This window comes from Cannabis sativa, chromosome 6, assembly GCF_029168945.1.
Source record: "Cannabis sativa cultivar Pink pepper isolate KNU-18-1 chromosome 6, ASM2916894v1, whole genome shotgun sequence".
NCBI classification, from domain to species: Eukaryota; Viridiplantae; Streptophyta; class Magnoliopsida; order Rosales; family Cannabaceae; genus Cannabis; species Cannabis sativa.
The window spans coordinates 36,957,047-37,029,135 of record NC_083606.1 but is presented as its reverse complement, the minus strand read 5'-3'; positions in this window follow the sequence as shown (position 1 = coordinate 37,029,135).

Genomic DNA, 72,089 nt, shown 5'->3' with positions numbered 1-72,089 from the left:
CGGAACTGTTTTTCCCAGTCTCTTGCACACCAGGCGCAATTCCATCTATAGGAACTATTTCACCATTCCCCACGCTTGCCGGCTGTCCAGGATTAACAGCAGGCAGAACCCTTGTGCTCCCTGGGTTCTGCGATGTAGGATCCAACATCAGTGAATTTGCGGGCTTAGTCAGGCCTCTACGGGTTGGCACCATCGTATTTGCAGTTGGAAGTTGAATAAAGAGCGATTCTTGAGTTCAGCTCTCAAGAAAGCACCAAAATATTGACTTCGGTTTTAGCCAACGACAATAAGTCTATTTTACAAGCGATAAATGATTTATAATAACAAATATACGATAAAGCAATAAAAGGCACAGGAATTTTATAGAGGTTCAGCACCGAGCAGTTCGGTAATAGCCTAATCCTCGTTATTTGTATTGACTTAAGATCAAGGAGAAAGATTCCTTTTCTTATAGCTCTTACAACAGTATCTCTGAATGTATAATTCTTAGATAATATATTTAAGGTATAGTCTTAGCTCAACTGTTTTTTGACCCATCCCCTGCCTAGTGAACATACATCAATATTTATAGGGCTAGGAGGCTTGGGGAGGATGAGTTTCCCCTCTCTTTACAATGCGTATAAATAGAAAGATTGTGGGATCAATGCTGAATGCAAGGATCGTGGGATTGAGGTTGAATACACTGATAGCAGGATCGTGTGTATGCCATATCCACATAAATTGATCCCTGAGTTATAGGGATTATGTTGATGACTCACGATGCGAAAGCTTAATTCGCTAACTATTGGTCGCTCTGCGCGAATTGTTGAATATCTTGCTCTGAGCATGCCATCGAGGTATCCTGCTAGGACTATACTTCCTGAGCAGATGTTCCAAGTGGACTCCACATGTCACCATTCACGTGATGCCACGTCAGAGTGCCAAAATTGGCATAATAGGGATTATAGCAATGGATAATTATAGCGCGTCTATATCTCGGAACATATAGAGCGTTCTATATAACTGAGAGTGCAATTCAAAGTTCTATGCGTGGATGCAACAACGAATTAATAAGTCAGTGAATTTACCTGGTAAGTTCTTGGTCTGCTTATTGGAAGCTTGGATATGTAGGCCCATGGTCCCCATACTAGTTGAGACAATACTAAAAGTAATACCTCAATCATAGTGAGGAAGGCTGTGTAGAATTTAGATTCAACAAAGAAGGGCATTCGGGCTCAGATCTGAGTGGGAGGAGACATATATTCCGCTGCACCCAATGTAAGATTTCTCTTACTTTTATGTGTTTAATTTTCGATCGTTTTAGAACTTCATATTTAGGTTGTTAAATCAACATACTTGTGAGTAGATCTAAGATCCTGGTAAAATAATTCGAAAAATGGCACCAGAGCCATGGTAAATTGATTTGCTTGCAATAAATTTGGACTTAAAACGATTTGTTTGTGTTTTGGATGGTATCATGTTGCTTTGTGTGTCATATTCATGTTTGATTGTTGTTTGTGAATTTTGGGAAAAATAGTTAATTTTCTATTTCTGTAATTATTTTATTGGATAGTTTGGAAAATTCTAAGCAATTTACTTTTTTACAGAACTCGATTTCGATTTAATTTGAATTAGTTATGAATTTTGGAAAATTGGAAAAATGGGGATGATGAGCACCTTCCCACACGCGCGGAATGGCTGCATGCAGCCTCCCTGCACCGTGAGAGCTCGACCAGCAACCCAGATGCGCGCGCGGATGGGTATGCTACGCATACTATCCGTACTGTTCATCATTTTTTCATTTTTTTTGATTTTTCATGCTATTTCATGGAATTAACTTCCAATTTTTTGTGTAGTTTTGTATATTGATTTTTGTGTTTCAAATTTCAAATCTAATAATCAGAAATAAATTAATTTTAGATATTAGTGTAATTTGAATTTGAAAATAGGTTAAAATCAAGTTTTGCTTACCTCTTTTTTTATTTCCTTTAAAATTTGATTATATTATTTTTTTTTTAACGTGAGATAATTTTCTTTTTTTTTTGGTAACTTAACCTTATTTAGAATAAGATCACAATAATCATGATATTTTAAAAGTGAAATAAGATATTTTTGTTAACTTTTAAATTTTCTTATTCTTACTTACATTAAATTGTAAAATCAGAAAATGGTATGTATTTACCATTTTCTATTTTATTGAATATTTAATTTATTAAATAACATGAAATTTAAAAGGAAAGTTAGTAATTTTTTTTTGAAATGATATTTAGGTTACTTAAAACCTAATTTTTCAAAATTGTAGGTTTAATTTTTTAAATATTTTTTTTAAAACCGATTTTTTTTTTAATTTTTGAAATATATTTAAAAACTAAATAAAACCTACATCCAACTATCCAAATATAACTTGTTGCAGGAGTATGTGTTTTAGATTGTTTGTAAGTGTTCTAAAACCTATTATTGCTTGATCTAAATTTTCATGGTTAACTTATTCACAGATCCAATGATCTGATTTTAACCCATGGTTCAATTGTCAATAGATCAAGTAAATAATTTGTAACAGGTAATTTTTACATTCTTCTTTCATCTGTGTATAACCTAGTAACATGATAGGATCCATCCAAATCTGTGTGCCTGTGTGAGCCTATATGTTTAATTTCTGCTATAGATACATATAGGTTGTTGTTGCTAAATAAAATGTCATAACCTGATAGATTTTATTTAGGCTCATTTAGTAGTGGGCCTATTCAATTAATAACAGTTGTTCATTTTAAGATTAAATTCCTCTCTTTTGGGCCTTGTGTGAGAGTTGGGAGCCATAGAAGTGGGTACGACATACTGAACCCAACTCCCCCTCACATGAACAACCCCAATTGTGAAGGCCCATTTGTCTGATTTGGATAACTGTGCTAGGTTAATTATATTAGTTTGACCTAATAAAATTATTAGCAACATAATTAATTTCATTCTTCCTTGAAATTAATTTAAGAAAAACATAGTTTGATGAATAATATTCTAGAAAAACTATATGTATTTTTCTTGTGTTTAATTAAATATAGAATTATAACCATGTAAATTCTTTCTGAAGCTTAATTTTATAATTTCATTAAATATTCCTATTTAAGTTAAGATTTTGTTATATCTAACAAATCAACTTAGATTTGAATATGTTTTGAATTTCCTATTATAAATTAAGTTGAGGAATTTTAGGAATTGGTTATTAAGATTCTTTGGATATTTTTTAAGTTGATATTTTATAAATATGAAAAACTTAAAATGGAATATCTTCTAAATTAAGTGGTTACCACTTAATTGTTAATATTTAATTAAGTCATTGATTGAAGAATATTTAAGTTGGATATTTTAGATTTCTCTAAACAACTTAAATAAGATATTTTTCAAATTTATTCCATTTTTGAAATTTAATTAAAGTTTTTTTTTTAAAAACTTTAATTTGTAATGTTTCATTAATTAAGATATGGAATATAAATGATTAAATAAAATACATATTTTAAATAATGAGCTTTAATCAAGAGATATTCGATCTCCATTGTTGGTTTTACATAGCTATTGTTTTAGTGAGTAATCCTCCCTAATGGAGGAACGTTCATTAGCAAGTTAGCACCGTTTAATCTCGAAAGATAAGTATTCTTATAAGTTTTTTATATTGTTTTTGACCACCCTAATGGTGGCGACTGTATAAGACTTACAAGAGTATGAAACAATGGTGGAAGCTCATAAGATAGAATTGCCTTGACTCTCGCCTAAACGGGATAACGCTGAATTCCAATCTTGATCGAATAAAAGGTTGCTAGAATGATTGTCATTTTAGATGAATTGACAACTCTATTCAATGGATGATGCTTTGACTCTCGCCTAAACGGGACACTGTATCAGTTTGTTGGAAACCTTGGAAAATAAACTATGTTAGATTTAGTATTTTTATAACATATGTGATTATTTGTTATTTTCTGAACTTGTGTATGAATTTATAGAACCAAAACCTTACTTCTGTTTATTGATATGTTGTAGTGCCAATATGAATAACCCTCACCCCGATAAACTCCTAGTTAGTATCTTCGCAAAAGAACTCAATAATGTGAAAATGCATCCTGGTAGTTGCATTAACTCGCACCTATTGTTGATGAATCTGAAGTTCCAAAAGGCAAATCTACTTGGAATTAATTTATCAAAGGAACAATGGGTACGACTCATCCTTAACAGTCTTCCTCCGGAGTACGATAGTTTTGTTTTATATTACTTGTTGAACAATCCTCACTCCTCCGACATGGACAAACTCGAGACTGAGTTAAGGGCCCATGAGCGGAATTTGATTCCAATGGGACCTCCTGGTATTGAAAACTTTAATCAGAGGAAGAGGAATAAGCATGAGGGCTCTAACAAAGCTGCTTCTTCAAATACAATTATCAGACATCATGTTCTATGTGCGAATTGTAATGGAAAGGGACATAAAGAAGAACAATGTCCTAGGCTTCTAGACAATTAAAACGAAGGTGATGCTTTTGTCTTTGAATCATGTGTCTTAGAGAATGACAAATCCACTTGGATTCTTGATTCTGGATCTACTAACCATGTATGTTCTTCATTGAAGCTGCTTGAAACTTGGGAGAATCTTCACCCAGATGAGTTAAAGCTAAAAGTTGGAAATGGCGAGTTGGTATCAGTTAAAGCTAGAGGAACAGCCCGTATCAAGTTTCATACAAAGAAATTTTCCCTTTTACAGAATGTTTTATATATTCTAAACTTTAGTAGAAACTTGATTAGCATTTCATGTTTACAAACACAATTTTATATATTGAATTTTTCGAGTTCAAATTGTTCAATTTCTCGTAATGGATTTCATATATGTGTTGCTAACATGGAACAAGGACTTTATGTTCTAAGACCTGATACTCAAATCTCACTAAATACTGAACTTTTCAATGTAGCTAAACCTAGAAGCCTTAAGAGAAAAGAGATTGATAATGATGATCAAACTTATCTATGGCATTTACGTTTAGGTCATATAGGTTTTGATAGACTCAGTAGGATAACCAAGGACGGTCCATTGAAAAATGTCGTCTTAGGTGAACTGCCAGTATACGAGTCATGCCTAGAAGGAAAAATGACCAAACATTCTTTCTGTGCAAAGGGAGAGTGTTCCAAACAACCCCTAGGGTTAGTGCATTCAGATGTTTGCGGACCTCTAAATGTAAAAGCCCGAGGTGGCTATGAGTATTTCGTCACTTTCATTGACGACTTCTCTAGATACTGTTTTCTTTACCTAATGCAAAAGAAATCTGAAACGTTTGAAAACTTTCAGGAATTCCATGCTTTGGCTCAAAACCAATTAGGTAAAACATTAAAGATCTTGCGAACTGATAGGGGTGGAGAATATATTGATATGCAGTTCAAAGATCATTTAACTGAACTTGGAATTGAATCCCAATATACTGCCCCAAGCACTCCACAGAAAAATGGAGTTGCAGAAAGAAGAAATCGTACTCTCTTGGAAATGGTTAGGTCCATGCTGAGTTATTAAACTCTGTCTACGTCCTTCTGGGGATATGCTATTCAAATGGCAAACGACATTTTAAATATTGTTCCATCTAAAGCAGTCCCTAAGACACCAGTCGAACTATGGAATGGTCGTACACCTAGTTTACGCCATTATAGGATTTGGGGGTGCCATGCTCACATCTTGAGAAAGAAAGAAGGAAAACTGGAATCGCGAACTGAAGTTTGCATGTTTGTTGGAAACTCTAAAGAGACTAGGGGTGGACTATTTTATAGTAACAAGGATAACAAAGTATTTGTTTCTACAAATGCTACTTTTCTTGAAGATAACTATATGAAAGACAACAAACCGAAAAGTGAAGTTGTATTAGAAGAAATGCTAACAGATATAGTTCTTGCAAATGTTCCATCCTCTTCTAATCAAGAAGAGGAAAATCCCACTCCCTCAGTTGTAGCAACTGAGAAAACTACTACCAAAGCTCCTGTTCAGAAGGTCACCGCTCCTCGTCGTAGTGGGAGGGTTTCTACAAAACCATCTCGTTATGGTTTGGATGGTGAAATCAATATGGTTGTTGGTGACGGTATTGATGATGACCCATTAACCTATAAACAGGAAATGGCAAGTCCGCAACGGAAGCGATGGTCAGCCAGCATGGATTCAGAAATGGATTCCATGAAAAAGAACAAAGTCTGGGAATATGTAGATCCACCCGATGATTATCGTCCAATCGGATGCGAATGGGTCTACAAGAAGAAAAGAGGCGCTGGAGGCGAAGTTAAAACTTTCAAAGTTACACTGGTCGCAAAGGGTTATACCCAAAGAGAAGGTGTGGACTATGAGGAAACTTTTAGTCCTGTCGCCATGCTCAAATCCATCCAAATTCTTCTCTCCATCGCGACCGCTTTCGATTATGAAATCTGGCAAATGGATGTCAAGATAGCCTTTCTTAATGGGCTTCTTGAAGAAACCATCTATATGGAGCAACCAGAAGGTTATGTTCTTCCAGGGCAAGAAAATAAAGTTTGCAAATTAAATAGGTCCATTTATGGACTTAAGCAAGCTTCTCGCTGATGGAACAAACGGTTTGATGAAATCATTAAAACCTACGGCTTTCATCAGAATGAAGATGAACCTTGTGTTTACCAACTCAAGGAAGACCAAGTAGTAGTATTCCTGGTCCTTTATGTTGATGACATTTTGATCATTGACAATAATATCAAGAAAATGACTCACATCAAGGAATGGCTAGACACTCAATTCGATATGAAATACTTGGGTGAGGCAACCTATGTTCTCGGTATTCAGATTCTCAGAAACTGGAAGAACAGATCCCTTGCTCTCTCTCAAACAACTTACATTGACAAAGTTCTAGAGAGATTCTCCATGACTAATACCAATGGGGCAAATATGCCTTCTAGATATGGTATCCGTCTATCTAAGGAACATTGTCCTACTGATCCTCAAGAGATAGAGGACATGGCAAAAGTTCCTTATGCTTCTGCAGTTGGAAGTCTAATGTATGCAATGTTGTGCACTAGACCTGACATCTGCTATGTAGTTGGAATCGTGAGCAGGTATCAGTCAAATCTAGGACAGGAACAAGCTAGTCCTGACATAGCTGCGGCTGAACAAGCTAAAGATGTTGTCTAGATTAGAAAGTTCTTCACCAGTCGTGGTGTAGTACCTGGAATGGAAAAGCCTCTAGTCCTGCTTTGTGATAACAATGGAGCTATAGCCAACAGTAAGGAACCTCGAAGCCACAAGAGAAGTAAACATATAGAAAGAAAATATCATATTACACTACAAGAAAAGGGACCTTTTGTCCCACTTTTTTAGTTAACAAAAATAAAAAATGGGATAAAAGATATATTGAGACTTTTTATCCCACTTTTAGATTAAAAATTTTTTTAGACAAGGGCCCTGTTTGGTAGAAAGTTTAAAAAAAAATATCAAAGGTAAAAAAATAAGTTCAATATTCGATTTTTATGGGTTAGCCAAACGGAGATTAAAATTTTTAGGGAAACCTTTTATCCCGGTTTTTAACTAAATAACCGGGATAAAAAGTGTTTCCCTAATAAAAACACTTTTATCTCGCGAACACATATATCTCTGCTATTATAACCTCGACTGAAACCCTCCCAAACCTAGAAACCCTCACCTAAACCCAGAAACCCTCGCCCAACAAACCCAAAAATAGTCTCGATCTCGCCCATACCAGAATCGCCCAAACCCAGTAGCTGATCAAACGGTTAAAGGTATACTTTTTTTCTTTGTTATTTTTCCCTATTTTGTATTTTTATCCACCATTTTTTTCTGGGTTCAAGAAAATATAAAATCTGATTTTTTTTTGTTAATAATCTCTTCTAGTTTAGGGATTATTTATTATGTATCATTTTTTACCTTTCTAGCTCTTAAAGATTTCATTTTTATAATATTTGAATGAGTTATTGATAGAATTTTTTATGAAATGGTAAAAAAATTTGCTATGACAAAAATAAACATTTCTACTAGGGGCACATAGTTCTTTTATATATCTTATAAATGTGTATCTAAACAGAATTTGTTGTGTCAAAATAATTATTTACATGACAGTGGCATTGTATATGCTTTAAAAAAGTAATTACATGGCACTAAAGAGACTTAAGAGCAATTATCGTAACAATTAGTTAATAATATACTAATATTGTTTATTAGGTTTGTAAAGATTGATGAGGTGTTAAAATTAATAAAGAAGATGATTGAAAATATTTATTGATATGCATTTTGAGAGAGAGAAAAAATAAATCTATTTTTAATTTTGTCTATTTATTAACTAATTTATTCTAATATTATTTTTAATGTTGAGGTTTTTAATTTACCATGCACACAAATTTGGTAAATTTTAAGTAATATAAGAGCCTATATTTCCTAAGACAAATTAGTATGTAATTTCATGTACATTTTTCTTTTTTATTTTATTTTTCCTTTCTAAGACAATGTGTATCCTTTTAATTAACTTTATCATTCAATTCATTTTTTTTTTATTATTATTATGATTGCTAATTAACAAATTTTATATTCCAACAATCTAATAACACTTCAAACAAAATAATAAATTATATATTTATTAGTTAATTGTTACTATTCTCACTTAATTTTAATTTGAACTTTTTTTAATTGTATTTAATATTGTAGGTTGTGGATTGTTATTAGAAAATGAATCAAAATATCGGTGATCATTGATTGCTAGTTAAAGGTACATTATTGACCAACAAATTTTTACTAATTATAAAGCTATTAGAGGAGTTTGAATATATTAGATATTCATCCGTAGTGAAGTAGGTTCTGCGATATAAATGTACTGTGGTCGGATGAGTGACAATTATTATATTGTTAAATACTTTTTTAATTATTTTTTCTTGTTATCCCATTTACTTGTGTGCATTGTTAGAGAGTTATTAAATTAGGAAATATTGTAAAAATAGGGGAAACTCTGGCCAATTTTTTTTTTGGATTCTTAAATAACATGTTTTTTAATATTTAATTACTAAGCATGCTTAGAATTTTTCTTGCAACTTTTAAGTTTTTTTTTTTCAATCTTGTTTATTATGAATTTTATTTTTATTTTTAAAATGGATAAGTCCTAGATGGAAGAGAAGAGAAAAATCCCACAATTCCTAGAAGGATTTAAAATTTTTTTACAGTTTGCCCTAAAGAATTGTAGTGTAACACCCTAACTATCTTAGGCGTATTACGTGATTTTTTTTTTTTAAACATACTGTGCAGCTCGTTGCTAATCAACGAGGTTTATGGAAAAACGTGATTAATTAAAATTTTGCTTTTTCATTAACTTACAAACCATTTTACAAAAAGTCACGGGATCCCGATTTATAAAATATTTACAAACGTTTTCACTGTTCAACTTTTACATCAAAATAAAGTCGTCTAACGACCATTTACAAAAATCTCAGCCGTGCTGTCCCGAGGATCGTACGCTCCAGGCCTAACCGCCCCGACATGTACAATCCCATAAGCTCGCTCACGGTCCATCAGCAACTGCCTTGCCTTTACCTACACATGCAACGTAAACTGTGAGTCGACAGACTCAGTAAGAAAAGCATAATAATATCATACATAAAACTGACTGCCGTGTCCAACACGATACTGAGTCCCGCTACTGCCATGTCCAACATGGTACTGAGCACTACTGCCATGTCCAACATGGTACTGAGTTTTGAACGTTCAGGGGACGGTACTATTGACACGTAACAACCTGATCGGTCGAACCGGTCATACTCCGGCTGCTGGTCATACTCCAGCCTGTACCGACGTGTTACTATATCCTCCTGATCGGGCGAACCGGTCATACTCCGGCTGCTGGTCATACTCCAGCCTGTCCCGACGGGATACGTCAATAGCACGGAACCACCAACCAAGTGTCAGCCTGATCGGTCGAACCGGTCATACTCCGCCGCTCGGTCATACTCCGGCTCGTACCGACGTGACAGGGTTGGGTGGTTCGAAGCCTAAATACATATCTAATGTAATCTAACAGGCTTCCTACATGCACGCTAAACATGTAATCTACATATGCATACTGTTATACTAATCTTACCTGGATTCCGATTTCAGGTGTGCCGGTCAACCTGACTGGAACTGAAGCTGAACGGCGGATTACTGGCTCCTAAACCATAAAAACCACAACGCTATAAGTGACACGCTAAATCACTTCCCGGGGACTAAAACTCGAAACTAAAAGTTTCCCTATCGATAAAAAGCATGGCAATACCCCTAAAAACCCAAAAACGAGGAAAACTAGGGTTCTGAAAAATCCCCCATCCGGAAGTCCGGTTGCCCAACCGGAATTCCGGTTCTGGGAAAATTCTGAACCCCATCCGGAATTCCGGATGCTCAACCGGAATTCCGGTTCCTCGCAGGCAGCAACCAAAAATTCCCAAATCTCGACCAATTTAACCCCAATTGATCCCAAACTTTCCAGACCTCCTACATAGGTCCTAACAAACATTTCCAAGGCCTCAAACCTACCCAGAAACCTCACAAGCAAATTTCACCATTGAAGACCAAGCTTTGAGTTCAAGAACTCAAACTTGGTTAAACCCACTAGCATGCACCCTAGCCTAGTTAATTCTACTTAACTAAGCAAGAAAAACCCTCTGCAAACTAACAAGAACACCCAGCAATTATACAGAAACAGAACATGCATTTTCACTCAAAATTTCATAATTTTCACATATAATTTAAAAGCTTGAACAATCTAGCTACTCATGCTTCACACAACTTATTTAACATCAAAAATCATGCTTTGAACAACATAAATCAACAACAAAATACAGCAGAAACAACTCTCAAAATTCACATGCATTACCATCCAATTTCATCATTTTTCTTCAAAAATTTAAGGAGAAAGGGACAAGGAAACACATACCACACAAGAGATCAATAAAGATTGCAAACCCAAGCTTGAATCACCACAAAATCCAGCTCTTGAACCCCAAAGTTCTCAGCCGAAAAAGAGAGAGAGAGTTGTGTGTGTGTGAGTTTTTGAAATTTCCTTAAAATTGACTAAGTGTGAAAATGTGAGAAAAAAGGGATTTATTCACATATTAATCATTTACTTTCAGCCAAGAAAAGAATAAATAAAATCAACATATAATTCCATTTACAAGTCACAAAAGACAAAAAAGTCATTGGGGCAAAAAGACCATTTTGCCCCTCCTTTCTAAAATCACATAAAAATCACTAAAGGGGTATTTTTGGGACATTCTAAATTCCCGGCCATTCCCGACATTCCCAATGTCTAAAACCCGTCCCCAACATACTAACATACTAAGTTGCGATCTCTACTGAGCCAAACGCCGCGTTCCAAAATACCGGACACCGGAAATGCGAAATATAAAAACTGCTGATAACATAATTATGCATATCTGAATTCCATAATAAATTATTTAAATAGCTATAAATAATTTCCTGATTAACATAAATAACTGCTAATTTCCAAATTAACTAAGCGGGCTTTACAACTATCCCCCCCCTTAAAAGGATTTCGTCCCCGAAATCTAACCTGAATAACTCTGGATATTGAGCTCGCATATCTGATTCTAGCTCCCGTGTGGCTTCTTCCACCTTCTTGTTTCTCAGAGAACCTTGACCAATGCTATGGTCTTATTCCGAAGGACTTTATCCTTTCTATCCTGGATCTGCACTGGCTGTTCCTCATAGGACATATCCGGCGAAGCCGAAGGCTCTCATAGCGAGTATATGAGAGGGGTACGAAACGTATTTTCTCAACATTGAGACATGAAATACGTTGTGCACTGCTGATAAAGCTGGAGGCAATGCTAACCGATATGCCACTTGACCTATCTTCTCGAGAATCTCGAAAGGTCCTGTAAATCTAGGGCATAACTTGCCTCTTTTCCCGAAACGTTTAATCCCCTTCATCGGAGATACTCGCAAAAATACATGGTCCCCTACTCGGAACTCAACATCTCGACGTTTCGGATCTGCGTAACTCTTCTGTCTGCTCTGGGAGGCAAGCATTCTAGCTTTAATCTTCTCTATTGCCTCATTGGTTCGCTGAACTGACTCTGGACCTAGGTATTTCCTCTCCCCTGTCTCATCCCAGTGGATAGGGGATCTACATTTCCTACCGTACAACAGTTCGTAGGGTGCCATCCCTATTGTACTGCACAGTAGCGTTGTTGTATGAAAACTCTATTAACGGTAGGTATTTATTCCATGAACCCTCAAAGTCCATAACACAGGCTCTCAGCATGTCCTCCAATATCTGAATTGTCCTTTCGGACTGACCATCTGTCTGAGGATGGAATGCTGTACTGAATTTTAACTTCGTACCCATTGCCCGTTGCAAACTCTGCCAAAACTTGGAGGTGAATTTCGGATCCCTGTCCGAAACTATAGACTTCGGTACCCCGTGAAGTCTCACTATCTCCCTGACATATAACTCTGCCAACTGATCCACTGTAAACGTTGTCCTAACCGGCAGAAAATGAGCAGATTTCGTAAATCGGTCCACCACTACCCAGATGGAATCATACATACCCGTGGTCCTAGGTAACCCGACCACAAAATCCATAGTAATATCCTCCCATTTCCATTCTGGTAGGGTTAGAGGTTGTAGCAACCCCGTCGGTCTACGATGTTCGGCCTTGATCCGCCGACACGTGAGGCATCTCGATACGAATTCTACCAAATTCTTCTTCATACCGTTCCACCAGAAGTACGGTTTCAAGTCTTGGTACATCTTGGTGGTGCCGGGATGCAGAGAATACGGGGTAGAATGAGCCTCCTCAAAGATCTCGTTTCTCAAGTCCACACTGTTCGGGACGCAAACCCTGGCTTTATACAAAAGCATCCCACTATCTGACACTGAAAAGTCCTTGGCTTGACCAGCCAATACCTCATCTCGGATCTTTACTAACTCCGGATCTGTCGTCTGAGCAACTTTTATTCTTTCTAACAGATCAGATTGCAGCGTTAAGTTGTGAAGCTGACCTACCACAAACTCAATGCTGGATCTAACCATATCCCCTGCTAGCTGAGGTGAGATCTGAACCATGCTAGCCACTTGCCCGGGACCCTTTCTGCTCAGGGCATCGGCCACTACATTGGCTTTCCCGGGATGATAGAGGATCTCGCAATCATAATCCTTCACTAATTCCAACCAACGCCTTTGTCTCATGTTCAAATCTTTCTGAGTAAAGAAATACTTGAGACTCTTATGGTCGGTGTAGATCTCGCACTTCTCACCATACAAGTAATGCCGCCAAATCTTCAGTGCAAATACCACTGCGGCCAATTCTAAATCATGAGTCGGGTATCGCTGTTCATAATCCTTTAACTGACGGGAGGCGTAAGCGATAACCCGATCGGCTTGCATCAATACGCACCCCAAACCCTGTTTGGATGCGTCACAATAGACCACGAACTTCTCCTTGTCCGAAGGCAAAGCTAGTACCGGAGCAGTAATCAACCTCTGTTTCAGCTCCTGAAAACTAGCTTCGCATTTATCTGACCAGATAAATCGCTGATTCTTCTTTGTAAGCTCGGTTAGGGGCATTGAAATTTTGGAGAACCCCTCCACGAACCTACGGTAGTACCCAGCTAACCCCAAGAAGCTTCTGATCTCTGTCACTGTCTTCGGTCTCGGCCAATCCCTGACGGATTCGATCTTTCCGGGATCCACCTTGATCCCATCTTTACTCACTATGTGCCCTAGGAAGGACACCTGAGACAACCAGAACTCACATTTCTTGAACTTGGCGTAGAGTCTATGTTCTCGAAGTCGTTGCAGTACCATCTGAAGATGTAACTCATGCTCCTCTTCTGACTGAGAGTACACGAGGATGTCGTCGATAAACACAATCACACAGATATCGAGGAAATCCTTGAATACTCTATTCATCAGGTCCATGAATGCTGCAGGAGCATTGGTTAGTCCGAATGACATAACTAGGAACTCGTAGTGTCCATACCTAGTGCGGAAAGCCGTCTTTGGAATGTCCTCCTCTCGGATCCTCAACTGATGATAACCCGAACGGAGATCAATCTTAGAAAAGACCGTCTTCCCCTGAAGCTGATCGAACAAGTCATCGATCCTAGGTAATGGATATTTATTCTTCACCGTCAGCTTGTTCAACTCTCTGTAGTCGATGCACATCCTCATCGATCTATCCTTCTTCTTCACGAACAAAACCGGGGCTCCCCAAGGTGATACACTGGGCCGAATGAACCCTATGTCAAGCAACCCCTGGAGCTGAATCTTCAATTCCTTAAGTTCAGCTGGAGCCATCCTATACGGGGCTTTAGAAACCGGATCCACCCCTGGTGCCAAGTCAATCACGAAGTCAATCTCCCGATGAGGTGGTAACCCTGGAAGTTCTTCGGGAAAAACGTCCAGAAATTCCCGAACCACTCTGATGTCCTCTGGCCGAATGGTGTCTGGCCGAGTGGTGTCCACCACCACGGCCAGAAACCCTAAGCACCCACCGTGCAATAATTCTCTCGCTGACATAGCCGAGATCACCGGGATCCGAGATCCCTGAACCGAACCCACAAACACGAATGATTCTTCACTTTCTGGTTGGAAGACCACCATCTTCCTCTTGCAATCAATGCTCGCCGAATATTTAGATAGGAAATCCATTCCTAAAATAATATCAAATTCGACTAAGCTCATCTCTATCAGATCAGCGCTCAACTCTCTACCATCTATCCTGATCGGCATAGACCTAATCCACCTATTGGAGATAACCAATTCTCCGCCAGGTAACAGGGTTCCAAACCCTGACTCATATCTATCATAGGGTCTACCCAACTTACTAAAGATTCTGGCCGCCACATAAGAACGTGTAGCCCCAGAATCAAACAGCACTGAATAAAACGAGTCGTTAATAAGAATCTGACCTGTAACAACTGATGGGCTGGCATCTGCATCAGCCTGCGTGATCGCGAATACCCTGGCTGGAGTGGGCATCGCTGGAGCTCTCGGTGCCTCTGGCCGGAGCTGGGGACATTCCCTCTTGAAGTGCCCGGGCATGCCACAATGGAAGCATCCCTGCCCCTTGCACTCTCCCCGATGATGCCTCTTGCAGATAGGGCACTCGGGATAGGAGAAGCGAGTCTCATTACCTCCAGGACGACTCCCTCTGTTCTGGTTCCCCCGGAACCTCTTGTTCTGACTCGAGCCGCCGGAAGCAGTGGGTGCCCTCTTCCTCTGATCAATGGCCGAACCACTACTCCCCCTGCTAAAGCCTGATGCAGGGAGGGGTAGGAGCTCCGCCACCAACCGAGTACCGGTTAAATCCGACATACACCCCACCGCGCCCTCGCCTCGCAAGGCCTTCTCCACCATCCGAGCGTAGGTGGTGCCGTCGTTCGTGGTAATCATCGGGTCATGCCTCGATCTTGGGATGCAACCCGTCCGGATACTTCTCCTTTCGCCGAAGTCGGTCTAAGCACAATTCCCGAGGCTAACCTCGCCAATCCGGTCAAACCGAGTGGTATACTCGGTGACACTCATGTTCTCCCGCCGGGTCGTGAACGAATTCCTTTCTCTTGGCGCTTCTAACCGCCTCGTTGTAGTACTTCGCGTTGAAAAGTTCCTGGAACCTCTCCCAAGTCATGGTGGTGACATCATGAATCTGAGACACCATGTCCCACCATACCGTGGCATCCTCCCGAAACCGGAATGTGGCGCACACCACTCCGTCGTTGCGGTGACACCCATAAAGTTAAGAATCCCGGTGATCACCGTAAGCCACCGCTCGGCTTTCGACACATCCGGACCTCCCGGGAATACGGAGGTGCTTGTTTCCGAACCTCTCATACAACGGTTCCAATCTATGAGCCGCCACTACCATCTCGACACGGGCGGCAGGGCGGTGTGCCACAGAATTACCGGCACCGGAACCGCAGGAGCACCCCGTCGTCTCAACCTGCGAATCTCGAGGTCTTGCTCTTCGATCCCGGCTTGCATCTCCGCAAACCGCAACTCCCGGTTCGGGGCTCCCCGATCGGCCGGGGAGCTCGGGCAGCCCGTGGCGGGTTCTCATCACCCCGACCACGAGCCCCGCCTCGGGGACCTCTACCTCGGCCCACAGCGGTGGGGAAACCGAGCTCCCTCTCCCCGATTCGACCCCACCGAGTTGCCTCGACTCACCGGTAGTCCGCCTGGCGTCCATCTAGTTAGAACCGCCTGCGAAACCAAGAGTTGGCATATCAGGTCGTATTCAAGGCGAGCTTACTAATGCCGCTTAATTTGGAAATTAGAAATGAAACATGCGCCTATTCTACTATCAGGCTACTAACATGCTTCCTAACAGGCTTTTCTTTTTCATAACTGAATAAAATAAACTACTAAAGCAATAAAGGCTTACTGAACCGTGAACCGAGCTAACTGCTGATGACGATTGTACATGTCGTGACGATCTTCGGAAGACAACCTGGCGGCTCTGATACCAAATTGTAACACCCTAACTATCTTAGGCGTATTACGTGATTTTTTTTTTTTAAACATACTGTGCAGCTCGTTGCTAATCAACGAGGTTTATGGAAAAACGTGATTAATTAAAATTTTGCTTTTTCATTAACTTACAAACCATTTTACAAAAAGTCACGGGATCCCGATTTATAAAATATTTACAAACGTTTTCACTGTTCAACCTTTACATCAAAATAAAGTCGTCTAACGACCATTTACAAAAATCTCAGCCGTGCTGTCCCGAGGATCGTACGCTCCAGGCCTAACCGCCCCGACATGTACAATCCCATAAGCTCGCTCACGGTCCATCAGCAACTGCCTTGCCTTTACCTACACATGCAACGTAAACTGTGAGTCGACAGACTCAGCAAGAAAAGCATAATAATATCATACATAAAACTGACTGCCGTGTCCAACACGATACTGAGTCCCGCTACTGCCATGTCCAACATGGTACTGAGCACTACTGCCATGTCCAACATGGTACTGAGTTTTGAACGTTCAGGGGACGGTACTATTGACACGTAACAACCTGATCGGTCGAACCGGTCATACTCCGGCTGCTGGTCATACTCCAGCCTGTACCGACGTGTTACTATATCCTCCTGATCGGGCGAACCGGTCATACTCCGGCTGCTGGTCATACTCCAGCCTGTCCCGACGGGATACGTCAATAGCACGGAACCACCAACCAAGTGTCAGCCTGATCGGTCGAACCGGTCATACTCCGCCGTTGGTCATACTCCACCGTACCGACGTGACGGGGTTGGGTGGTTCGAAGCCTAAATACATATCTAATGTAATCTAACAGGCTTCCTACATGCACGCTAAACATGTAATCTACATATGCATACTGTTATACTAATCTTACCTCGGATTCCGATTTCAGTGTGCTTGGCCAACCCGACCGGAACCGAAGCCGAACGGCGGACATCGGCTCCTAAACCATAAAAACCACAACGCTATAAGTGACACGCTAAATCACTTCCCGGGGACTAAAACTCGAAACTAAAAGTTTCCCTATCGATAAAAAGCATGGCAATACCCCTAAAAACCCAAAAACGAGGAAAACTAGGGTTCTGAAAAATCCCCCATCCGGAAGTCCGGTTGCCCAACCGAATTAGGTTCGGGAAAATTCTCGAACCCCATCCGGAATTCCGGATGCTCAACCGAATTCCGGTTCCTCGCGAGCAACAACCAAAAATTCCCAAATCTCGACCAATTTAACCCCAATTGATCCCAAACTTTCCAGACCTCCTACATAGGTCCTAACAAACATTTCCAAGGCCTCAAACCTACCCAGAAACCTCACAAGCAAATTTCACCATTGAAGACCAAGCTTTGAGTTCAAGAACTCAAACTTGGTTAAACCCACTAGCATGCACCCTAGCCTAGTTAATTCTACTTAACTAAGCAAGAAAAACCCTCTGCAAACTAACAAGAACACCCAGCAATTATACGTAAACGTAACATGCATTTTCACTCAAAATTTCATAATTTTCACATATAATTTAAAAGCTTGAACAATCTAGCTACTCATGCTTCACACAACTTATTTAACATCAAAAATCATGCTTTGAACAACATAAATCAACAACAAAATACAGCAGAAACAACTCTCAAAATTCACATGCATTACCATCCAATTTCATCATTTTTCTTCAAAAATTTAAGGAGAAAGGGACAAGGAAACACATACCACACAAGAGATCAATAAAGATTGCAAACCCAAGCTTGAATCACCACAAAATCCAGCTCTTGAACCCCAAAGTTCTCAGCCGAAAAAGAGAGAGAGAGTTGTGTGTGTGTGAGTTTTTGAAATTTCCTTAAAATTGACTAAGTGTGAAAATGTGAGAAAAAAGGGATTTATTCACATATTAATCATTTACTTTCAGCCAAGAAAAGAATAAATAAAATCAACATATAATTCCATTTACAAGTCACAAAAGACAAAAAAGTCATTGGGGCAAAAAGACCATTTTGCCCCTCCTTTCTAAAATCACATAAAAATCACTAAAGGGGTATTTTTGGGACATTCTAAATTCCCGGCCATTCCCGACATTCCCAATGTCTAAAACCCGTCCCCAACATACTAACATACTAAGTTGCGATCTCTACTGAGCCAAACGCCGCGTTCCAAAATACCGGACACCGGAAATGCGAAATATAAAAACTACTGATAACATAATTATGCATATCTGAATTCCATAATAAATTATTTAAATAGCTATAAATAATTTCCTGATTAACATAAATAACTGCTAATTTCCAAATTAACTAAGCGGGCTTTACATGTAGCGATCCTGAAAAAATTCGGTGTCCTTGTATCTCTTGCAGATGACAAATTAACTTTGACTAATATATCATATATATTATGTTAGTGGAGATTGAATATCTTAAATTTTCATCCGAAGTGAAGTAGATACTGGGTTTTATTGACTGTGTGGAGATATAAGGAAAAACTCTACCCATTTGTTGTATTGCTATGTACTTAAAAAAATTTCGGGAATGTTATGGAAATAGAGGAAACTCTGCCCATTTTTTTAGGACTCTATTTCATTTTTTAAAACAAATGCATTTGGAAAAAATTAAATCAAAGACAAAAAGAGTTATACAAGTTTTATGATGTCGAGCTTCTTAGTTATAATAATGAGCAAGACAAGGTGATAGCCATCAATCAATTATCAATGTAGTTAAACACTATGACTCAAGTAGGATAATATTTTTTTATACCATGGAACATAGGGTAAGAATCACACCTCTATTTCACTTTCGCTATAATATTTATTTTATATTGATATAATACTGTTACTTTTTTCAGCAAGCATTGGATGTTGATTATAGCAATGACATCGGGAAGAGTTGTATGATCTTACCGCTTCGTCAACAGTAGTTAAGTTAATTGCTTCCCTTGACATATAAAAATTAATTAGTAGCATTTTATTGTATTTATTTAGACACTATGTGTAGTATTTTAGAGATTTATGCATAATATGTAAAGTTTTATTTAGAATTGAACTTACCAATTATTATTGTTGTTATTAAAAATGATATTAATTATTTATTTTTAATTAAGTTTTTTTATACATACTCTATATAATTATAAAAACAAAAATTATATTTATTAGTGATTAAAAAAAATGAATGAAATGAAATATAATAAAATTAAAATAAAAAAAAACCTATACATTTATAAAAATGGGATCAAAATTAAGGTGACTTTTTATTTAAAAAAATAGGATAAAAGGTACCATTTTATCCCAATTTTTTTCATAAAAAGTGGGATAAATTTTATCCCAGTTTTTTCATCAAAGGTGGGATAAAAAGTACCATTTTATCCCACTTTTCTCTAAAAACCTGGATAAAAGGGTACTTTTTATCCCAGTTTTCATGAAAAAACCGGGATAAAAAGTACCCCTTTTATCCCAGTTTTTTAAATACTTTTTATCCCACTGGCATACATCCCGATATTCATTTTAGCGAAAACTGGGATAAAAAGTCTTAAAAACCGGGATAAAAGGCCGTTTCTTGTAGTAGTGTTATCAGAGAATATGTGGCAAGAGGGGATGTACTGGTGGAGAAAGTGGACACGCAGGACAACTTAGCTGATCCATTCACCAAAGTCTTGGCAGGGCCTGCATTCGAAAAGCACTGTCAGAATTTAGGATTAATTGAAATGTACTGATTAGTTTTATATTAGTGCAAGTGGGAGTTTGTTGGGTTTTATGCCCTAAATAAAACCCCATTTCAATGTAATCTAGATTATTCAATATCAATAAAGTAACAGAAGTATTTTTCATTCATTTGTGTATGTTTTGGTTCACCTTATCAATTGTTTGTCTATTTGATTTATAAATTCATTCAAACCCTTTTCACATACTTGATCATGTTTATTGTGTTGTCAACACAGTGGAAAGTAAACATGACTATGTGAATAAAGGATTCCTAGATTTATCAGAACACTGAGTTTTACTGATATGACAATCTACAAAAGAGTTTATTTGCATTTGGAGAAATTTTATGTTCTTTCCAGAACATTGGTTAAAGTAAAGCTCGGGTTGGATGCCTGGAGTATGCATTGGAATTGACCGACATTGAACTTTGAAATTGATTTATAAAACTTACCGTAATATCTATTCAATTCAATATCACTAAGTTGACCCTAGATCAAATGATCTAAATCCTGATATGGTTAAGTTCAATCTCAAGAGTATTATTCGTGTTCTTTGATTTGTTAGTTAAGCCTACTTTTGGGTCAGGGTGATACGTACATTTTGGGAACATGGTAGTGCAATTGAGTGGGAGTGCTAACATAAATATGGAATCTATAGCTTCTATCTGGCGAATAGTAAGCAAAGGATGATTTCCTTCGAGCTTAACCAAATGAAGATAAATGGTGGAGTACTCATTTCACTTAGCTGAAATATCATTTATACAGGGTTAAGTGTTTTAAGGATAAAATACATTGTAGGTTGTTACGGTAATTAAATCCCTTTACAGTGTAAATCATCCATATAGAGGATCATTGATCAAATTAGGATTATAACAATGGATAACTAATGACGTGTCTATATGGTGGAACATATAGAGAGTTCTATATAACTGAGAGTGCAATTCTAAGTTCTATGCGTGGATTTAACGAAGAATTAATAAGTCAGTGAATGTAAGTAGTAAATTCTTGATCTGCATATTGGAAGCTTGGATATATAGACCCATGGTCCCCCCACTAGTTGAGACAATATTACTTGTAAGACTCATTTAATTGATTTTAATTAATCAATTATAATTCTCAAGTTAGACTGTGTCTATTTGAGAATTTATCACTTATTAAGGGCAAAACAGTAAATAGAGAATTTGAAGGGTATATATATTAATTGGGAAACTTTAATTAGTTTTATTATTAATAAATAAATGACAATATATTATTTGATAATTAATTTTGATTATTAAATAATTAGATTTGACATTTATGTGGTTGAATAAAGGAATTGGCAGTTTTTGACAAAATAGGAAACTAGCAATGTAGGAAAAGGAAAGTTGGAAAAGTGGAAAGCCTTGTTTCCACAATGCCTAGGCCGGCCACTTTGCTTCCCTTTTCCCATTGATTTTTCAATTTTTCAATGCCAATTAATTCAACCATTTCTCTACGTGGTCTTCTATAAATAGAAGGTAAACGCTTCAGTTTTTGTAACACTTTGACAAAATTTTGTTTCACACAAAAACCTTGCTCAAGCCGCCACTCTCTCTCTCTCTCTAACTTCTCTATTTTTTCGAAACCCTCTAAGTGATAGAGTAGTGCCCACACACATCAAGTAATACCTCAATCATAGTGAGGAAGGCTGTGTAGAATTCAGATTCCACAAAGAAGGACATTCGGGCTCAGATCTTGATTATACTCTGCGACAGAAAGGAATCAAGGGTTAGAGATCTGAGTGGGAGGAGACATATATTCCGCTGCACCCAATGTAAGATTTCTCTTACTTTTATGTGTTTAATTTTCCATCGTTTTAGAAGTTCATATTTAGGTTTTTAAATCAACATACTTGTGAGTAGATCTAAGATCCTGGTAAAATAATTCCAACAACACTCTGCGACAGAAAGGATACAAGGGTTAGAGATCTCAGTGGAAGGAGACATTATATTCCGTTGCAACCACTGTAAGGTTTCTTATACTTTATATGTGTTTATTTCATATCGTTTTAGAAGTTCATATTTAGGATGTTAAATTACATACTTGTTAGTAAATCTAAGATCCTGGTAAAATATTTCAAAAAACTGGCCTCAGAGCCATGGTAATTGATTTACTTTCAAGAAATTTGGACTTAAAACGATTTGTGTGATTTGGATGGTTTCATGTTGATATGCGTGTTATATGATGATTAATTGATGCTTGTAAAATTTTATAAAAAGTAATTGAATTTTTCGTTTTTGGAATTATTTTTGTTGGATAGTTTGGAAAAACTTAATTTCGATCTTATTTGAATTCGTTATGATTTTTTGAAGTTTTGAAAAAAGATAGGGTGATGACACTCGCTCACGCGGGCGGAACCGAGCTTCACTCGGTCAGCAACGTGTTAGCACACAGAATCTGTCCAAAGGAACACGCTCAGGGATGTCAAAAATCCCTTCCTGTGCCCGCGGAGATCATGGCAGCAGCCTCCTGCGCCGAGAAAACTCGGTTGTGGACCCAATGAGCGCGCGCGGATGGGTATGCAACGCATACCATCCGTACAGCTCACAATTTTTTCAATTTTCTTCGATTTTTCATGCTATTTCATTGAATTAATTTCTAATTTTTTGTGTAGTTTTGTATTTTGATTTTTACTTTTCATATTTCAAATCTAATTACCAGAATTAAATTAATTAGTATTTTTTAAAAATTAATTTAAGATATTAGTGTTAATTTGAATTTGAAATAGGTAAAAAGCTATCGTTTTACTTAATTGATTATCTTATTTTTAAAATTTGATTATTTTATCTTATTTTTTAAATTTAAGGTCAGATAATAATATTCTTTAAATTATTCTATTTTTTTAAATAGATTCACCTTATTTAAATTTAAAATAAGATCTGTTTAATCATGATATTTTGAATAGAAATATGATATTATGCTAACTTTTAAATTTTGTTATTTTTTTAAATTAATTTATAAAATTAGAAAAAGGATATTAAATTATCAGTTTATTTTATTGAATATTTAATTCATTAAATAACATGAAATTTGAAAGATAGTTAACTTTTTTTTTTGAAAAGATATTTAGATTAGTTGAAACCTAATTTTTCAAAAATTGTAGGTTTAATTTTAAATTTTTTATTTATTTATTTAATTTTTTTTTAAAAATCGAAATAAATATTTTTTATTTATTTATTTTCGAAAATATTAAATAAATTAATTAATTTAAAATTAAATAAATTCTATATTCAACTATCCAACTTGTTGGAGGAGTATGTGTTTTAGCTTGTTTGTAAGTTTTATTAAACCTATTATTGCTTGATCTAAATTGCCATGGTTAACTTGTTGACAGATCAAATGATCTGATTTTAACCCATGGTTCAATTGTCAATAGGGTAAGACAATAATTTGTAACAGGTAAATTTTATATTCTTCTTTCTTTTGTGTATAACCTAGTAACATGATAGGATCCATCCAAATCTGTGTGCCTGTGTGAGCCTATATTATTACTTTATCCTTAGATGCATATAGGTAGTTCTTTTAATTTTTAAGTAAGATGAACTAAGTTGCTAAATAAAATGTCACACCATGATAGATTTTATTTAGGCCCATCTAGGTTTTTTAATTAAGATGAACCCAGCTCTCCCTCACATGAACAACCCCAACTGTGAAGGCCCATTTGCCAGATTTGGATAAGTGTACTAGATTAATTAAATTAGTTTAACTTAATAAAATTGATTAGCAACACAATTAATTTCAAAGTAAGTGGAATTTATTTTTCCATTCGTATATTTTGAAATTAATTTAAGAAAAACACACTTAGTTTAATGAATTAATTTCTAGATAAACTATATGTATTTTTCTTGTATTTAATTAAATATTGAATTATAACTACCTAGATTCTTTCTAAAGCTTATTTTAATTATTTTATTAAATATTCCTATTTAAGTTGTAAATTAGTTACTTCTAAGTAATTTTTTTATCAACTTAAATTTGAATATCTTTTGAATTTCAAAATTAAGTTGAGGAATTCTAAGAATTAGTTATTGAAGATTCTTAGGATATTTTTTAATTTGAAAATTTGTTAAAATTTTGGATCAACTTAAAATGGAATATTTTTCAAATTAAGTGGTTAAAACTTAATTTGATATTTAATTAAGTTTTGTTTGAAAAGATTTAAGTTGTTTTTTTAAAAAAAATTTCTAGAACAACTTAAATATGATATTTGTCAAATTTTAATTATTTATTTAATTTCTATCAAAAAAAAAATTATTTATTTAATTTCGAATTTTATATATTTTGGAATATTAAATAATTGAAAATTTAATTAAAGTTAAAAATATTTTTTAAATTAAATTTTTTTAACCAACTTTACTTTATAATTTTCATTATTAAAATATAGGATAAAATAAATGATTAAATAAAATACATATTCTAAATAATGAGCTTTAATCAAGAGACACTCGATCTCCATTGTTGGTTCTACATAGTTATTATTTTACTGAGTATCCTCCCTAATGGAGGAACGTTCATTAGCAATTTAATGCCGCAGAATCTCGAAAGATAAGTATTTTTTAGTAAGTGTTTATTTTAGTATAGATCACCCTAATGGTGGCGACTATTATAAGGCTTACAAAAGTATGAAACAATGGTGGGGGCTCATGAAATAGGAATGACCTTAACTCTCGCCTAAATGGGACAATGTCGGATTCTCTTTCACTCTCGCCCAAACGGGACATTGTATCAGTTTGTTGAAAACCTTGGAAAATAAAATATGTTAGAATTTTGGTATTTTTATAAACATATGGTATTTTTATAAACTCGCACTTATTGATGATGAATCTGAAGTTCCAAAAGGAAAATCTACTTGGAATTGAATTATCAAAGGAACAATGGGTTCAATTCATACTTAATAGTCTTCCTCCAGAGTATAATGGATTTGTTGTATCTTACATGATCAACAATTTTAACTCTTCCGACATGGATAAGCTCGAAGCAGAATTACGAGCTCATGAACAAGAATATGATTGCAATGCAACCTCTTGGTTTTGAAACTTTAATCAGAGGAAAAGGATTCAGCATGAAGCTTCTAACAAAGCTGCTTCTTCAATTACACTTTTATGTTATATTTTCATTTTTCTAATTATATATCTATTTATCTTTTCTATAGGGGCCAAGTTGTCAATTAGCTATTGGTAATGAGGCTAATATTGTTGCGTCTGGTATAGTCATTTACAAAGGGATACCAAACTCAAACTACATGACAGTCATGGTTATTAAAGTTTTGAAGAGAATGATTCTTGCCCCTATTCCATGTCCTAGTTTGGACATCCTTTATGTTGATCAAAGTATTGGGACACCGATCCCTTAGCCTCGTCATTTAGTAATTATAACTAATGATGTACATCAACAAGTAATTTTTCATATCACATACTTATATCATTATGTTATACTTATTATTAGTGTTTATTTCTTATACACTAAGTGTTAATTTAATTAGTTGTATACATAGGCTTATCATGAAACAACAAGTGGAGGTCAATTACAAAGGCCACCAACTCCTTTAACACAACCACCACCACTAGAGAAACGACCTCTAATAGATCGTCTAACACAGCAGACACGGACTCCATTAGAACAGATACATAATATCGTTTCTCGGTGGGCTGATAAGGATGAGTGTTTCAAATATATCATAGAGAATGAAGTACTTGGTCAAGATTTGTCACATTTTTACATATGTGAGGATGATATACTTCAGTTTACAAATATGGAGAAGATTGGACAAGCAATTTTCATATGCTACATGAGGTATATATATTGTAATATATTATATTTAAAAATATTTATATATTTTATTTATTTAACAATGTTCATATATTGTATATTTTATTAGGTTAGTGGAACAAAATCGCACAAAAAAAATTTTATTTGTCAATCTTAATACTGTGGAAACTTCGAGAGGTTCATTTGAGGATCGTGCCCAAAATCTGTTCAATCTATGTAAGCAATTAAAATCAACTGGACAGCTTATGATTGTTCCTTGGGTCCATGGCTGCGTAAACTAAAACTTTTATCAATAATTAAATGTAATTTATATTAAATAATTATATTTTTCTTTTGTAGTGGGCAGTGAAGGTTAATCATACTGGCGCCATATGCTTACTATGCTGCTTATTGTGATCCTTGTAATGTTGATTTCCAAAATCGTGAGGAAATTGTGCGATTGATTGTTACTGTTTTCAACCGTTTTTTTCAATTCAAAGAAATGCCTCACTTAAATAAAGATAAACTACAAATCATAAAACCTACTGTAAGTAACAAAATTTTAATTATTTTGTTTTTTTAATTCATATAATGTTTATTTTTACAACATTATTAATTTAAACCTTTTAACTAACTAGTGTCCACATCAAGAAGATGATGTGGTGTGTGGATAATTCATGTTAAGGATGATGAAAGACTTAATTGAATGTGACCAAAGTCCAAAAGCTTACTTCAATCAGGTATATATAATAATTTATTATTTATATATTAAATTATATTATATATATTTTTATAATCAACTAATAAATTAAATTTATTTTGTATTTTTTTTTAGCTAACACTTAAGTCATATACACAAAAGCAAATTGATGACATGCGCCAACAATGGGCAGCTAATATGCTTACTTCAATTCAAAATCACAAACCTAAAGGCGGTTATATTACTTAAATCTTTTTTCTTTTGAACTTGGAAAAAAATATTATTAATTTTGTTTACAATCTTTATTATTGTAACAAATATTGATACCATTTGGCACATGTTTATTTAATGAATATTTCAAGGAGTTCAATAAATTTTCTATCCTATAATTGATTAATAAATATAATTATATTACCATATATCAAATTTAATTTAATTTTTATACATATAAAGTATAATATTTGAATAAAAAATATATACTATAATTTATTTATATATTTAATAATGAATATATATTAATATAAAATTCAATTTATTTTTTTTAAAAAAAAGTATTACACTTTATGACATCTTATCATAGTAGACACGCCTACTTTCAGTGTCTACGCTTACTAGACATGTAAACATATAATTAAAAAAGTAATAAAAATAGAAAACTATAAATGTCTCTCGTTGGTAAACATACAAAGACTTTAGGTGTCTCACCATGGGTGTAATATCCTGGAAAATAAATAATATTTAAATAGGCATATTTTATTAAATATGTAATTATGTTGGTAATGAAGTAAGATTATGATCTTACTTAGGGTAACTATTGAGAATTTACTCAATGAAATAAAAAGCGTAATTTATTAATTACGGAGATTATTTTGGGATATGTGAGTACCGAGGATATCAATTTCGAAATAAAACATTTTTATTGGGCCCGGCAATTTTGGTTAGAAATGTCACGACATTTATGGAAGAATTATTTTGAGAATATTCCGGACTAGGTTAGAAATTTTAGAATGTCGGTTTAATAGAATTAGAAAAATTACAAAAATGTCCTAGGTTATTTTAAAGTTTATATTTTTTTCATTAGGGGTAAATTAGTCTTTTGCCTTTTTACTTTTTTAGGGCTGCCTATTAAAAAAAAAAGAAAAAAGAAGAATGGAAACCCTATTTTAAGGAATTAACTTCCAAGACAAGAAACAAACTCTTTTCTTCTTCTCTCTCTCGTGCAACCTAGAAGCTAGCTGAACCAAGGGAGTTCTTCCTCAAATTCTTTTTCTTTCTAGCAGAATTTACTCCCAAGCTCAACTTAGAAGCCTTGAGGTAAGTCTTTGTTGCATGTTTTCCCTAAATTCTTTTGGTTTTAAGTTAGTTTTGGTTGGGGTTTTGGTTTTTCAAGGGGGCTGCAAGTTGTTTGGTGATAGAATATGATTCTAGGATAGTTTTTGAGGGTGTTTGAAACTTGTTTAAGTTTAATTTGATTGGAGTTAGGGGCTGGTTGAATTAATTAAGCTACATAGGGTTAAAATTGTGTTTTTCTTCACTTTGAAGTGTGATTTTGAGCAAATTGATATATTGCATTGAAATGGTTGTTTGGTTATGTTATAATTGCCATAATATACTGTTCTGGAAAGTTTGGTTAGGTTTGGTGGAGGTTTGATTGGTTTTTGGGGTGAAAAACCAGAAATCACCATGGCTGCCAGGAAAAAAGGCAGGCCGTTTTTCTGGGTGTCTGAAAAACGGCCGACCGTTTTTCCCAGGAATGGGAGATTTTGGGTTTTTCTCCTCAAGTCCGATCTGATTCGGGGTGTCTTTCGGAGTGGAATTCAGGGTGTTTTAGAGATGGTTAAGCTAGTTTGATCTGGGGGAAAGTAGGGTGTGTTCGATTGTGAGAATTAGAGTTGATTATCAGAAATTTGATTAAGGTTTTTATTGAGTTTTGATTGTCGTGATATAGGACCGGAATTGCTTAGCTTGTTTTCCACTCAAGTCGACCCGTACTCTTGATTTCTGAACCAAGGTAAGAAAAGTGGTAAGCACCGTATGTGGTTAAAGATTAATGGTTGAATGGAAGTGGCCTTGATTATTATCAAGACTTTGATTAAATATTTAGTAAGCCTAGGTTATGACCTAGGGTTGGAAACGGTTATTACCGTTACGAGTAATTACTCTTGAAACCGCGGTTAGGTTTCTTACTTATCGTCTGCTTTATCGGGCAACGATAGTGACATATTCAGCTCGTGGTTAACGAGTGGTAAAAGGGGCACTTTATAAAGTACCAAGATTGTGTAATGTGAATGTGTAATGTGTAAAGGAATACTTTATGATATTGTATAATGAGTAAACATATTGATATGAGATTAAATTGATAATCATTTTCAGTTAACGTTTTGGTTACTTTTCTTGCTGAGTCTCTGTGACTCACGGGTGCTTTATGGTGCAGGTAAAGGAAAGGCAAAAGTTGAGCAACCATGAGTTTCTGGTCGCAGCAGCAATGTACATACCAGCCGCAGTGACACGGCCCAGTAAACAGGATGCTCTATTTTGATTGTATTTTGGAAGTATAAAGTTTATGTTGTAAAATACTTTGAAACCAGTTTGTGAATATTTTGAAAACAGGGGAACCCCGTAGTCCATGTTACTTATCTTTTGTTAAACAGTTTAAAAGTTGAATTTTAATTATCAAAATTTAATTACCCACACTTTTAGTATAATTACATATTATATAAATATCAGTATTTTATTAAATTGCACACACGTGGCGTCCCTGTTGGACAGGGCGTTACAATGGGAGAGACGTAAAGCAGGTATATGCATCTCCTTGTGGGAGACACCAAAACTCTTTTTTTGTCTACCTTGGTAAGACACCTATAAGGTACTTTCAATGTCTTTGGAATTCATGTCTCACATCAAGGAACACATGAATAACTTTAAATGTCTTACCAAATAAGCTATTAAATCTATTTTTTGTTGTAGTGTGCTATGCAGTAGACCTGACATCTATTATGCAGTAGGAATCGTGATCCAGGACAGTACATTGAAATGCTGTTAAGCATATCTTGAAGTACTTGAAGAGTACAAGGCAATTTGTGTTAGTCTACAAGGGTTGTGGTTTAGATTCCGTAGGCTATACCGATTCAGATTTACAGGCATGTCTTGATGACACGAAATCTACATCTGGGATGGTATTTACTCCTGGGGTTGGAGCAGTGGTTTAGAGAAGTGCTAAACAAACCGCGATTTCAGACTCTACCATGGAGGCAGAATACATAGCTGATGCAGAGGCTCCAAAAGAACTTGTCTGGCTTAGAAAGTTCTTCACTGGACTCGATGTCGTACTTGGAATGGAAAACTATTGTTCTTGCTTTGTGATAACACTGGAGCCATAGCTAACAGTAGGGAGCCTCGAAGCCACAAGAGAAGCAAGCATATTTAAAGGAAGTATCACATCATCAGATAATATGTGGCAAGAGGGGATGTACTAGTGGAAACAGTGGACACAGAGGACAACCTATCTGATCCATTCACCAAGGTCTTGGGAGGAACATCATTTGAAAAGCACCGTCAGAATTTAGGTTTAATTGAAATGTATTGATTGTTTTATATTAGTGCAAGTGGGAGTTTGTTGGGTTTTATGCCCTAAATAAAACTCTATTTCAATGTAATTTTTATCTTTTAAATATCAATAAAGAAACAGAAGTATTTTCATCACTTATTTATGTGTCATCTGGTACATGTTATCATTTACTTATTTATTTGATTTATAAATTCATCCAAACCCATGTTACATTTATATTCTTGTTTGTTGTGTCTTCAGCACAGTGGAAAGTAATCAAGATTATGTGATTAAATATATATTCCTAGATTTATCAATACATAGGGTTTAACTGATATGTGAATCTACAACACAGTTTACTTGCACCTTGGATAAGTGTTATGTTCTTTCTAGGGCATTGGTTAAAGTAAAACTTGGGTTGGGTGCATGGAGTATGCATCGGAAGGGACCGATATTGAACTTTGAATCAGATATATTAAACGTACCATAATATCTACTCAATTCAATAACACCTAGTTGATACTAGATCAAATGATTATAATCCTGATATGGTTAGGTTCGATCTCAGAAGTATTATACATGTTCTTTGATTTGTTAGTTAAGCCTACATTTTGGTCAGGGTGATACGTACATTTTGGGAACATGGTAGTACAATTGAGTGGGAGCGCTAATCATAGATATCGAATCTATAGCTTATATCTAGCAAATATAAGTGAAATGATGATTTCCATCGATCTTGGCTTAACAGAGATAAATGGTTGAGTACTCATTTCAGTTCGCTGAAATATCATTTATAGGTGGCTAAGTGTTTTAAGGATAAAATACATTGAAGGGTGTAACGGTAATTTAATCCATATACAATGTAAATCAACTATAGAGGATCATTGATTATTGGGATTATAACAATGGATAATTGATAGCGTATCTATATTGTGGAACATATATAGCGTTCTATCTAACTGAGAGTGCAATTCCCAGTTCTATGCGTGGATGCAACAAGGAATTAATAAGTTAGTGAATTTACCTGGTAAGTTCTTGGTCTGCTTATTGGAAGCTCGGATATATAGGCCCATGGTCCCCATACTAGTTGATACAATACTACTTGTAAGACTCAGTAAATTGATTTTGATTAATCATTATAATTCTAAAATTAGACTATGTCTAGTTTATGAATTTTCACTAAGCAAATGCTAAATAATGAAGAAAGAGTTTCTAGGGTTTATTTGTTAATCAAGAGACTTTGGTTAGTCTAATTAATAAATATATTAAATGACAATATTATTTAATAATTAATTTTTAGTTAATAAATAATTGGAATTGGCATTTAAATGGTTAAATTAGAAAATTGGTGTTTTTGAGAAAATGAGATGTAGAAATGATAAAAATAGCAAATTTGCAAAAGTGGGAGCATTATCCTATACATGGCCGGCCACTTATGTAGGCTATTTCTCATTTATTTTTTTATTATTTTAATGCCAAATAAATCTAACCTAACCCTAGGTGGTTGACTATACATAGGTAGTGATGGCTTCAGGAAAAAGATGATGCATCTCATTCCTTCAAAGAAAACTCAAAGCCTTCTTCCTAAACCTAGCCGCCACCTTCTCTCTCTCTTTCTCTCTTCTGAAAACCAATACCTATAGTGAGTGAGTGAGTGCCCACACACATCAAGTGGTACTTCAATCATAGTGTGGAAGAATGTGAAAAATCTAGAATCAAGAGAAGGACAATCGGGCTGAGATCTTGGTGATACTCTGCGACAAAAAGGATACAAGGGTTAGAGATCTGAGTGGAAGGAGACATTATATTCCACTGCAACAACTGTAAGGTTTCTTATATTTTATATGTGTTTATTTCATATCGTTTTAGAAGTTCATATTTAGGATGTTAAATTACATACTTGTTATTAAATCTAAGATCCTAGTAAAATATTTCCAACACCCACTACACAGAGCTAACCTGTTCAAGAGGACATATCTACCTGAGCAATGAACATCAAGTTCCCTTCAAGAGACTGCCACCCTTGAAGAGGAAAAGAGTTAGGAGAGACCCTAACAAGTGCTGGTGCTTCCACAAAGATGTGGGACACCTCACAGAAGAGTGCAAAAACCTTAAGGTCGAAATTGAAGGGCCAATACATCGTGGGTATCTAGGAGAGTATTGGAAGGAGAATCAAAGGCCAAACAAGTCACGGCAGTGAGATGATCAAGAAGAGGCACTAGAAGTGCTAGGAGACATCTGCACTGTCATCGGAGGACTAGGAGTTGGGGGCAATACCTGCAAGGGACGAGAGAGGTATGAACGTGAGGCGAGACAAGAGCCCCAAGTCTGGAGTCTGGAACAAAGGCCGCCAAAAAGTTCTAGGGGAGAGAGAGGCTCGATAACATTAACAGAGGAAGATGCGCAGAGAGTGCACATCCGTCACAATGACCCATTGTTTATCGTGATCCAGATTGCCTACACACGGGTACATCAAACGTTGGTGGACAATGGGAGCTCCTTAGATATCCTCTACTTTGCAACCTTCAAGAAAATGTGTCTGGGTCTCAAGGACTTGAAACCGTGTGCAACACCAATCTATGGGTTTACCGGAGACTCGGTCCGACCGCTGAGAATGATAGAGTTGGCATTCACTGTTGGAGAGAGCCCCAAACACGCCACGATGATGGCAACATTTTTTTTGGTGGATTTTCTGGCTGCATTCAATGTAGTGATTGGATGACCCTCCCTCAACCGATTAAAGATAGTAACCTCAGCTTATCATCTGGCTGTGAAGTTTCCGACCCTTAAGGGAGTTGCCACACTCAAAGGGGAGCAGAAAGAGGGGCGCGAGTGCTACAACATCTCGCTGCGCCTTGCTACCGAGACCAAGAACCCAACAATAAAGGCAGTTCCAGATGATTCAATAGGGGGCAGAGATGCAAAGGCAGCGGGAAAGTAGGAGAAGGCCAACCACGAGAAGCATCACATATCCTTTTTAATATGGCTGACAAGAATCAAGGAGCGACCCTAGGGTAGCTCCACTAGTATAACTTCTTTCATCTTCCTTATTTCTATTTCTCTTGTATGCATGTCACATAAAACCTTTTATATGAATGAATGAAGGTTACATCAAATTGGTATTTGGATTGTTGTTAATTCCTTTCCCTTAGGAATAAGCACCTAACTCAAGTATACAACCCCATGAATGGCGTTTTACACTTGGGAGCAAGGAGATGAGTAAAGAGTGTATATCCCTAAATCATAGAGAACTAGATACCCTTGATCGATGACAGGTTACGCCCCCATTTGCGCAAAACATAACTAAGCCAAAAGAGGTCCTCATAGACATTCATGTCCTAAAGCCGAAACCAGAAGGATGCCTCTCAAGAGTAAGCAAAAATTCTTTAATCAAGAGGGTAGCACAGTCAAGTTCTCTAAGGTCCCTCCCATCCAAGTAAAAGAATGGATTTACAATAAGAGGGAAGCTGCTCAAAGAGCCAAAACTCCCCCAATGTAAAATCCATAGACCACAGCGATGCATGGCCAAAGAGCGATCCCAAGAGATACTCGGCCAATATCACAGAAAAAGAGAACACAAAGCAAATGATTCATTCAAAAAGCAAGGAAAATCACTCGACCAAAGGGCCAGAATCGCTTGACCAAGATTGAGTCTTGATGTCATGCATACATGAAGAAAAAATGGAGTTTTACAATCATCCATAAGCAAAAAAAAAAAAAAAACTAATAGCAAAGTTCTTGAAGTCTACGCGGATAGAGAGGAATTTCACAATTTCAAGAATTTTGTGATTAAGGAAATGTAATGGTGGACGAATGGTTGTATTGAATACAACCTATCAAATCCTATTACAGAGAGTATAATACAAACTACACTTAATCTGGATATCAAGGTGTTGAGACTATTTGAAATGCACTTTTTGTTTTATATTAGTGCAAGTGGGAGTTTGTTTGGTTTTGTGCCCTAAATAAAACACATTTCTATATAATCAGATTTACTAGTTAATAAAGATCAGAAATCATTTTATGTTGCATGGTTCACATGATTTATTTCATGATTATAAATTCTATTAGGCCCATAACATATGTATTTGTTCATGATTATAGTGTTGTCAGCACAGTGGAATATAATCATGATTATATGTTCAAAAGTTTGATTCCCTGATTTTTCAGTTCACTGGATTTAGACTGGCATGATAATCAGCGATAGGTATACTTATTGGATAAGTGGTATGACCTTTCCAGGGCATTGGCAAAGTTTACCAGTATCGGATGTATGGAGTATACATTGGAAGGGACGATATTGAGCTTTGATTAGATATGATAAATTTCCCGTAATATCTATTCAATTCAATATCACCTAGTTGATCCTAGATCAAATGATCTTAATCCTGACATGATTAGTTTTTATCTCAAGAGTGTTATTCGTGTTCTTTGATTTGTTAGTTAAGCATAAACATAGATATGGAATCTATAACTTTTATAGGTATTTAGAAGTGAAACGATGATTTCCTTCGAGCTTGGCTGAATAGAGATAAATGATTGAGATCTAATTTTAGTGATTATATTATTTCACTAAAATATCATTTATAGGTGGCCAAGTGTTTTAAGGATAAAATACATTGAAAGGGTGTAACAATGATTTTATACCTATGCAATGTAGATCATCTATAGAGGATCATTGATTATTGGGATTATAATAATAGGTAATTAATAGCGTATCTATATCGTGGAACATATAGAGCGTTCTATGTAACTGAGAGTGCAATTCCAAGTTCTATAGTGGATGCAATGAGGAATTAATAAATTAGTGAATTTACTTGGTGAATTCTAGGTCTCCTTATTACAAGCTCGGTAATATAGGCCCATGGTCCCCATACAAGTTGAGACAAACTGCTTGTAAGACTCAGTTAATTGATTTTAAGTAATCAATTATAATTCTAAAATTAGACTATGTCTAGTTTATTAATTTTTTGCACTCTGTTGCTTGATTGTGAAGAAATAGTGTTTTGGGGTTTATTTGTTAATTAGGAGACTTTATGGAGTCTAATTACTAAATATTATAAATAACAATTTTATTTGATAATTATTTTAATTATTAAATAACTAGTTTTGGCATTTATAGGTTTGAATTGGAAAATATGGCATTATTGAAAAGAAGAATAAGTGGTTGAAATATAGTGGCAAAATTGTAACTAGAGATTGGCCCTTTGAAGTGTACGACCAACAAGTTATTTTAACCCAATATTTTATTCTTTTTTAATCCATATAATTCAACCCTAACCCTATTGAAGAATAGTATAAAAGGAAAGCTATGGTATCTTCATCCAAACTAATGCCTCCAAAGCTAATAACCTAGCTTTCTGATGAGACCTCTTCCTTCTTCCTTCTTCTTCAATTCGAAACACTTAGTATTTCTTTACCAAATAATATTCACCCATTATTGATTGAGTAAGTGTCCACACACATCAAGGTTGTCCTCAATCATAGTATGTAAGATTGTGAAGAATCCGATCAACAAGAAGGAGAGAAGGAGATCCATTTTTAGATCTTGATAATGCTCTGCTACAAAAAGGAATCAAGGGCTAGAGATCTGAACGGAAGGAGTCATTATATTCCGCTACAATCAATGTAAGGTTTCTTAAACTTTATATGTGTTTATTTCATTATTTTAGAAATTCATATTAGGATGTTAAATAACATACATGGTAGTAAATCTAGATCCTGGTAAAATAATTCCAACAACTGACCTCAGAGCCATGGTAATGGTTTACTTTCATGAAATATGAATTAAAATGATGGCTGCGTTGATTTGAATGGTTTCATGATAGTTTATGTGCTTATGTGATGAATGTATGTGATTTACGAAATTTTTCCATGAAAATATTTTTATTTTGTTTCTGAAAATATTTATTTGGATTCCTTGTGAAAAATTAAGCAACTTTTGTTTTTACGGAACTTAATTCCGATAAAAAATGAGAGAGTTATGTAGGTTTATAAAATCGAGTCCATTGGGTGTCGAAGGGGTGCACCATGCGCACCAGACCTTCGGACAAGGAGGTGCTCGCGCGCGGATTTGTCAGACATCCCTTGTCTGAACCCGGCGTGCTGCTCCTTCAGACACGCCTAGGCTGCAGCTCGCGCACGAAGATGCTGCACATGCCGAGAAAACTCGACGTCAGACCCTGCATTTTCCCTCATGCGCGCGCGTTTGTGGCTGCGTGCAGCCCTCCTGGGCTGCACGTGCAGCCAACACCTAAATGCGATTTTTGTGGGATTTTTCCCCAAATTTCGATTTTTTTCAATTTTTAAACCCTAAAATTAAAATAAAATATTAGTTTTTAAAATAGTTAAACTTAACTATCATTTTTTAAATTAATAATATTTATTTTTAATAGATTATTATTAATTTTTGATATTTTGAGGTTTAAATTTAAAAATTGATTATTTTATTTTTTAAATTATGGTCAGATTTAAAAATTGGTTAATATCTTTAATATTTATATATTATTTAATTATAAGATTAGATATTTTAATATTGGGCATATTTTAAATTAAAACATATCTTTATCTTTTTTTTTTTAATTTGAAATATTATATTAAAATTTTTTTATATGATAAATAAAATAATTAATAGATTTGAAATTAACGTAGATATTTTTATAGATATTCTAACCATAGTATTTTTCAAATTCAAAAATTTGTTATTTTTTTAAATATTTAATTTTTTATAAATTATAGGTTTGAAAAATGATATTTTACTATTTTATATCATTTTACTTATTAGAAATTTATAAATTATATTTTAAATATTTAAATAACTTAGATATTTTTGTAGAAATTTGAATAATGTTTAATTTGAGATATTTTGACATATAATTAAGATATTTATTATTTTATTCTTAAAATAATAATTATCTAACCACATCTATTTTAAAATTTGTTTATTTTATTATTTTATTCTATTAAATTATAAGATTAGAAAATGATATTGAAGATATATTTTTTTTCAAATAATTTATCTTATTTGATTTTTTATTTAATTTGATAAATTAATTTAAATGAACCTAGATATTTTAAATTAGTTTTCATTTTTGAATTTTAAATTTTGATGAGATTTTTAAGGTTGGTTTTAACAACCCTAAATTTTCAAAATTTAGTTGGTTAGTTTAAAATAATAATTTAATTATATTAATATTTTATTTCACAATCTGTTACATGGACATTGATTGTTTATTTATGTTGTTTATTCAAATTTTTTTAACAAACCTATTATTTATTTTATCTAAATTGCTATGATTAACTTGTTGACAGATCCAATGATCTGATTTTAATCATAATCCAATTTTCAATAGATCCTATAAATAATTTGTACTAGGTAAATTTTATACTTCTCTCATCTGTGTAAACCTAGTAACATGATCGGGCCCATCAAAATTATTTGACCTGTGTGAGCCTATATGTTTGCTTTTGCGCTTAGATGCATATAGGAAGCCCTTTTAAGTTTTAAGTAATTAAATGGACTATGTTGCTAAAATTAAATTTCACATAAGTAATTTTATTTAGGCCCAATTAGAATTGGGCTTATTCAATGAATAACAATTATTTATTTAATGGTTAAATTCCTCTCCTCTGGGCCTTGTGTGAGAGTTAGGGGGCCAATAGCAGTGGGTGCAACATACTGAACCCAGCCCTCCCTCACATGAACCATCCGAATTGTGAAGACCCGTTTGCCTTATTTAAACAATTGTATTTTGTTAATTATATTAGCCTAAGCTAAATTAAAATTGAATTAGCAACATAATTAACTTTTAAAATATATGAAATTTATTTTTCATTAAATATTTTAAAGTTAATTTTAGAAAAACAATTAGTTAATTGAAATATATTCTAGATAGTAATTTCTAGTGACTAGTTATATTTTCTAATAATTAATTAGGAAAATATTTTAAGTTAAAAATTAAGTTTTTTTATTAATTAATTTTGGATCAACTTAAATAAAGAATATTTTCCTTGTATTAAATTAGAATTAATAATTAAGTCTCTTTTATACTTGATTATTTAATTCTTGTATTTAATACATTTAATTAAATTGAAAATTATTTTAAGTTGGAAATTTTAATTTCAGAACAACTTTAATTTGAATAATTTTCGACATATATTTTATTTTTTTTAATTGCATTTTTTATTTAAATGTAGAAAATTTTGAATTATTTTTTAAAATTGATTAAAGTTGAAAATTATTTATTTTAATTTTAGACAAACTTAAATCATTATATTTTTCATTTAAAAGATTAATTAAAATAAATAAACTAAAATATATTATAATTAGAAAATAAATTAATTAGTCAATGAATGTCTAGATAGTTATTGTCTGTTTGCTTGAAATATTTTTCTAGTTATATTTAATTAAATAGAAAGTTAATATTTTAATTGATTCTAATAATAATACTTAAATATTTGATAATTTTCTCAAATATTTAATTAAATAGGAAAATTTTATTTGTGTTGAAAAATGATTTTTAATTAATTTTAGATCAACATGAATTAGAATAATTTTTCAAGGATTTATTTTATTTTATTTTATGCAATTTCGAAAATGTATTTTATTTTAAATACATTATTTTTTCGAATTTTGCATTATATATTTATAGAAAATTAAATTTGAGTTGAAATTTTTTAATTAATTTTGGATTAACTTAAGTTGAATAATTTTTCGTAATATTTATTGGAAAATTAATACTAAGGATGGAAAATAATTTATTTTTATTTTACCAGATCTTCCTTAAGTATAATTTTATAAATATTAAATTAAAATTTATATTTAAAATTTTATTCTAAATTGGTAATTTTAATTAAGTAAATATATATTAAAATAAATAGATTAATATAAGTATCAAAGAAAATACAACTCTTTAAAATAATGAGCTTTAGTTATTAGGATATTCGATCTCCATTGTTGGTCCTACATGGTTAATATGCTTTCAATATAACCTCGAGACGTTAGACTTCGTCCCCCTAATGGATGGTTATTCGTTGATGCAATTAACACTGTCACGATCTCTTATGATAAGTATTTTGTAAGTTTTCGTCTCTATTAGACTCTCCCCTACGTTGACTACTTAGAGATAAATTTACAAAGTATGAAACAATGGTAGAAGCTCATAAAATAAGAATAACCTTGACTCTCGCCTACCGGGACAACGTTGGATTCTTATTTTGATCGAATAAAAAGTTGCTAGAATGGTATCCATTTTAGATGAGCTGAAAACTCTATTCAATGAATGATACTTTGACTCTCGCCTACCGGTACACTCTATCAGTTTGTTGGAATCCTTGGAATTTTTTTAACATATGATAGTTTTGTATTTTCACATGTCTTTGTTATTTGCTAAATGCTTAATAATTTCTGAATTGTGTGTGAATTTATATTTAACCATGTTGATTTCTGTTAGTAATTGTAGTTTAATTTCGAATCTTCATTCTTGGTCTAACTTGACTTGTTGTTTTTAATGAGACAAATCCTAATGAATTGTCATCCATTAGACAAACATAATAGTGTTAGATCTCAATCGATAAATATTTGTAAATGCAACATCTAGCTGTTCATCAATAGATGACACCTTAGACAAGTATTTACAATATGAAACAATGAAGACATTTACAAAAAAAGAATAACTTTGTCTCTCGACTACCGAGGCATCGTTGGATTCTTATTTTAAATCGAAACTATCCTTTTCTTATTCCTCTTAGCTTATTAATTTTGAATTTTCTTACATAGTATATCATTGGATGAATGGTTTATAAATCATCTGCTTATAATGTCATTCTATTTTCTTTTATGAAATTGAATGGCACAGATGACTATAATCCCGACATTCTATCCTGAAATGATATAATACTCGATCTTAGAATCTCCTACTTATATATGCTTACTTTAGGCAAATTAGACTTAGTGTTAGATTAGTAGTGGTAGTCCAAGCTAGAATAATTACTCATTGTATATTTGGTATAAATTTAAGTCTTTGACTTTAAATTTTAGATTCCAACTAGAAGTTTTATATTTTTATTTCCAGAATACAATACAGTTAAAATTTCACAAGTGTTTAATATCCATTTTCTGTCAATGGATTCAAACTGTATGTTAATGTATGGAATGTGAGTTTAGTATTTTGTGACAAAAATCCACTTGGACTATTCTGAGAACTCTTTGATGTAACTAGACCTAAGTCATCAAAAGACCACAACCACATTCTTTTAGAAATCAATGGCATTTGCATCTTGTTCATAGTGGTTTTGACAAGATCATTCTTTGTAAAGAGTCAATATGCCTATATCCACTTGAAAGTAAAATCATCTTATATCGCATATGGATGTACTTTTAGGGGTGGATATGAGTTTTCATTTTATTCTTAAGACGATCACTGAAGATTTTACCTTATGCAAAAGAAATTTGAAATGTTTGAAAAATATCATGAATTTCTAGCAATGGTGAAAAACCGTTAAGGTAAGTGGTTAAAGATCTCGCGAGCTGATAGGGGTGGATAAATATTTGATAGGTATGCAGTTCAAAGATCATTAAGTTTATTTTTTGAATTGTATCCAAACTTACCTCCCTACAATTCGATTTGCATATTGATGATAGTATAAGGTCTATGATAAGTTACTAGTCGTTACCTATGTCCTTCTAAGGAAATACCCTTGTGATAGGAAAATTTTAGAATGATGGAATGGTTGTGTACTTAGTATAAACCATTACTAGATTCATGGATGACCTAATCGTGATCTTAAGAAAAGCTAGAGCTGTTAACCAAGGTTTGCAGGTTTGTTAGCTATTCTAAGTGATTAGGGGTGGACCATCCCATAGTCATTAGATAAGAAAGTGTTTGTTTCAACAAATACTACTTTTCTACGAAAATGACTAAGTTTGAAAAACAAAGTAGCAAATAAAGGAGATATTTTTTTCTTGATTCTAAAAGTGTTCAATCATCTTATTCTGTATAAGATGGTCCCACTGCCTCTGTTGTCTTGACACAATCGAAGAGGACAATACCATATAGTATTTGTAGACAAAATTCATGGTACCTTGTCGTAGTGGGAGGGTTTCAAGGAACTCACCCTGTTATGATTTGGAAGATACCGGTGATTAAAATCCGTTGTTAGTTTAAAAAAATAATGGATTGTCAGAATAAAAAACTAAGAAGCAAAGCCAAGAGAACTATGGTTAAAAGCATTCATATGGAACAACCAAAAGTTTTCTATTACAAGGACAAGAAAGGAAATTTTCGTTAGTAAGTCTATTCAGTGGACTTAACAAAACTTCATGTTCATAGTATTATAGGTTTAAGTTTATCTAAACCCATGGCTTGTGGTATGCTTCGTAATTTACTTACTCTAGTGGCTAAATCTATATAAGCTTTTTGACTTTTAAATATAGATTTTATTTATCTAAAGAAAAGTCTCAACTATTTCAGAAAAGATAAAGCCATGAAGGAATTCCTTGAATGAACAGTGAGAGGTCTCCGGTATGCTTTAGTATGCCTTAGACCAGACACCTGCTGTTGAGTGGGAGTAATTAGTAGGTATCAGATTAATCTAAGAAAGGAACATTGGAAGACAATCAAGTGAATCTTAAGATTATGAAGAGGAAATATATGTTAGTCAATAAGAGTGTATTTAATACTCTTAGACTACACCAAATCAGATTTCTAGACTTGCCTTAGTGCTACAAAGTCTGCTGATGAGATGGTGATTACTCTGGGGGTGGAGTAGTAATTTTGGAGAAGTGTAAAAACCTATCTGAAGTCTCTAAGTCTACCATAGAGACTTAATGTTAAAGTTGCGGGAAAGATACTTATTAAGTCTAAGGAAAGTTCTATACATTTTTTGGCATTGTTACAACATTTATTAACTACTAGTGTTACTTCCTAATTAACGCAAAAGTAGTTACCAAAAGTAAAGAATCCAGTATCCTTAGAGGAGTAGACATATAGAGAAGAATTTCACAACATCAAGGATTTTGTGATTAAGGAAATGTAATGGTGGAGGAAAAGTTGTATTGAATACAACCTATGAGATCCTATTATAGAGAGTATACTACAAACTACACTTGATCTGGATATCAAGGTGTTGAGATTATTTGAAATGCACTTTTTGTTTTATATTAGTGCAAGTGGGAGTTTGTTGGGTTTTGTGCCCTAAACAAAATGGTTTTCAATATAATCAGATTTACTAGTTAATAATGATCAGAAATCATTTTATGTTGCATGGTTCACATGATTTATTTCACGATTATAAATTCTATTAGGTTCAAAACATATGTATTTGTTCATGATTATAGTGTTGTCAGTACAGTGGAATATAATCATTATTATATGTTCAAATGTTTGATTCCCAGTTTTGTCAGTTCACTAGATTTAGACTGGCATGATAATCAGAGATAGGTATACTTACACCTCGGATAAGTGGTATGTCCTTTCCAGGGCACTGGCAAAGTTTACCAGTATCAGATGTATGGAGTATACATTGGAAGGGACCGATATTGAGCTTTGATTACACATGATAAATTTACTGTAATATCCATTTAATTCAATATCACCTAGTTGATCCTAGATCAAATGATCTTAATCCTGACATGATTAGGTTCGATCTCAAGAGTGTTATTCGTGTTCTTTGATTTGTTAGTTAAGCCTACTTTTTGGTCAGGGTGATACGTACATTTTGGGAACACGATAGTACAATTGAGTGAGAGCGCTAAACATAGATATGGAATTTATAGCTTCTATAGGTATTTAGAAGTGAAACGATGATTTCCTTCGAGCTTGGCTGAATAGAGATAAATGATTGAGATCTCATTTTAGTTGTTATATTATTTCACTAAAATATCATTTATAGGTGGCCAAGTGTTTTAAGGATAAAATACATTGAAAGGGTGTAACAGTAATTTTATCCTTATGCAATGTAGATAATCTATAGAGGGTCATTGATTATTGGGATTATAACGGTGGATAATTAATAGCGTATCTATATCGTGGAACATATAGAGCGTTCTATGTAACTGAGAGTGCAATTCCAAGTTCTATGGTGGATGCAATGAGAAATTAATAAGTTAGTGAATTTACTTGGTGAATTCTAGGTCTGCTTATTAGAAGCTCAGTTATATAGGCCCATGGTCCCCATACCAGTTGAGACAAACTACTTGTAAGACTCAGTTAATTGATTTTAATTAATCAATTATAATTCTAAAATTAGACTATGTCTAGTTTATGAATTTTTTTAACTATGTTATGGCTTGATTGTGAAGAAATAGTGTTTTGGGGTTTACTTGTTAATTAAGAGACTTTATGGAGTCTAATTATTAAATACTATAAATGACAATTTTATTTGATAATTATGTTATGGCTGATTATTAAATAAATAGTTTTGTCACTATAAGTTTGAATTGGAAAATATAGTATTATTGAAAAGAAGAATAAGTGGTTGAAATAAAGTGGCAAAATTGTAACTAGAGATTGTCCCTTTGAAGTGTACGGCCAACAAGTTATTTTTGCCCAATATTTTATTCTTTTTTAATCCATATAATTCAACCCTAACCCTATTGAAGAATAGTATAAAAGGAAGGCTATGGTCTCTTCATCCAAACTAATGCCTCCAAAGCTAATAACCTAACTTTCTGATGAGACCTCTTCCTTCTTCTTTCTTCTTCAATTCGAAACACTTAGTGTTTTTTTACAAATAATAATCAGCCATTAGTGATTGAGTAAGTGCCAACACACATCAAGTGGGTCCTCAATCATAGTATGTAAGACTGTGAAGAATCCAATGAACAAGAAGGAGAGAGGGAGATCCAAGTTAAGATCTTGATAATGCTTTGCTACAGAAAGGAATCAAGGGCTAGATATCTGAACGGAAGGAGTCATTATATTTCGCTGCAATCAATGTAAGGTTTCTTAAACTTTATATGTGTCTATTTTATTGTTTTAGAAATTCATATTTGGATGTTAAACAACATACATGGTAGTAAATCTAGATCCTAGTAAAATAATTCCAACAACTGGCCTCAGAGCCGTGGTAATGATTTACTTTCATGAAATATGAATTAAAACGATGTTTGTGTTGATTTGGATGGTTTCATGATAGTTTATGTGCTTATGTGATGAGTGTATGTGATTTACGAAATTTTTCCATGAAAATATTTTTTATTTTGTTTCTAAAAATATTTTATTTTGATTCCTTGTGAAAAATTAAGCAACTTTTGTTTTTACGGAACTTAATTTCGATAAAAAATGAGAGAGTTATGGAGGTTAAAAAACTCGAGTCCATTGGGTGTCGAAGGAGTGCACCACGCGCACCAGGCCTTCGGCCAAGGAGGTGCTCGCGCGCGGATTTTTCTGACATCCCTTGTCTGAAACTCGTCGTGCTGCTCCTTCAAACACGCCCACGCTGCAGCTCGCGCACGAAGATGCTGCACCTGCTGAGAAAACTCGGCTTAAGACCCTGCATTTTCCCTCATTCGCGCGCGTTTGTTGTTGCGTGCAACCTTCCTGGCTACAGGTGCAGCCCTCCTGGGCAGCCAACACCTAAATGCGATTTTTGTGGGATTTTTCCCCAAATTTCAATTTTTTCAATTTTCAAACCCTAAAATCAAAATAAAATATTATTTTTTAAAATATTTAAACTTAAATATCATTTTTTAAATTAATGGAAAGCACGATTCCCCTGGGGGAGGGGCTCTGTAATTGAAACAAGAGCACCTGCGGGAAAGTGGACAGTTGTAAGCCAGAATCCTGCAGGCATCACGAAGTTAAGAGATTTTTGCAATCCTTGTGTCCTTTGAAAGGTCAAAATATTTTAGTATTGCGCTTAGGGACTCGCTGCTCAGGACGGGGATCTCCTTGGTACTTAGGAGACCAAGGCAAGAGAGCAAGTTAGTAAAAAAAAGGATGCCCACAATAGAACCCATACGTGGAACCTTGAATAAGGAGGACACGCTATCAGGCATCCCATCAGTAATAAAAAAGTCCACGAGTTTGAATGAGATTTTTAAAGACATACTGGCCACACCCAAAACTTTGGGAGAGGGGATCTTTGAGAAATAGTAAGTGTCGGGGGATCTTGGCAGATGATTGATGTTGAAAACATAATGCAAGTTGGTGGCCATGGGAAACGGTCGTTCACCGCCTTGAAGGCAATAGCAAAACACGAGATAATAGTGTAGGCCACCGTGGAAAGTTAGAGAGGTGCCAGACCAAAATAAGCCAGAACTTTGACAAAGAATGGGTGAAGGGGAAAGGTTGCACCCACTGCCATGATGTGCCCGTAAAGGCGACCCCCCTACCGTGGGGGCAGTGGCAGATTCATCTTGCCCCGCCCTACGGAAAACAAGACCGCTTATGGCTCGCCCCTTGAAGGTGTCAAATATTTTGTGGAGGCTGTCTGCCGATAAAGTGCTTCGAATACCCGAGTATATAAAGTCGACTTCTGTGGGTAGCAGTGGTATATGTCGCTTGAGCAAGTGAGAGGAAGCATGCTTGTGGGGCACACCAAATACCACTGACTGTTTGGCAAGAGACATACCCACAGAAATGTAGAAATAAAGATGAGAACAAGCCACCTATTTTCTATTCCTCACAAATCTCTTGCATGTTGGGGTCCTGACCCTAGGTACTCCTTGATGTGGGGGATGATAGAGGAAAATGGCTGTTCCTCCCATACAGGGGGTTCACCAGCCCGAGAGCATGGCAAGCTATAATGCAGGGAGGAAGGGTTCTGTAACACCCTAACTATTTTAGGCATGTTAACGTGATTTTTAACTTATTGTTCAGCTCATTGCTAATCAACGAGATTATCGAAAATCATGACGAATTAAAATTTTGCTTATTTAATTAAAAACATAAAATAGCATACATATTTTATTCTTGGATCCCGTTTACAAAAGCATTTACAAAAGTTTCACTGTACATATACAAAAGTCTATCGCCTAGCGACTATACAAAATAAGCCTTGATGTCCCAAAGATCGTACGCACCAAGCCTAACCGCCCCGAGATGTACAATCTTCATCTTCTCGCTCTCACGGTGGCTTAGCCTTAGCCTTGCCCTTACCTACACATGGAAATAGCAATGTGAGTCGACAGACTCAGTAAGAAAAGCATAATATAAAACATAATAGTATCGCGGGTTATAACTAGGGGCCCATAGACCCAACCATAACCCTATCCCCGTGTCCGACACAGTACTAATTGTAGAACGTTCATACGACAATACAATCGACCATAATGTCAGCCTATACTCAATATGTCAGTCATACTCTAGCCATATTGATGTGACAACATTGGTCAATATTTCAGCCAACATACATTTATATATAATCAATACAACTGTACGTATATTATTACTGCGATCAATGTATTTTAACTGACATAAATATCATGTATGCTAAACATGTAATTACATATTCATAACATTATACTGATCGTACCTTGTTTCTGAATTCAGGTGTGCCAGCCAAACCTGAGTGGAACAACTACTCGTCAAATTACAGGCCCTTAAATCACATCGTTCATAACACGGATAAGTGCCATGCTATATCACAACCGGGGACATAGGTTTTAAACAAAAAGTTTTTCTACTAAAAGTTAACATGGAAATACCCTAAACGAACAGGGAATTAACCAACTAAAGCTCTGAAACTAACACAAATCGAATATAAAGACAATTCAGGAAACTGATTTTTGATCCGGTTAACCGGCTTTACAGGTTTTACACCAGGTAACCTAAAAGTTTTAGAAACCTAACCAATTCGACTCCAAACCTTACCAAACATTACAGACCTGCATATTATACCCCAATCAACATATCCAAGGCCGTAAAACACATCAACATGCACATAATCAAGATTCACCATTAGAGACCAAAGTTTGAGTTTTAAAACTCAAACCTTGTCTAAACACCAAATTAACCCATCAATTAACTTCAAATCAGTTGAAACAACCATAATATATCATTAAAATACAAAATCCAACAACTTTAACAACTCAGAACCCAACATCTCAAAAATCATGCAAGAGAAGCTACTTAAACTAAAGAAACCATAAAAAATGAACTAGGAAGCTTATCCAAGCTTAAAACCTCAACACTGATGCTAAATAATCTCAGAATTGCTGAATAAAATCCATGGTTCCTTGTCGGTTTCTAGTGAGTGAGAGAGAGAGAGAGAGAGAGATAGAGAGAGAGAGAGAGAAAGGGTTTGCTTAATCTTGCTTTTCTTCTAATTTTAAATAAATGAAAATAAAATGATGCTTATCTATCTATTTTCAGCAATAAAAAACAGATCCCGTTAATTAAATATAAACCACTAAAGACAAAATAATTTCCTTGGCAAAAAGACAATTTTCCCCTTCACTTAGCCCAAAAGTCATAAAACCAACTAGGGGTAATTCGGTCAATTCTAAAAGCTCGACTATTCCTGACTTTCCCAATGTCTAACTATATTGCCCCACTATACTTAAAATACCAAAATGTGATTCTAATAGCCAAACACCGCGTTCCAATGTTGTCAGGTACATAACATGCAAAATTATGAAATTCCATATATGACATATCAAATGCATTTTGAATTCAAATAAATCTCCGTAAACTGATAATTCATAACTAACATGCAAGTTTCATATTTAAACCCTATTTATCTGCTAATTTCCAAATTAAGGTTAACTGGTGTTTACAATTATCCCCCCTTAAAAGGATTTCGTCCTCGAAATCTATCCTGAAAAACTCTGGATACTGAGTCCTCATGTTGGACTCTAACTCCCAGGTGGCTTCCTCAACCTTGTTGTTTCTCAAGAGTACCTTGACCAAAGCTATTGTCTTGTTCCGAAGAACCTTATCTTTTCTGTCTAGGATCTGAATTGGTTATTTTTCGTATGATAAGTCTTGTTGCAGCTCAAGATTTTCATAACTTAGTATATTAGCAGGGTCTAAAACGTTTTTTCGTAGCATGGAAACATGGAAAACGTTGTTAACTGCTAAAAGAGCTGAAGGCAAAGCCAAATGATATGCCACTTATCCAATCTTCTTGAGAATCTCGAAAGGTCTTGTAAATCTAGGGAATAATTTGCCTCTTTCCTGAAACGTTTGATCCCCTTGATTGGAGACACCAGTAGGAACACATGATCTCCTACTTGAAACTCTGGATTCCTGTGTTTCAGATCTACATAACTCTTTTGCCTAATTTGAGAGGCAAGCATTTTGGTTTTAATCTTCTCGATTGCTTTATTAGTCCATTGTACTGATTCTGGACCTAAGTATTTCTTCTCCCCTGTCTCATCCCAGTGAATGGGAGATCTACACAATCTACTATATAACAATTCATAGGGAGCCATCCCTATTGTACTTTAATAACTGTTATTATTTGAGATCTCTATTAGTGGTAGATACTAACTGTTGGGTTTTATGCCCTAAATAAAACTCTTTACAATCTGATTAGTTATCAATATAAGAAATTTGAAGTGATTGATGTTTGCATGAATTCTGCATGCTAATGGTTTAATATGTTTGATATGTTTATTACATTCATACACACAAAATCAGTTAAATCCAGATCATATGTTTATTCACAATTACAGTATCGTCAACACAGTGGAATGTGATTGTGATAATATGAATCAAAAGTTTTGGTCCCTGTTTCATCAGTGTTATTGGATTTACACTAATGTGATAATCAGCGATGATGTGTACTTACACTTGGAGTAAGTGTTATGTTCTTTCCAGGACATTAGTAAAGTATACTAGTTTCGAATGTATGGAGTATACATTGGACTGGACCGATATTGCAATTAAGTTAAGATATTACAAACTTACCGTTATACATATCTTTCCAAGTCAATATGAGTAGTTGATCTTAAGATTAAAAAGAATCTAAATCCTGATATGCTTGGGCTCAACTCAGGAGTGCTATTAATGTTCTTTGATTTATTAGTTAAGCCTACTTTCGGGTCAGGGTGATACGTATATTTCGAGAACATGCTAGTATGATTGAGCGGGAGTGCTAAACATAAATATGGAATCTATAGCTTCTACTGGTGTATAGAAGTTAAGTGATGATTCCCTTCGAGCTTAGAAAATAGAAGTAAATGGATGAGCCCTTGTTTAACTGTCTAATTATTAGATCACTAAACACCATTTACAGGTAGCTAAGTGTTTTAAGGGGCAAAATACATTGAGGGGTGAGAACGGTAAAGAAATCCCATCTCGATGTAAATCATCTATATAGAGGATCTTTAAATCACAATAAGATTATAACAATGGTTAAATGAGATAGTATATTGGTATCGTGAAACATACAATATGCTCTATATAAGTCTGAGAGTGCAATTCTAAGTTCTAAGAGTGGATTCAACGAAGAATTAATAAGTAGGAATTTACTTGGTAAATTTGGTTCACTTATTGGAAGCTCAGCATATAGATCCATGGTCCCCATTCTAGTTGAGAACATTCTGCTTGTAAGACTCATTAATTGATTCGTGATTGGTCAATTATAATTCTAAAGTTAGACTATGTCTAATTTTATGAATTTTCACTAAGCAGGGGTGAAATTGTAAGGAAAAGAGTTTTCTAGGTTTATTTATTTATTAATAGACTTTATATGTCTAATTAATAATTAAATTAAATGACAATATTATTTAATAATCTATTTTAGTTATTAAATAATTAGTTTTGACATTTAAAAGGTTAGAATTGGAAAATTGACATTTTTGAGAAAATAGAGATAAAATTTGATAAAATTGCAAAATTAAGTGAGGCCCAATAACACCATATGGCCGGCCACTTAATATGTTTTTTCAAATTAATATTTTCATTATTTTAATGCCAAATAAATCCTAACCTAGACCTAGTAGTTGCCTATAAATAGAAAGTGATGGCTCAGTCACAACATATGCTTTGACAAGTTTTCAATAACCTTTTCTGACAGAAATTTCTCTCTTCAGAAAACTGAGCCTTCCTCACTCTCTACCTTGGCTGAAATACCTCTCTCTCTTTTCCCTTCACCTGTTTCGTGACCCTAGTGAAAGAGTAAGTGCCCACACACAGCAAGCAGTAACTCAATCATAGATTGGAAGACTATGAAGGATCAAAGCTTGAAGAAGAAGGAGATTCGGGCTCAGATCTTGATTATACTCTGCTACAGAAAGGAATCAAGGGTTAGAGATCTGACTGGAAGGAGACATTTATTCCGCTGTATCAATGTAAGGTTTTCTTAACTTTATATGTGTTTAATTTATCGTTTTAGAAAGTTCATATTTAGGATGTTAATAAACATACTTGTGAGTAGATCTAAGATCCTGGTAAAATAATTCCCAATACTAACTCCAAGAGCCCTCAAATTCCATAACAAAGGTTCGTAACATATCTTCTGGTGTCTGAATTGTTCTTTCGGACTGTCCATCAGTCTGAGGATGGAAAGCTGTACTGAATTTCAGTTTAGTACCCATACCCACTGTAAACTCTGCCAAAATTTCGAAGTAAACTTCGAATCTCTCTCTGAAACTATATACTTTAGTGCACCATGTAATCTTACTATCTCTTTGACGTTTAAATCTGCATACTGATCCACTGTAAAGGTTGTTTTTACCAATAAAAAATGTTCAGACTTTGTGAAATGATCTACCACAACCCAAATTGAATCGTTAATAGCCGTGGTTCTAGGTAATCCAACCACAAAGTCCATGGTGATATCCTCCCACTTCCACTCAGGAAGGGTCAAAGGCTGGAACAAACCTACAGGTCTATGGTGTTCAGCATTGATCTACTGATAAGTTGGGCATCGCGATACGAAATCTACCACATTCTTCTTCATCCCGCTCCACGAGAATTAGGGTTTAAGATCTTGATACATCTTGGTGGTGCCAGGTTGCAAAGAAAATGGAGTGGTATGAGCCTCTTCAAGAATTTCGTTTCTAATTTCCACACTACTTGGAACACAAATTTTGGTCTTGAACAACAGCATCCCACTATCTGACACTGTAAAATCTCTAGCTTGACCAGCTGAAACCTCTTCTCTGATCTTCACTAATTCTGGATAAGTTAACTAAGCAACTTTAAATCGTTCTAACAAATCATATTGCAGGGTCAAGTTATGAGGTTTGCCTACAACAAACTCAATGTTTGATCTGACCATGTCCTCATCTAACTGAGGTGAAATCTTAATCATACTAGTTACCTGCCCGGGACCCTTCATGCTAAGAGCATCACCCACTACATTGGCCTTCCCACGATGGTAAGGGATTTAACAATTGTAATCGTTAACCAACTTTAACAAACGCCTTTGTCTCATATTCAAGTAATTCTGATTAAAGAAATATTTGAGGCTCTTATGGTCAATATAAATTTCACACCTATTTCCATAGAGACAATGCTGCCAAATCTTTAAAGCAAACACTACGACAGCAAGTTCCAGATCGTGAGTCGGATACTGCTGCTCATATTCTTTCAACTAACGAGAGGCATAGGCAATAACCTGATCGGCCTGCATCAATACACACCCCATACCCTGTCTAGATGCATCACAATAAACCACGAACTTCTCTTTATTAGAAGGTAGGGCTAACACTGGAGCTGTGATTAATCTCTGTTTTAGCTCCAAAAAACTTGCTTCAAACTTATTCGTCCACCAAAAAATGCTGATTCTTTTTAGTAAGTTCGGTTAAGGGTGTTGAAATTTTAGAGAACCCTTCTAAGAACCAAAAATAATAACCAGTCAGACCCAAGAAAATTCTAACTTCTGTAACTATTTTTGGTCACGGCCAATCCCTGACAGATTCTATCTTCCCCGAATCCACCTTGATCACGTCTTTTCTGACAATATGCCCAAGAAAGGACACCTGAGATAGCCAAAATTTGCATTTCTTAAATTTGGCGTACAACTAATCTTGTTGAAGCCGTTATAGAACCATTCGGAGGTGCTGCTCATGCTCCTCTTTTGATTGAGAGTACACAAGGATGTCATCGCTAAATACGATAATAAAAATATCAAGGAAATCCTTGAATACCCTATTCATCAGGTCCATAAAAGTTGTGGGAGCATTGGTTAGTCCAAAAGACATAACCAGAAATTCATAATGCCTATACCTAGTGCGTAAAGTTGTCTTTAGAATGTCATCCTCTTGGATTCTAAACTGATGTGTAACACCCTAACTAAATTAGGCATGTTAGCGTGATTTTTAACGTACTGTGCAGCTCGTTGATAATCAACGAGATTAACGAAAAACATGATTAATTAAAATTTTCTCATTTAATTAGAAACATAAAGTAATATATTTATAAAATCTCGGGATCCTGTTTACAAAATACATCTACAAAAGTTTGCGGCCTAGCGACTATACACCAAAAGCCTTAATGTCCTAAAGATCGTACGCTCCAGGCCTAACCGCCGCGACATGTACAATCTTCATCTGCTTGCCCTCACGGTTGCTCAGCCTTAGCTTTACCCTTACCTACACATTGAAATAGCACTGTGAGTCAACAGACTCAGTAAGAAAAGCATAACATAAAATATAACAATATCCCCGGTTATAATAAGGCATCCATACACCCAACCATAACCTTATCCCCGTGTCCCACAATATTGAGTCTAGAACATTCATACAACAATACTATCGACCACAATGTCAGCCTATACTCTAGCCATATTGATGTGACATCATCGATAAGTATTTCAGCCAACATACATTTATCAGTAATAAGTACAACTCCAAGTATACTATTACTGCTATCAATGTATTCTAACAGGCATAAACAACATGTATGCTAAACATGTAATAACATATTGTTGGGTTTTATGCCCTAAATAAAACTCATTTCAATATAATCAGATTTACTTATTAATATAGATCAGAAATAACTTTTAATGTTGCATGGTTCACATGATTTATTTCATGATTATATGTACATAATGTATGAATTCATCTGAAACCCTTTTCACATACTTCATCCTGTTTATTGTGCCGTCAACACATTGGAAAGTAAACATGACTATGTGAATAAAGTTTCCTAGATTTATCAGACATAGGGTTTTACTGATATGATAATCTACAACAGAGTTTACTTACATTTGGAGAAGTGCTATGTTCTTTCCAGAGCATTGGTTAAAGTAAAGCTCAGGTTGGATGCATGGAGTATGCATCGGAAGGGACCGATATTGAACTTTGACTTAGATTTATTAAACTTACCATAATATCTATTCAAGTCAATATCACCTAGTTGATCCTAGATCAAATGTTCTTAATCCTGTTATGATTAGGCTCAATCTTGAAAGGCTATTCGTGTTCTTTGATTTGTTAGTTAAGCCTACTTTTAGGTCAGGGTGGTACGTACGTTTTGGGAACACGGTAGTGCAATTGAGTGGGAGCGCTAGCATAAACATGGAATCTATAGCTTCTATCTGGCGAATAGTAAGCAAAGGATGATCTCCTTCGAGCTTGACCAAACGAAAATAAATGGTGGAGATCTCATTTCACATAAGCTGAAATATCATTTATACGGGGTCAAGTGTTTTAACGATAAAATACATTGTAGGGTGTAAAGGTAATTTAATCCCTTTACAGTGTAGATCATTCATATAGAGGATCATTGATCACATTAGGATTATAACAATGGATAACTAATGATGTGTCTATATGGTGGAACATATAGAGCATTCTATATACTGAGAGTGCAATTCTAAGTTCTATGCGTGGATTCAACGAAGAATTAAAAAGTTAGTGAATTTTAGTGCTAAATTCTTGATCTACTTATTGGAAGCTCGGTTATATAGACCCATGGTCCCCCCACTAGTTGAGATAATATTGCTTGTAAGACTAATATAATTGGTTTTGATTAATCAATTATAATTCACAAATTAGACTATGTCTATTTGTGAAATTTTCACTAAGTAAGGGCGAAATTGTAAAGAAAGAGTTTATAGGGGCATATTTGTTAATTATGATACTTTGTATGGTTCAATTAATAAGTATGATAAATGACAATATTATTTAATAATTATTTATAGTTATTAAATAGTTAGAATTGGCATTTAAATGATTGAATTAGGAAATTGGCATTTTTGAGAAAATCATATACAAAAGGTGTTAAAATTGCAAAATTGCAAAACCCAAGGCCCAATCCACTAAGGCATGGCAGGCCACCTATTGTAGTATTTTAAGTTGATTTTTTTATTTTTTTAATGCCATATAATTCAAATCTAACCCTAGTGGAATGCTATAAATAGATAGTGAAGGCTTCAGAAAAATTAGACTTTTCTTCTAACACTTCTTCTGATTCAGAATACCCGAGCCTTTCTCTCTCCTTATCTTTAGCTGCCACTTCTTCTTTCTCTTCCCTCTTGAATTTCGAAATCCTTAGTGTATGAGTAGTGCCCACACACACCAAGTGATACCTCAATCATAGTGAGGAAGATGGTGAAGAAAGACTTTCAGCAAGAAGGAGGTTTCAGCATCAAAGATTCACAGAAAGAGATCCAGGTTCAGATATTGATAATGCTCTGCTACAGAAAGGAATCAAGGGCTAGATATCTGAACGGAAGGAGTCATTATATTCCGCTGCAACCAATGTAAGGTTTCCTAAACTTTATATGTGTTTATTTCATCGTTTTAGAAAGTTCATATTTAGGGTGTTAATAAACATACTTGTGAGTAGATCTAAGATCCTGGTAAAATAAATTCCAACAACTGGCCTCAGAGCCATGGTAATTGATTTACTTGCAAGAAATTTGGACTTTTAAACGATTGTTTGTATGTTTTTGGATGGTATCATGTTGTATTGAGTGTTATTTGATGATTGATTGATGTTTGTAAATTTTCGTGAAAAATAATTGCGATTCTGTTTCTGGAATTATTTTTATTGGATAGTATGGAAAAAATTAAGCAAGTTAGCCTTTTACAGAACTCAATTTCGATTTTATTTGAATTAGTTATGATTTTTTGAAGATTCGAAAAAATCGGAGTTGTGCTGAAATTTCTTGCGATCGCGAAAACTGTCCGTGCAGTTCACCATTTTTTTGTTTTTCTTCGATTTTTCATGCTTTTTCATGGAATTAACTTCCGATTTTTTGTATAGTTTTGTATTTATACTATTACTATTCCTAATTCAATTCTAATTATCATTTTGAATTAATTTAATATTTTTTAAATTTAATTCAAGATATTAGTCTAATTTGAATTTGAATAGAATTAGTATCTCTCTTCTTGCTTAAAAATCTATCTTATTTTTAAATTTGATTATATCTTATCTTAATTTTAAATTTAAGGTCAGATTTTATATATATTTTTTAAATTAAATCTTTTTTAGATATTTTGACCTTCTTTAAATTTAAAATAAGATAATTATAATCATGTAATTTTAAATAGATGTAAGATATTTTGCTAACTTTTAAATTTTGTTATTTTATTTATTTAAATTAAATTTAAAATCTGAAAAAGATATTTAACTTATCTTTTCTGATTTTTATTTAATTTTTATTTATAAAATAACATTTAAATTTTAAAAGTAGTTAGCAAATTTTGAAATGATATTTAGGTTGGTTTAAACCTAATTTTTCAAAATTGTAGGTTTAATTTTAAATTTAATTTTTTTTTTAAATTTTGAATGATTCAAATTCTTTTTAAATTTTCGAAAAATTATTTTTTAATTAATTAATTATTTCGAAATTAATTATTTAATTTAAAATTAAATAAATCCTACATCCAACCATCCAGCTAACCTTGTTGCAGGAGTATGTGTTTTAGCTTGTTTGTAAGTTTTCAAAACCTATTATTACTTGATTGCAAATAGCCATGGTTACTTTTTGCCAGATCTAATGATCTGATGACTCCCTTGGTCAAGTTAATAATTTGTAACGGGTATATTTACAATCTTCTTTCATCTGTGTATGACCTAGCAACATGATAGGACCCATCCAAAATGTGCCTGTGTGAGCCTATGTGTTTAATTTGATTATAGATACATATAGGTTGTTGTTGCTAAAATAAATTATCATAGTTCTTGATAGAATTTATTTAGGCCCATTTAGTTATTGGGCTTATTCAATTAATAACAGTTGTTCTTATTAAGGTTAAATTCCTCTCTTTTGGGCCTTGTGTGAGAGTTGGGAGCCATAGAAGTGGGTACGACATACTGAACCCAGCACCCCCTCACATGAACCACCCCAATTGTGAAGGCCCAGTTGCCTGATTTGAACAACTGTACTAGGTTAATTAAACTAGTTTAACCTAATAAAATTGATTAGCAACATAATTAATTTCATTTATTTTGAAATTAATTTAAGAAAATTATAGTTTAAAGAATTTTTTATTCTATGCTAAAATATATGTATTTTCTTGTATTTAATTAAATATAGAATTATAACCATCTAGATTCTTTCTCGAACTTAATTTAAATTTTTCATTAAATATTCTTATTTAAGTTGATATTTAGTTATCTACAACTAACCAACTTAAATCTGAATATCTTTTGAATTTCAAATTTCAAAATTAAGTTGAGGAATTTTAGGCATTGGTTATTAAGATTCTTTCGATATTTTTTAAGTTAATATCTTTTCGAATATTAACTTAAAATGGAATATTTTCAAATTAAGTGGTTACAACTTAATTTTTGATATTTAATTAAATTTAAATTTGAAAAATATTTAAGTTCTAGATTTTTTTTCTAATACAACTTAAATTAAATATTTTTTCAAATTTTGTGGAAAAGATACTTAGTCAAATAAGATATTTTCTAGATAGTTATTTCTAGACTACTTATTATTTCTAATATTAAATAGGAAAATATTATACATTGTGAAATTAATTATTTATATAATTAATTTTGGTACAATTTATTTTAAATATATTTTTCCTAGTATTAAACTAGAGATTAATAATTAAGCCTTCTGTACACTTAATTATTTATTTCTTGAATTTAATACATTTAATTAATTTAAAAATTAAATATCTAAGTTGATTTTTTTATCATCATACTTAAATATTTCTTTTTCATGACATTTAATTAAATAGAAAATTACTTTTAGTTGAAATTTATTTTTTAAACTAAGTTTAAATAAGTTTCAAAATATATGTTTTCTTTATTTTATTAATCAATTTTCAAAATTGCATTTCTTAAATGCTAGAATTTCGAATTTTATCTTGAAAAATAGATTAAGTTATAAATTAATTATTTATTTTAATTAATTCTTGGATCAACTTAAATCAATGATTTTTTCATTTATTGATTAATTTAAAATAAATTGAATTAAAATATATTATTAGAAATTGAATTAATTAGTCAAAGGAAAATCTAGATAGGTGATATTTTTGCTTGAAGTATTTTTCTAGTGTATTTAATTAAATAGAAAATTAATATTTAAGTTGATTTTTATCATCATACTTAAATATTTGAAAATTTTCTTATATATATTTAATTAAATAGGAAAATTATATTTTTTGTTGTAAATTAATTTTATTGATTAATTTTGGGCCAACATTAAATTAGAATAATTTTTCCGGGATTTATTTTTTATTTTAATATGCATTTTTTCGAAAATTGTATTCTTAAATACTTTAATTTTTCGAAATGCAATATATATTTATAGAAAATCAATTTTGAGTTGTAAATTAATTTAAATTAATTTTGTAACAACTTAAATTGAATATTTTTCTAAATATTTATTGGAAATTATTACTAAGATGGAAATAATTCATGTTATTTTCATATCCATCTAAGTAAAATTTATAAATATTAAATTAAAATTTATATTTAGAATTTTTCATTCTAAATTGGAAATTTTAATTAAATAAATATATATTTAAAATAAATAGAATAAATAAAGAGAATCAAAGAAAATACAACTCTTTTTAAATAATGAGCTTTATTATTAAGATATTCGATCTCCATTGTGGGTTTTACACCGCGTTTGTTTTAGTGAGTAATCCTCCCTAATGGAGGAACGTTCATTAGCAATTTCGCACCGTTTAACCTCGCATGATAAGTAGTTTGTAAGTGTTTTGTATGGTATGGATCACCCTAATGGTGGCGGCCATACTTGACTTGCAAATTGCGAAACAATGGTGGAAGCTCATAAGATAGAATTGCCTTGACTCTCGCCTAAACGGGACAACGCTGAATTCCAACCTTGATCGAATAAAAGGTTGCTAGAATGTTTAACATTTTAGACGAGCTGACAACTCTATTCAATGAATGGTAACTTTGACTCTCGCCTAAACGGGACACTGATATCAGTTTGTTGAAAACCTTGGAAATTATTTAGGATTGTAAGTTTTAGTATTTTCACTTGTCATTCCTACTTGCTATATGTTTATAATTTCTGAATTGTGTATGAATTTATATTGAACCATGTTATTTTCTGTTATTAAGTTGTAGTTTAATTTCGAATCTTCATTGTTGGTCTAACTTGGCTTGTTTATCTAATGAGATAAATCCCTAGTGGATTTTCACCATTAGACATACATAATAGCGTTAGATCTCGAAAGATAAATATTGTATATGCGACATCTAGCTGTTCATCAATTGATGACACCTTAGACTAGTATTTTTACGATATGAAACAAGAAGATTGTATAAATAAGATTACTTTGACTTTCGCTACTCGAAGCATCGTTGGATTCTTATTTTAAACGAAATTATCCTAATTCCTCTTAGCTTATTCATTTTGAATTAGCTTCAAAACATATCATTGGATGAATGGTCTATAAATCATTTCATGTCATTCTATATTTTCTCTTAAGAAATTAAATGACGCTTATGATTATAATCCAGAAATTCTATTCCCAATTGATATAAATCCTCAATCTTAGAAATCTCCTACTTGTATGGGCAAATCTGACTTAGAGTTTGTATTAGTAGTGCTGGTCCAAGATAGAATTACTCATTATTTTTGGTATAAATTTAAGTCTTTGACTTTAATTTTAAATTCCAAATAGAAATTTTCTTATATTTCTAATTCAAGAATACAATACAGTTACACTTTCTCAAGTGTTTAATATCCATCTTCTATTAATGGATTAAAACTGTAAGGAATATGAGTTAGGTATTCTGTGACCAGGATCCACTTTCATTATTCTAAGAACTCTTTGATGTAACTAAACCTATGTCATCATAGACACTACCACATTTTTTTTAATCTATGGCATTTGTATCTTGTTCATAGTGGATTTGACAAGATCAATCTCTGCAAAGAGTTAATATGCCTATATCCACTGAAAGTAGTTCATCTCATTCGCAGATGAATGTACATTCAGGGGTGGATATGAGTTTTTCGTTGTATTCTTAAAACGATAACTCTAGATTATACCTTTTAGCAAAGAAGTTTGAAATGTTTGAAAAATTTCATTAATTTCTAGCAATGGTTAAAACCATTAAGGTAAGTGGTTAAAGATCTTGCGAACTGATAGGGGTGGAGAAATAGTTAGTAGATATGCAGTTCAAAGATCATTAAATTGATTTTTGAATTATATCCAAACTTACCTCCCCAGAAATTTGGAGTTGCATATTGATGATTAGTTACTAGTCGTTGCCTAAATCCTTCTATGGTAATACAATTTCAGAATGATGTAATGGTTGGGTACTTAATGTAAATCATTACTAGATTCATGGATGACCTAATCAAAATCTTAAGAAAAGCTAGAACTGTTAACCATGGTTTGTTAGCTTTTCTAAGTGATTAGGGGTGGACCATCCCATTGTCAATAGATAAGAAAGTGTTTGTTCAAACAAATACTACTTTTCTAAGAAAATGACTAAGTCTGAAAAACAAGTAGCAAATAAAGGAGATATTTAATTCTTGATTCCAAAAGTGTTCTATCATCTTATATAACATATGATGATCCCACTGCCTCTGTTGTCTTGTCACAACCAAAGAGGTTAATACCATTTAGTTTTCTTCGACATAATTCACGGTGCCTTGTCGTAGTGGGAGAGTTTCTAGGAACTCACCTTCTTATGACTTGGGAGACACTAGTGATTAAAATCAATTGTGAGTTTAAACAAGTAATGGATTGTCAAGATAAGAAACTAAGAAGAAAGCCAATAGAACTATGGTTTAATCCATTCACATGGAGTAACCTAAAGTTTTCTATTACAAGGACATAAAAGGAAATTTTCGTTTATAAGTCCATTCAATGGACTTCACAAAACTTCCTGTTCCTAGTATTATAGGTTTGAGTTTATCTAAACCTATGGCTTGTGGTATACATGGTAATTACTTACTCTAATGCAAGCAACTTACTTTAGTAAGATGCTGAAGCATTTTCTTTCTAATGGCAATCTATAGAAGCTTCACAACTCCTTAGGTATAGATTTTATTTATCTAAGGAAAAGTCTTAACTATTCCAGAAAAGATAAAGCCATGAAGGAATTTCTTATATCAACAGTGAGAGGTCTTAGATATGCTTTTGTATGCCTTAGACCAGACACCTGCTGTTGAGTGGGAGTAATGAGTAGATATCAGATTAATCCAGGAGAAGAACATTGGAAGACAATCAAGTAAATCTTAAGATTAAGAAGAGGAACTATATGTTAGTCTATAAGGGTGTGTTTAAAACTCTTAGACTACACCATATCAGATTTCGAAATTTGCCTTTGTGGTAGAAAATCTTTCTGATAAGATGGTGGTTACTCTGGGGGTGGAATAGTGATTTTGGAGAAGTGTAAAAACCTATCTGAAGTCTCTAGGTCTACCAGAGAGAGATTGAATGTTAAGGTTGCAGGAAAGGTACTTATTCAGTCTAAGGAAAGTTCTATACATTTTTGGCATCATTCCAAATTGCCTTAAACTACTAGTGTTAATTTCCTGATTAACCAAAAGTAGTTGCGAAAGATATAGAATCCAGTATCCCAAGAGAGTAGACATATAGAAAGGAATTTCACATTATCAATGATTTTGTGATTAAAGGAAGAGTAATAGTGTAGAAAAGGTTGTGGTTAATTCAACCTTTCAGATCCTATTACGAGGAGTTTACTACTACTATACTTGATTTGTATATCAAGGTGTTGAGATTATTTGAAACGCACTTTTTGTTTTATATTAGTGCAAGTGGGAGTTTGTTGGGTTTTATGCCCTAAATAAAACTCATTTCAATATAATCAGATTTACTTATTAATATAGATCAGAAATAACATTTAATGTTGCATGGTTCACATGATTTATTTCATGATTATATGTACATAATGTATGAATTCATCTGAAACCCTTTTCACATACTTGATCCTGTTTATTGTGCCGTCAACACATTGGAAAGTAAACATGACTATGTGAATAAAGTTTCCTAGATTTATCAGACATAGGGTTTTACTGATATGATAATCTACAATAGAGTTTACTTGCATTTGGAGAAGTGCTATGTTCTTTCCAGAGCATTGGTTAAAGTAAAGCTCAGGTTGGATGCATGGAGTATGCATCGGAAGGGACCGATATTGAACTTTGACTTAGATTTATTAAACTTACCGTAATATCTATTCAAGTCAATATCACCTAGTTGATCCTAGATCAAATGTTCTTAATCTTGTTATGATTAGGCTCAATCTTGAAAGGATATTCGTGTTCTTTGATTTGTTAGTTAAGCCTACTTTTAGGTCAGGGTGATACGTACATTTTGGGAACACGGTAGTGCAATTGAGTGGGAGCGCTAGCATAAACATGGAATCTATAGCTTCTATCTGGCGAATAGTAAGCAAAGGATGATCTCCTTCGAGCTTGACCAAACGAAAATAAATGGTGGAGATCTCATTTCACATAAGCTGAAATATCATTTATACGGGGTCAAGTGTTTTAAGGATAAAATACATTGTAGGGTGTAACGGTAATTTAATCCCTTTACAGTGTAGATCATTCATATAGAGGATCATTGATCACATTAGGATTATAACAATGGATAACTAATGATGTGTCTATATGGTGGAACATATAGAGCATTCTATATACTGAGAGTGCAATTCTAAGTTCTATGCGTGGATTCAACGAAGAATTAATAAGTTACTGAATTTTAGTGCTAAATTCTTGATTTACTTATTGGAAGCTCGGTTATATAGACCCATGCTCCCCCCACTAGTTGAGATAATATTGCTTGTAAGACTAATATAATTGGTTTTGATTAATCAATTATAATTCACAAAATTAGACTATGTCTATTTGTGAAATTTTCACTAAGTAAGTACGAAATTGTAAAGAAAGAGTTTATAGGGGCATATTTGTTAATTATGATACTTTTTATGGTTCAATTAATAAATATGATAAATGACAATATTATTTAATAATTATTTATAGTTATTAAATAGTTAGAATTGGCATTTAAATGATTGAATTAGGAAATTGGCATTTTTGAGAAAATCAGATACAAAAGGTGTTAAAATTGTAAAATTTCAAAACTCAAGCCCCAATCCACTAAAGCATGGCCGGCCACCTATTGTAGTATTTAAAGTTGATTTTTTTATTATTTTAATGCCATATAATTCAAATCTAACCCTAGTGGAATGCTATAAATAGATAGTGAAGGCTTCAGAAAAATAAGACTTTTCTTCTGACACTTCTTCTGATTAAGAAAACCTGAGCCTTTCTCTCTCCCTATCTTTAGCTGCCACTTCTTCTTTCTCTTCCCTCTTGAATTTCGAAATCCTTAGTGTATGAGTAGTGCCCACACACAGCAAGTGATACCTCAATCATAGTGAGGAAGATCGTGAAGAAAGACTTCCAATAAGAAGGAGGTTTCAGCATCAAAGATTGAGAGAAAGAGATCCAGGTTCAAATATTGATAATGCTCTGCTACAGAAAGGAATCAAGGGCTAGATATCTGAACGGAAGGAGTCATTATATTCCGCTGCAACCAATGTAAGGTTTCCTAAACTTTATATGTGTTTATTTCATCGTTTTAGAAAGTTCATATTTAGGGTGTTAATAAACATACTTGTGAGTAGATCTAAGATCGTGGTAAAATAAATTCCAACACATATGCATGACATTATACTAATCTTACCTTAATTCTCAATTCAGGTGTGCCGGCAACCTGAGTGGAACAACTGCTCGGCGAATTACAGGCTCCTAAATCACATTGATCATAACAAATATAAGTGACACCCTAAATCACAACCGGGGACTTAGGTTTTAAACCAAAAACCTATCTTCTGTAGCTTAACATGGCAATCCTAAACTAATAGGAAATTGACCAACCAAAGCTCTGAAACTAACACGAATTTTTCGAGGAACCCAACAGTAAATCAAGGTAACTGGTTTTACAGGTCCTATAAAACTGTTAAGCCGATTTACCCCAAAAAACCTAAAACATTCTGAAACCTAACGAAACCGATTCCAATCCTTGGCAAACCTTCCAGACCTGCATATTATACGCTAAATGACATATTTCAAGCAACAAAACAAATACCTAAGCTCAGAATCAAAAATTACCCTTATAGGGTCAAGCTTGTGTTCTAAAACTCAAAGCTTGCTCAAACAACACTACAACCACTAAAACCAGCCAAAAAAAGATGTTTAAGCATTATTTAACTTCAGAAAACTATTCCAAAGAATCACAACAACTACAGAGCTCAACTACTAAAAATTCATGCGAAATCCAAACTTGAAACTTAAGAAAACTAGAGAGGGAGTTGCTTAAAAGCTCATCTTACCATGGATTCACTTAAAACCTACTAGAAATTGACAAGGATTGATGAACAAACTTTACAAGCTGAGCCGATCTATGGGTTCGAAAAGAGAGAGAGTTGAAAGAGGGAGAGAAATGTAATTTTTGTCAAATTTTATTTTTCTGGTAAAATGAATAACTGAAATGTGGTTTATTAACAAGTATACTCAGTCAATTAAACTTTATAAAATCAGATTATTAACTAGATTTAAATGCACATATAGACAAAACACAAATTGGCAAAAGGACCATTTTCCCCTTCCCACACTAAAAGTCATAAAAGGTCACTTAGGGATATTTTGGTCAATTCTAAAATCTCGACTATTCTTCAAATTCCCAATGTCTAACTAAACTGTCCCGCTATACTAAAAATACTAGGATGTGATTCTAATAGCCAAACACCGCGTTCCAATGTTTCCTGGTACAAAAAATGCAAAGTTATGAAATTTTATATATGACATATAAAATGCTTTCTGAATTCAAATAAATCATCATAAATAAATAATTCTAAACTAATAAACAAGTTTCATAATTAAACACTAATAATCTGTTAATTTCCAAATTAAAGCTAAGCGGTCTTTACAATTATCCCCCCTTAAAAGGATTTCGTCCTCGAAATCTAACCGGAATAACTGTGCTTATTGAGCTCTCATGTCGGATTCTAACTCCCAGGAGGCTTCCTCCACCTTGCTATTTCTCCAGAGTACTTTGACCAAAGTTACGGTCTTATTCAGAAGGATCTTATCCTTTCTGTCAAGGATTTGAAATGGTTGTTCTTCATATGACAAGTTAGGTTGCAGCTTAAGATTTTCATACCTTATTACATGAGCAGGGTCTGAATCGTACTTCCTTAGCATAGAGACATGGAATACGTTGTGAAATGCTGAAAGAGCAGGAGGCAAAGCTAAACGATATGCCACTTGTCCAACTTTCTCGAGAATCTTGAAAGGTCCTATAAATCTAGGGCATAACTTGCCTCTTTTCCAAAAATTCTTGATCCCCTTCATTGGAGACACTCGCAAGAACACGTGATCCCCTACTTGAAACTCTACATTTCTACGTTTTGGATCTGCATTACTCTTTTACCTGCTCTGAGAGGCAAGCATTCCTTCTTTAATCTTCTCGATTGCTTTATTAGTCCATTGTACTGATTCTTGACCTAAGTATTTCTTCCCTCCTTTCTCATCCCAGTGAATGGGAGATCTACACTTTCTGCCATATAACAATTCAAAGGGAGCCATCCCTATTATACTTTGATAACTATTATAGTACGAGAACTTTATAAACAGTAGATACTTACTCCAGGAGCCCTCCAAATCCATAACACAGGCTCGTAACATATCTTCTGGTGTCTGAATTGTCCTTTTGGACAGTCTATCAGTCTGAGGATGGAAAGTTGTACTGAATTTCAGTTTAGTACCCGTACCTCACTGTAAACTCTGCCAAAATTTAGAAGTAAACTTCAGATTTCTTTCAGAAACTATATACTATAGTGCACCATGTAATCTTACTATCACTTTGACGTATAAATCTGCATACTGATCCACTGTAAAGGTTGTTTTTACCGGTAGAAAATGTATAGACTTCGTGAATTGATCAACCATAACCCAAATTGAAATAAATAAACACATGGTTCGACGTAATTCAACCACAAATTCTATCGTGATATCTTCCCAATTCAGCTCATGAAGTGTTGAAGGCTTCAACAAACCTGCCGGTCTCTGTTGTTCAGCCTTGATCTACTGATAGGTTAGGCATCGCGAAACGAATTCTACCACATTCTTCTTCATTTCGCTCAACCAAAAGTAGGGTTTAAGATCCTGATACATTTTAGTGGTGCCAAGATGCAAGGAGTATGGAGTGGTATGAGCCTCTTCAAGAATTTCATTTCTAAGTTTCGCACTATTTGGAACATAAACTATGGTCTTGAATTACAACATCCCACTATTTGACACTGTAAAGTCTCTGACCTGACCAGTTAAAATCTCTTCTTTGATGTTTACTAATTGTGGATAAACTAACTAAGCAGCTTTAATTCGTTCCAACAGATCAAACTGCACTGTCAAGTTATGAACTTTGCCCACAACAAACTCGATGCTTGATCTGACCATGTCCTCTGCTAACCGAGGTGAAATCTAAATCATACTAGTTACCTGCCCGGGACCCTTCCTGCTCAGGGCATCATCCACTACATTGGGGTTCCCAGGATGGTAAAGGATTTCACAGTCGTAATCCTTAACCAACTCTAACCAACGCCTCTATCTCAGATTCAAGTCTTTCTAAGTAAAAAAAATATTTGAGGCTCTTATGGTCAGTATAAATTTCACATCTCTCTCCGTAGAGATAATGCCGCCAATTCTTCAAAGAAAAAATTAACGTGCTGTTGGGTTTTATGCCCTAAATAAAACTCATTTCAATATAATCAGATTTACTTATTAATATAGATCAGAAATAACATTTAATGTTGCATGGTTCACATGATTTATTTCATGATTATATGCACATAATGTATAAATTCATTTGAAACCCTTTTCACATACTTGATCATGTTTATTGTGCCGTCAACACATTGGAAAGTAAACATGACTATGTGAATAAAGTTTCCTAGATTTATCAGAGACAGGGTTTTACTGATATGATAATCTACAACAAGAGTTTACTTGTATTTGGAGAAATACTATGTTCTTTCCAGAACATTGGTTAAAGTAAAGCTCAGGTTGGATGCATGGAGTATGCCTCGGAAGGGACCGATATTGAACTTTGACTTAGATTTAATTAAACTTACCGTAAAATCTATTCAAGTCAATATCGCCTAGTTGATCCTAGATCAAATGATCTTAATCCTGTTATGATTAGGCTCAATCTTGAAAGGCTATTCGTGTTCCTTGAATTGTTAGTTAAGCCTACCTTTTGGTCAGGGTGATACGTACTTTTTGGGAACACGGTAGTGCAATTGAGTGGGAGCGCTATCATAAACATGGAATCTATAGCTTCTATCTGGCGAATAGTAAGCAAAGGATGATCTCCTTCGAGCTTGACCAAACGAACATAAATGGTGGAGTACTCATTTCACATAAGCTGAAATATCATTTATACGGGGTCAAGTGTTTTAAGGAATAAATACATTGTAGGGTGTAACGGTAATTTGATCCCTTTACAGTGTAGATCATTCATATAGAGGATCATTGATCACATTAGGATTATAACAATGGATAACTAATGATGTGTCTATATGGTGGAACATATAGAGCTTTCTATATACTGAGAGTGCAATTCTAAGTTCTATGCGTGGATTCAACAAACAATTAATAAGTTAGTGAATTTTAGTGCTAAATTCTTGATCTACTTATTGGAAGCTCGGTTATATAGACCCATGGTCCCCCCACTAGTTGAGATAATATTGCTTGTAAGACTCATGTAATTGGTTTTTTATTAATCAATTATAATTCTCAAATTAGACTATGTCTATTTGTGAATTTTTCACTAAGTAAGGGTGAAATTATAAAGAAAGAGTTTATAGGGGCATATTTGTTAATTATGATACTTTGTATGGTTCAATTAATGAATATGATAAATGACAATATTATTTAATAATTATTTATAGTTATTAAATATTTAGAATTGGCATTTAAATGGTTGAATTAGGAAATTGGCATTTTTGAGAAAATCAGATACAAAAGGTGTTAAAATTGCAAAATTGCAAAAAGCAAGGCCCAATCCACTAAGTGTATGGCCTGCCACTTTTGTAGGAAATTTAAACTCATATTTTCATTATTTTAATGCCAAATAATTCAAATCTAACCCTAGTGGAATGCTATAAATAGATAGTGAAGGCTTCAGGAAAATTACACTTTTCTTCTGACTTCTTCTGATTCAGAAAAACTGAGCCTTCTCTCTCCCTATCTTTAGCTGACCACTCTCTCTCTTCTTCCTTAGAATTTCGAAATTCCTCAGTGTATGAGTAGTGCCCACACACATCAAGTGATACCTCAATCATAGTGAGGAAGATCATGAAGAAAGATCATCAGCAAAGGAGATTCAGCATCAAAGATTCAGAGAAAGAGATCCAGGTTCAGATATTGATAATGCTCTGCTACAGAAAGGAATCAAGGGCTAGATATCTGAACGGAAGGAGTCATATTATTCCGCTGCACCCAATGTAAGGTTTCTTAAACTTTATATGTGTTTAATTTATCGTTTTAGAAAGTTCTTATTTAGGATGTTAATAAACATACTTGTGAGTAGATCTAAGATCCTGGTAAAATAAATTTCCAACAACTGGCCTCAGAGCCATGGTAATTGATTTACTTACATGAAATTTGAACTTTAAAACGATTGTTTGTATGTTCTTTGGATGGTATCATGTTGTATTGAGTGTTATTTGATGAATGATTGATGTTTGTGAAATTTTCGTGAAAAATAATTGTGATTACGATTCTGGAATTATTTTTATTGGATAATATGGAAAAAATTAAGCAAGTTAGCTTTTTACAGAACTCAATTTGGATTTTATTTGAATTAGTTATGATTTTTTGAAGATTTGACAAAATCGGAGCTGTGCTGGTATTTTTCTGCGATCGCAGAACTGTCCGTACAGTTTCGGATTTTTTCATGGAATTAACTTCCAAATTTTTGTATGGTTTTGTATATATACTATTACTATTCCTAATTCAATTCTAATTATCATTTTGAATTAATTTATTTTTTTTTTAATTAATTCAAGATATTAGTGTAATTTGAATTCGAATAGAATTAGTATTTATCTTTTTGCTTAAAAATCTATCTTATTTTTAAATTTGATTATATTTTTTTTTAAATTTAAGGTCAGATTTTTTAGATATTTATAATATCTTTTTAAGATATTTATAATATCTTTTAAGATATTTTAAAAAATATCTCTTAAGATATTTATAAAATCTTTTAAGATATTTTAAAAATATCTTATCTTTTAAGATATTTTTTTTTAATAATATCTTATCTTTTAAGATTTTTTTTTTAATCTTTTTAGATATTTTGACCTTATTTAAATTTAAAATAAGATATTTATAATCATATAATTTTAAATAGATGTAAGATATTTTGCTAATTTTTTAAATTTTGTTATTTTATTTATTTAAATTACATTTAAAATTTGAAAAAGATATTTATTTATCTTTTCTAATTTTTTATTTAATTTTTATTTATAAAATAACATTTAAAATTTAAAAGTAGTTAGAAATTTTTGAAATGATATTTAGGTTGGTTGAAACCTAATTTTTCAAAAATTGTAGGTTTAATTTTAAATTAATTTTTTTTTAAATTTCGAATTTTTCAATTTTTTTTAAATTTTTCAAAATTTTTTTTATTATTATTATTTAATTAAATTTTTTTCGAAATTAAATATTTAATTTAAAATTAAATAAATCCTACATCCAACTATCCAGCTAACCTTGTTGCAGGAGTATGTGTTTTAGCTTATGTGTAAGTTTTCAAAACCTATTATTACTTGATTGCAAATAGCCATGGTTACTTTTTGCCAGATCTAATGATCTGATGGCTCCCTTAGTCAAGATAATAATTTGTAACAGGTATATTTACAATCTTCTTTCATCTGTGTATGACCTAGCAACATGATAGGACCCATCCAAAGTGTGCCTGTGTGAGCCTATGTGTTTAATTTGATTATAGATACATATAGGTTGTTGTTGCTAAAATAAATTATCATAGTTCTTGATAGAATTTATTTAGGCCCATTTAGTTATTGGGCTTATTCAATTAATAACAGTTGTTCTTATTAAGGTTAAATTCCTCTCTTTTGGGCCTTGTGTGAGAGTTGGGAGCCATAGAAGTGGGTACGACATACTGAACCCAGCACCCCCTCACATGAACCACCCTAATTGTGAAGGCCCATTTGCCTGATTTGAACAACTGTACTAGGTTAATTACACTAGTTTAACCTAATAAAATTGATTAGCAACATAATTAATTTCATTTATTTTGAAATTAATTTAAGAAAAATATAGTTTAAAGAATTTTTTATTCTAAGCTAAACTATATGTATTTTCTTGTATTTAATTAAATATAGAATTATAACCATCTAGATTCTTTCTAGAGCTTAATTTAAATTTTTCATTAAATATTCCTATTTAAGTTGATATTTAGTTATCTACAACTAACCAACTTAAATCTGAATATCTTTTGAATTTCAAATTTCAAAATTAAGTTGAGGAATTTTAGGCATTGGTTATTAAGATTCTTTAGATATTTTTTAAGTTAATATCTTTTTAAATATTAACTTAAAATGGAATATTTTTGAATTAAGTGGTTACAACTTAATTTTTGATATTTAATTAAATTTAAATTTGAAAATATTTAAGTTCTAGATTTTTTTTTTTCTAGTACAACTTAAATTAGATATTTTTTCAAATTTTGTGGAAAAGATACTTAGTCAAATAAGATATTTTCTAGATAGTTATTCCTAGACTACTTATTATTTCTAATATTAAATAGGAAAATATTATACATTGTGAAATTAATTATTTAAATAATTAATTTTGGTACAATTTATTTTAAGTATATTTTTCCTAGTATTAAACTAGAGATTAATAATTAAGCCTTCTCTACACTTAATTATTTATTTCTTGAATTTAATACATTTAATTAATTTGAAAAATTAAATATCTAAGTTGATTTTCATCATGATACTTAAATATTTCTTTTTCATGACATTTAATTAAATAGAAAATTATTTTTAGTTGAAATTTATTTTTTCAACTAAATTTAAATAATTTTCAAAATATATATATTTTTTTTATTAATCAATTTTCGAAATTGCATTTATTAAATGCTAGAATTTCGAATTTTATCTTGAAAAATAGATTAAGTTGTAAATTAATTATTTATTTTAATTAATTCTTGGATCAACTTAAATCAATGATTTTTTCATTTATTGATTAATTTAAAATAAATTGAATCAAAGTATATTATTAGAAATTGAATTAATTAGTCAAAGGAAAATCTAGATAGGTGATATTTTTTGCTTGAAGTATTTTTCTAGTGTATTTAATTAAATAGAAAATTAATATTTAAGTTGATTTTCATCATCATACTTAAATATTTGAAATTTTTCTTATATATTTAATTAAATAGGAAAATTATATTTTTTGTTGTAAATTAATTTTATTAATTAATTTTGGGCCAACATTAAATTAGAATAATTTTTCCAGGATTTATTTTTTATTTTAATATGCATTTTTTGAAAATTGTATTCTTATATACTTTAATTTTTCGAAATGCAATATATATTTATAGAAAATTAAATTTGAGTTGTAAATTAATTTAAATTAATTTTGTAACAACTTAAATTGAATATTTTTCTAAATATTTATTGGAAATTATTACTAAGATTGAAATAATTCACATTATTTCATATCCATCTAAGTAAAATTTATAAATATTAAATTAAAATTTATATTTGGAATTTTTTATTCTAAATTGGAAATTTTAATTAAATAAATATATATTTAAAATAAATAGAATAAATAAAGAGAATAAACGAAAATACAACTCCTTTTAAATAATGAGCTTTATTATCTAGAGACATTCGATCTCCATTATGGATTTTACACCGCGTTTGTTTTAGTGAGTAATCCTCCCTAATGGAGGAACGTTCATTAGCAATTTCGCACCGTTTAACCTCGCATGATAAGTAGTTTGTAAGTGTTTTGTATGGTATGGATCACCCTAATGGTGGCGACCATACTTGACTTGCAAATTATGAAACAATGGTGGAAGCTCATAAGATAGAATTGCCTTGACTCTCGCCTAAACGGGACAACGCTGAATTCCAATCTTGATCGAATAAAAGGTTGCTAGAATGGTTATCATTTTAGATGAGCTGACAACTCTATTCAATGGATGATGCTTTGACTCTCGCCTAAACGGGACACTGTATCAGTTTGTTGAAAAACCTTGGAAATTATTTAGGATTGTATGTTTTAGTATTTTCACTTGTCATTCCTACTTGCTATATGTTTATAATTTCTGAATTGTGTATGAATTTATATTGAACCATGTTATTTTCTGTTATTAAATTGTAGTTTAATTTCGAATCTTCATTGTTGGTCTAACATGTTTGTTTTTCTAATGAGATAAATCCTCAATGGATTTTCACCATTAGACATACATAATAGTGTAAGATCTCGAAAGATAAGTATTGTATATGCGACATCTAGCTGTTCATCAATTGATGACAC